Source organism: Camarhynchus parvulus, chromosome 2 (genome assembly GCF_901933205.1).
Source record: "Camarhynchus parvulus chromosome 2, STF_HiC, whole genome shotgun sequence".
Classification (NCBI taxonomy): Eukaryota; Metazoa; Chordata; class Aves; order Passeriformes; family Thraupidae; genus Camarhynchus; species Camarhynchus parvulus.
The window spans coordinates 150098824-150155744 of NC_044572.1; the positions used below are offsets into that span (position 1 = coordinate 150098824).

A 56921-nucleotide genomic window follows, 5' to 3' on the forward strand; every position below is an offset into this window, starting at 1 on the left:
GGGAGCTGCCCAAACCAGTAGAAAACTTAAATGAAGGTTCCACTGCCCAGGTGAGAGGCTCAGTGTGTCCTGCACCAAAAAAACAGCCCAGGTACAGCCTCCAGATGCTTGAAGATTTCAGGAAGATGTTTCTGATTCCAAAACTTGTGGCTCCCAGAGCATTTCTCCCTGGGAAAGGTGAGGAAACCAACACCTCTCCTGTGAGGAAAGGCTGAATTGGGATTTTTCTGCCTGGAGAAGAGAAGGCTCTGAGGAGACCTCAGAGCCCCTTCCAGTGCCTAAAGGGACCCCAGGAGAGCTGGAGAGGGACTTTGGACAAGGGCATGGAGTGGCAGGACAAGAGGGAACGGCTTCACAATAAAAGAAGGCAGCTGGGAATGTGAGGCTTGCTCCAGATGTCTGGAAAAGGCCTTATCTCCTCCCACCTGATCAGGCTGTTATCAGACACACACAACAACATCCCCTGTCCTGATCTACCCCCTCTCCCTGCCCAACCAGAGCCCAGCCAGGGCAGAACTCAATTCTCTGAGCTATCCCACCCTGTCCCAGTGATCCCAACATTTCATGTGGCTTGGAACACGGATTTAACCCCAAGGCAACACGAGGAGTTATGAGACAGATGGATTTTTTCAGCCTGGAAAACAGGCTGGGAAGGGAAGGCTCAGGGGGCCCCCATAGCATCTGGCATGGAAAAGGGTCAAAGGGAGGTCTGGGATGGATTTATTTCTCATCCACAGGTTCCAAATGAAGTCCTTTCTCCATCACTCCCCTTAGGAGAAGGTCCTGGAATGGCAGCACTCCCATCCCAGCTCATCCCAAGGGAGCGCGCTGGCAGAGCTGGGACCTGCCGCTGCCACCTCCTGACAAGAGAAGAAAATGCAAATCCCACCTCCCAGCCCATTTCCCAAGGAAGGAAGGACTTTCCCGGATAATTTCAGCATTTTTAAAGTTTCACTGTTCCCAAAATACGAGGCTTATAGACACTTGGTTCCAACCAGCTTGAGGACGAGAAACCTCCAGGTGAAAATAATATAAGGAGAAAAATTCAGTTTATCTAAATTGCCTTGAACGACCCAGGAGTTGAATTCCAGCAGGAGTAGCTCCACCTTGTCCTTATAAAGAACCTGAGTGGTCACATACAAGGTGCCACCATCCTTTATCTACTGAGTGAATTGAACTTGAATTTTTTGGGTTTTTGGCATCTTTCCTTTCATAGTTTGGTACTAAATGGGTGCTGCTGCTCCTGGAACTGAGCAGGTTTTACTGGTCTGAGCTCAGGTGCAAATCTCAGCCTCTGGAGCAGCAACGGGTGAGTGAATCGCCACAATCTGAGCAATGAGAGATGGAATCTGAGCCAGGAGCGCTTTGGGCACCTGTGGAAAGCACCTGGCTTAGCTCTGGGTGACAAAGTGTGACAAGAATCCGTGTGAAATTCAATCCACCCAGCTGATGCTGTTAATTGGAGCGGAGCAGAGAGCAGGGAGCTGCTCGCACCTCTGTCCCCGTGAGTTTGGTGCTGTTTGTGTCACATTTCTGTGCAGCTTTATTGACAAGTTATTAATGTCAGCCCTGGTGGCTGATTGCTCCCTGTATCCCAGGAAAGTCACGGAGAGCCAGGCACGTTGTGCAGCTCCTGAAATCTCTTTGTCTTGGGAGATTATAAGCAGGAAGGCTGGTGGGACATGCTCCCACAACCACATACAGCACATCCTGCATTTCCATCTCCTCCTTGGGGTGCCATTCCCCCCTTGCCCCCACAACCTCTCAAAATCCATGGAATGGGGAGAAAAGGAGCTGGAGAGGGTCAGCACTGGCAGGAAGGTGGAGCTCTTATTCAATCTTTTTTTTTTTTCTTCCTTTAGCACCACTCCAATTTTAAATTCCAAACTCGCTTCCTACAAGCCTTTCTTGATTCCTCCAAAACGTCAAAGCTCCCAAATGAATCAGCTTTTTAGAGACTCCTCTCCAGTTCCAGAGCTTTATCCCCCTCCAAAGCTAATATTTGGCATGGATAGAGAGGAGCCCTGTCCAGAGAGACAGCAAAGGGTGGGATATAACCCCTCTGCTCTGCCCTCATGAGATCCTATCAGGAATACTGTATCCGGGTCTGGAGTCATGAGCACATGGATGGCAGGAATCTGCTGGAGCAGATCCAGAGGAGACCATGGAGATGCTCCAAGGGCTGGAGCCCCTCTGCTCTGGAGCCAGGCTGGGAGAGCTGGGAATGTCCAGCCTGGAGAAGAGAAGGCTCCAGGGAGACCTCAGAGCCCCTTCCAGTGCCTGAAGGGGCTCCAGGAGAGCTGGAGAGGGATCTGGGACAAGAAAGGACACAGAGAGTGCCTTCCCACTGCCAGAGGGCGGGGTTAGATGGGATATTGGCAAGGAATTCTTCCCATTGAGGGAATTCTTCCCAGTGAGGCCCTGGAATGGAATTCCCAGAGAAGCTGTGGCTGCCCCTGGATCCCTAAAAGTGTCCAAGGCCAGGTTGGATGGGGCTTGGAGCACCCTGGGATAGTGGAAGGTGTCCCTGCCCATGGCAGGGGGATGGAATGAGCTGATCTTTAAGGTCCCTTCCAACAAAAACCATTCCAGGCTCCTGTGATGGGAAGGCCAGAATTCTCCCACCTCAGCCCCTCATTTGGGGTCTCCCATCCTGGGATGGTCAGGACAACCTTGGGATGCCAGTGAGGAACATCTGAAGAGCAAACAGGAGATGTGGCACCATTTCCCTTGACTTTCCAAATAGGTGAAATATGGAAAAGGCCATCCTGGGCCTGTGCAGAGACAGGCAGATCCCTAGGGAACAGCAGGAGCTGGGACGTGGTGACAACGTGAGGAGAAATGGGAACACCAGGCAGGAGGGACGTGCAGGTTTCTTCTGTGCAATGTCCCCAGTCCACAAAATATTCCCTGTCACCATTGGAGCCCCTCCCATCCCAAAAACCACTTGCAAATCAGGCTGCAAAAATACAGATTGCAGTGGAAATGGAAGTCCAGCCTGGAATTATCCTGAGGAAAGGAATGAAACTCCCAAGCCCATCACTGTTGTTCCACATTTGTCTAACATTCCCCAGGGGATATAATCCCCTTCTCCCATGGGATCCCATAAAATCTTTAAACAAAAATTAGAGTGATGTAACTTTGCAGAGCTGAATGTTGGGGAGAGCCGAGGGGGGGGAATCTCCAGAGCACCCAGCCCTGTGTCCATCTGTCCGTGTGTCCGTCCGTGCGTCCGGAGGCGGGAGCAGGGCTGGATCCCTGGGAGGGCAGGAAGAGGAGCAGCTGCCCACGGACACCCACACAGGGCCCTTTTTGTGCCCAAAATAGCAGCCTTCTCCCACGAGGAAGAGCGCAGGCTCCAAGGCCAAATCCCATCTCCATTCCCAGCGGGGTCACGGGCAAGTCAAGGATATTTATGAGCTATTGAAGGCAAAGACAATCCCCGTTCTTTATCCATCCCCAGGAAGAGATTCCAATGGCCCTGAGATGAAATGCAGGAATTTAACCCTCCTTTAGTCCCTCAGTTTTGTCTGTCCTTTTTTTTTCCAGCCCACAATCTGCAGCCCTGAGGTTGGAATACAATCCAGGCAATTTCCTTCCACACCAAACAAGAGTTAATATCTGGAATATCTGCAGAACCACCCAAAAATCTCCTTCCAAGTGTATATTTTTTTTAATTAATTCCATATATTTTTTTATTAGAGTATAAGAAACAAGATGGAACATACACTTCACTTATACTTAGGTTAATATATTTAAAGGGATGGATGCTTCTTTATCCCGTTTATCCTGTTACAATAAAGATAATACACAGTTACAAATCTCACAGATAGGAATTAGTAAAATCAGCATTTCAGGGAAACCACCTCGGATCATCCAACAAAGCTGAAATAAAACGTGCCAACGTTTTTTTTATTTTTTCTGCAACATTTAATTGGCTTTCCGTATTTTCATTTGATGGAACTGGAGGATTAGGGCTGGGAAAAAGTGCTCCCATGGAAAATGTTGGACTTGGGAAGCCTCACAAGCCTTTTATTTCTTAATTTCCACAATCAGAGCAAAGCTGGACAAATTAAAACCTTCAATCTGCCTCTGCTGATGATGACCCTCTGGTTTGGGTGCAATTATTTGGTTTGTGGCAGCTCATCTGCCTTGATTTCGGAGATTTGGACTTCAAAGTTCCTCCACCAAGCCTGGCAAAAGCCAGTAGGTGGCAGGACCAACCCAGGGCTTCGCTTCCCTGGGCACCATGGGCATTCCCAAAATGCAAAACCGGGCATTTCTGTTCCCATTCCCGTTCCACAGCCTCAGAGAGGGGTGAAATAACTCCTTCAGGATCAAGGATCCAGAGCCACCTTCAACCCAAACAGCCGAGACCAACCAGAGCAAGGGAAAGAGCCCTAAACCTCCAGGCATCCAGATGTGCACCACATCTGCTTTTTCCAGAGGGCACGGATCCTATAACTCATCCCATGGACACACAGACACCCTCACCAGAGCTTCCCGCAGGGGTGGTGGGACCACAGCCTCCTTTTTCCACAACAAATAAAGTCCCTGGGAGACAAGTCCCTTCAAAAAAAAAAACCCCAACTTGAGCAAACCAACACCAATCCAGGACATCCTTGGAGCAGCAAAGTGGATCCTTGGAGCAATAATCAAGCAACTGATCATTTATTCTCTTGCAGCAAGGAAGTCACGTCAGGTTTGTGGTTTCCAAAAGAAATTTTGCCCTTTAAAAAAAAAAAAAAAAAACAATTCTCAAAACCAGCTGGAAGAACTGTGCTCGTTTTGGAGTCCTTTTCTTGGGCAAACAGCAAACCCCCAGATCCTGGGTGGGAAGTGCTGATGCCACAATGGATTTTGAGCATTTTTAGACAATCCACAAAAATTCGAGCCCTTGGTGGGGTGGTGGGAGATGGCAGCAGCTGCTGGTGAATTACAGCCATTTCCAGGATGGAAGCACTGAAAGCATTTTCTCAGCAACACGCTCCAAAGTGGGCAGGTATTTCACTTTAGCTCTTAATTTCCAGTAAAAACTCTTCCAGGATATTTTATGCTTCTAGGGAGCCAAACCTCCTCCCCTCATAACCTCTTGTCTTGTCAGAACAGGTGAATATCTGAGTTTTCTGCTCAGATTTTGATCTCTTAATTCCACAGTCCACAGAAACACATCCAAAGCACTTCAGGGCTGTCCCACCACGGCCCTCAAATTCCAAATCCAGCATTTAGATCAACAACCCACCCACCAGTCTGAACACTTCATAAATCCCATTGCTTTTCCTACTTATTGCCTTATTATTAATGATTTTAATCATTTCACCTGCCCATTTTTAAGCCTGGGTTTTACAACAGACGAGGTTCTCACCAGGTTTGTCATTCTGGGGATCTGGAGGCAAAAAATAAACCTAGAGTAGGACCAGGAATAGTGCGAGTTGGCATGACTGATGAGAAAGTGCTTGGGATTCAACTGTGACAAGCTGTCAACCCCCTCCCTCTCTCAAACACACATGGATCTATCCAAATGTCTTTTTTGCCAGGAAAGGAAATACTGAAAATATACCTTTTTTCCATATTCTAGTACACGGGAAGGAAGAGACAAAAAGAGAGCGAGGAAAAAACCCAAATCTCCTTGTGAAATTTATCCAACCAACCCTCAGCTCCCTCCCCAGGCAAATCCATGAATGTAATTTGCTATTTATTGGGATAAGCAGCCTGTGGATGTTCTTCCCATGAGCCTGGCACAACCACATCCTTGGCACTGGCCAAGGAACCCCAAGAAAGGAAGGAGATGGCCCTTGGAGGAGACAACCAGGGCCCTTGGAGGAGACAACCAGGTCTTCAGCCCATGGGGTTGCCCAGTGTGGCATCGCCAGGATCCTCATAAAAGCATGGACGGACATCAGGACACAGCTGATGGCTTTGAAGCTCAGCTCTTTGCTAAAGGTAATCGAGTCCCAAACCAACCCCAAAACCTTTTTCCAGGCGGCCAGAAAAGACAGAGCCTCCCTAAATTCAATGTAGAGTGCTCTGGGTGCCACGTCGGTGTCACAGCAAGTGCTGAGGGACAAATGAACCCCAAAAAAGAGGTTTGGAACCCTTTTGGGAGGAAGGCTGAGGCACAGGGAAGCTGGGGAATATTCATCTTGGTTTAGGAAGGTTTTCCCCAATTTTCCCTGTGCCCCACGTGCATAGCAGAGGTTTGTGGGGCACCTCAGGCCCCAAGGTCCCAGGAGGATGCATTATCCAAAGGAAGGCACATCCAAGGACCAGCACAAGTGATGCATTCTTCCCAAATTAACCCCTAAATTGCAGATCACGTCCCAGCAACCCATCCCTCCTGTTGGAAGAGCTGTCATTAACATCTCTGTCCCTTTAATTAAAAGAGGGGGAGAAGGGAGGGGGGAGAAAAAAACCATAAAACCACTTTTGTTACCAACATTTCTGTACATCTGCAGCCACCTTACATTTATCACTACCTGAAGAGGGGACAGAGGTGGAACTGAAAGTTTGTGGAGCTTTTGTTTGGGTTTTGACACAGAACAGGAGAAGCAGGTACAAGGCATGGCTAAAATGTGCCAACACCTGGGTTTTGCTGCTAGAAAGAGAAGAAAAAAAAGCCCCAGTGCACCTCTGATCAATCAGAAGAAGCGACAAAGAGCTTGAACTTGACAGTTTAAGGCTGAATTCTGGCTTGGTTTGTGGCGAGCAGGTCCACAGGCAAGCAGAGTAGGCAGGACAGATGACACAGAGAGGGCAGGAGGACACATCTCCCATGGGATAGCTGAGAACTTCTAGGAAAAGCCTTGCCAAAACACCTGGGAAGATCCTGGGAGCTGAGGGACAGCAGATGTGGAAGGTTGGGTGGTGAAGTCACCTCCAGCAGTCCATGGGCACCATCAGGCATTGAAGGTTGGACCTAAAATTCTGGGTATTGACTTCTCCTCTGACTCCACCACATTTTTCAGACCTGTTGCCCATGGTCATTCAGGTATCACCACTGTGGTGGTCACCATGACAAGTCCAAAGTGGGGAAACTGAGGCACCAAGTCTTTGTAAAATGAAGATTCACTTCAGAGTCCTCCTGCCAGGGTAATTGCTCCGTTAGAGTTGACTCAGGCCCCAAAAGCTGGCATTTAGCAGTAAAATGCACCTGGAAAAAGTCATTCCCAAGGGAGGTGGAACAAGCTGGCCCAGAGGTTTTTATCAGGAAGGACAGCAACAGGGAGGAGATGGATTTGCTGCTCACAGCTGGAAGGGATGTGGAGATGAAGCACCCAAAAGCTGCTCAGGAGGGTGAGGGACCCTCGTGCTGGGTACCAACATTGGGATTTTCCATGAAAGAGTTCCTAAATCCCTGGAGCAAGGAAACACACACACGTCCCATCTCAGGTAACAACAGGAGCAAGTTTATTCAGGTCTGGCACTTACAGAACTTGGAAGGACAAGGTACACGGCATTGGTTTTCCAGAAAAGTCAGCCCAGGATCAGAAGAAACGAGACTATTTTATAAAAAGAGACTGCAGCTGTGAGGGGCCAGGAGGAATGTGTCTCCCTTTGGATCCTGCATTCCCGCTGCCTGTGCCACCCATGTGCTGGAGCAGACCTGGTGGTGCTTGGGGTGAATCTGTTCTCAGCGAGTCCCAGCCTGGCTTAACCAACTTTAGAAATTAGGGGGGTGGGAGGGGGATTATTAATAGGTAGAAAAAGCAGAAACCCTTCCAAAAATCATCCACCTCGGCGAAGGAGGAGCGAGAGTGCAGCGGGAGACGTCCACAGGAGGAGGAGAACAAGCTCAGCCAAACCACCCAGGTCTCCAACTCGCTTGGAAGAGCAGAAAAAGTCTGGGAAACAATCACCTTGGAAGCCTGCTGAGAAGTAGAGGATCTCCCTGCAGACAGCAACAGAGAAGATATTGGCTAACGAGACCCGTGGGAGGCGGCTCCTTCCTCAGGCAGCCCCATCACTGGCGAGCCTGCAGGACGTAGATGAAGCTGATGAGGATTCCCAAGGCCAGGATGGTGGAGCTGGCTCGGACGCTGCTGGAACCGCTGATGTTGCAGAGGAAGGAGTCGCAGCAGTAAACGGAGGCGGCCGCTATTCCCAGGTTGATCCCGGCGCTGGGGCAGATGGGAGAGCATCCCTTGGAGATGGACTGGCCGGATTTCCCGCCTGGATTTGGGGTGGGGGGGAGAGGAAAGAAAAGAGGCAGGTTTAGAATGGGTTTTTTTTGGGTTTCTGATCACCTGCTCTGCAAAGGAATTTCGGCGCTGGAAGAGCCGGGGCGGCGCAGGTGGCACAGGGAGGGGATGAAGCGGTTCTGGGAGACAGGAATCCCAGCCAGACCATCTTATCAAGGATCACCCATGATAAACTCACACAAACACCCCAGAGACCACACAACCCCCAGGGACACCCCTTTGGATTGGTCAATGCTCAGCCACAACAGCTCCCGTGAGGAATCCCAAAAATCCCTCTTGAGCTTCTCTCTAGGGCTCCTCAAGGGAGACAGGGAGCACTGGGGAGACACTTGGGAGCCAAGTCTGCATTTTACAGAGAGGCACAGCCCATGTCAAGAGGAAAGAGGAAACCATTAGCAGGGCTACAAAGAGAAGTTTATAAAAGCTCCCAGTCTCTGTTTGTGCACATCTGACCCACCCACGCTGCAGACTTGGGCATGGAATTCCCCCACTCCTGCCAGGGAGAGCCAGGATGGGCTCTGGCTCCTGCAAAGGTTCCAGGAGATCTGCCAGAGCATCCTGCCTCCCTCAGCACAGCAGCTGGGAAGGAAAGAACCCCCCCCAAATCTCTCCAGGCACTCAGGAAGGAAACCCACAACCCTCCCTTCCCGCCTCGTCCACAGAAAGTGAAGCAAAGGTTGGACTCGGGGACGAAGAACCCAAACAGGAGGTAAAAAATCAGCAGGAACAGCAACCCTGGAGCTTCCCACACAGGGAGCCTGCAGCATCCTCCACGCTTTCACTTATTCATCAGCAAACTCCCCGCCCCCAGCCTGAAATTCCCCCCGGACTGGCGGGCATCGGTGCAGGCACGTGGGCTTTAACGTGACTCCTCCTGGCAGCGCGTCCCTCCTCACAATCCCCGTGGGATGGTCCGACACTCAGTTGCTAAGCAGAACTTTCCCTTTTTTTTTTTTTTTTTTTCCCCCCTCAACCCAGCCAGAAGAAGGCAAAGCCTCGCTGCAGCTCAGCAGGTGACCCAGGAGGGAAGCCAGGAGGGGCAGGAGGAGGTGCTGTCACCACTCACCGAGTCCCACTCCGACGTACGTCGTCACGCAGTGGTTTTCATTCTCTGCACACTTGACAGGCGTCAGGCAGGCCCAGTTGGAGGAGGCATCCGAGCAGGAAAAGCAGACGAGCGTGTGGGCTGCAAGAGAAAGGCAAACCTCATTTAGGGGCTGGTGGGAAGATGTCCTCACTCGGAGGTCCCCACCTCTGTCCCACGGGATGTCTCGCATCTGCCCACAGCCACATTTTTGGTTTCAGTTTTATCAACCTGCAACAGGGAATTTTTTTTTCCCCCCCAAAAAAATTGGCCAAGCAAAGGGTTCAAGCCTCAGGGAGGCATTTCAAGCTCTTATCAGCTAAAGCTGATACAACCACAGCCTGGTACTTTCTGTCACCACCCTGTTTGCACCAAGAATGTGCCCGAGCTACAGCTGCCAACTTCAAACCAAACTCCAGAGGGGAAATTTTTGAGGTTTGGGATCATTCAGCCCAGCCACCATGGACATAGTGTCCCTGCCTGGGGCAGGGGGGTTGGAATTGAATTATCTGAAGTCCCTTAGCAAAACCATTCTGATTTTATGATTCTGTGACACTGATGGGAAATGCTCCAGGTGTGACCATAGGTTCAAACTTTCCATGACCCGGCTTTGGGCACCAAGATCAGGCCATGCTTGAACTGCAGCGTGAGGTAGAAATGATTTTTCAGCTCAAGACTTGCAAGACCAGCAGGTCCCCTAAAATTATAGAATCATGGGATCATTTCAGGAAAAGACCTCTAAGATCTTTGAATCCAGCCATTAACCCAGCACTGCCAAATTCCAGCACTAAACCAAGTCTTTAGGCAACACAGCTGCACAATTTTTTCAACACTTCTAAGGATGGTGATCCCATCACTGTTCCAAAATTTGACCAGTGAAGAAATTTTTTTCCTCATTTCCAAACTAAACCTCCCCTGGAGCAACTTGAGACCATTTAAGGCTTATCCTACAGCAGCAGGATGGATTAGCCGGCTCCCATCCCTCCTCCCTCACAACGAGGAATGATTGGAACACAGCATTTGGGGTGGGAAATGGTTGTGGAGGCAGCCTGGACCAGAGACTCAGCAAGGCCATGGGCACTTTGATCTCTGTATTTTACACACAAGAGCATCACATCCACGCTGCAGTTGTTGACCTACATATGCAGACAGATCAGGTCTGTTCCCAATCTTCCATGGACTCGGGATTTTGGAGCTCCCAGGCAGCCCTTCCACGAGGCACTGCCTCTCCCTTTCTGTATTTATGGGATGCAAAACAGAGTGGGGGCTGATTGAGGGTGGGAAGCGTGAGGCAGCCCCATCCCTGCCCCATCCCCAGCCCCACCACAAATCAAAAATCACAGAACAGTTTGGGCTGGAAGGCAGCTTCAGGATCATTCAGTTCCAGCCCCCTGCCATGGGCAGGGACACCTCCCACTATCCCAGGCTGCTCCAAGCCCCATCCAACCCGGCCTTGGACACTTCCAGGGATGGGGCAGCCACAGCTTCTCTGGGAAACCTGTGCCAGGGCCTCACCACCCTCACAGGGAAAAATTTCTTCCCACTATCCAACCTAAATCTACTCTCTCTTTCAGCTTGAACCCATTCCTGCTTGTCCTATCCCTCTCCAGCTTTCTTATAGATCCCCTCGGAATATTTTCCTAAGGAAGTGAAGCAGGGGAAGCCCTGGGAGAGCTCTCTGAGGCACAGCAGTTACTGACATGGATATTTTGAAGAATTATTATTTGGACAAATATTGCTCAGCATCTGCCCCACTCTGCCACAGGATTGTTTTTCTCATTCCTGTTTCTCTCAGAAAAATAAAAGGCTTCTACAAGAAAAATGAGAAAAAAAAATTAACAATTGCTCTCAGAGGAATGACTTTTGAGCAGCCACAGCCAAGGAGGGGAAAGAAAACAAAATATAATCTCAGAGAAACAGATTAAAGTGGGTTAGTGGGAGATCCTGAATGTCACAGCAGAGCCGCCAAATCTCTGCTTTGGAATGGAAGCCAAGACCACAAACCCCCCAAGCAGGAATTTCCTGGACTGGCTCATGCATCCTCCAAGGATCCTCACTCTGGAAACAATCCCCACAACAAACCCGGGTTACCTGAGCACACCAAGGCAGCCACCACAACCCACAGCACCGGGATTACAGGGCCACCAGCTGAGTCAACACCTCCAGGAGAGATTCCTCAGCGGATCTCTGCGTTTAGGAGACGGGGAGGAGGAGGATGGGACCAGCCACTGAGTCACTGCCCCTCGCTGGGCTGGCCACAGCTCCATGCGGGACCTGGGAGTGAAGCCCACGTCTGCTCCCAAGTCTCAGGTGACCTGTCCCGAACTCTTTACCTCACAACCACCCCGAGGAGGTGAATTGACTCATCCCAGGAATCTTCAGCAATCAGGAATGAAGTGGATTACAGGCTTCCTGCAGGTATTCTGGCAGGACAGATGTCCCCGTGTGTATTTGCTCGCTGCACTGAAGGCACTGAGTGGTGCAATGCTGTTCATTTAAGGTTCCAGAAGCAAACACACCAGAAATCTTTGGACATGACATAAAAGTGCTGTTGGGCATGAAATTCTCTGCCACATGACTCAATCCCTGCTCCTGCCACTGCATGTCCTACCTGTCCCCATATTTTCATTGTCACACCTACCCATTACCCCTTGTCTTAACAGAAAAAAAAAATCCTTCCAGGAGAGGCAGAGTTTAAGAAAGGAAATATTCAGCCACTTTCTGCCCCAAAAAAACACCCACTGCAGAGTTATGAGAGCACAAATTGGCTGAGTGGTTTAGACAAAAGGCACAAGAGGGGTGGCAGAATTAATTTCATGCAGCTGTAGACGGAGCAAAGAGTTGGAGCTCAAGGTTACAAGAAAAGAAAAAAAGGGGGAAAAAAAATCACAAGACTGAACAATGCAAAAGAGAAGCCTTGTTTTCACCAGTGGAAGAATTCATGTGTTTATTTGTTTGCTGCTTAGCTTCTCGGAGGAACAAAGAGCTCCCAAAACAGAGCAGGGCATTTGGGGGAATTCCTAGAGAGAAGGGGTTGAATCATTCTTGCAAAGACAGGGGGGAAAAGGCCTTTAAAAGCCCACTTTGCAGCTCGCTAGCACCAGGAAAATGCTGTTGCATCGGCAGCTTTCCCATTCAGCCCCGATGTCGCTTTTCCATTCTCTCAAGCAAAATCCTTATCAAGATCCACAGGCAAGATCTTTGAGCAGGAGGTAAAGCTTTTCTGTGAAATCCCCCCAGGACACGCTGGAAGTGTTTGGGGATAAAACCACCTGCAGCAAACGCTTCTGCCTGGATAAAAACTTACTTTTAAAGCTGAAGGGGTTGTGCTTTTTCGGGGGGAGGGGGATGAAACCCTTTACTGCCTTGGCCTTGACCGCTGGAACTGAGCCCAAGCCAGCTGGGCTCTGCCGGAGACCCACCGCTTTAATCTCCAGTTGCTTCCCGGATCCCACTGGGAGGGAGGAATTGGAAAGGGCAGCAAAGAGCCAGTTCCATCTCAGCGGTGCCCTCAGAAAACAAGAACGGACCCTGCTTGCTGATCAGGGGCTGGGAGAGCTCAGAACTCTGCCGTTTGGCTCTTTGTTTGGTTTCTCCAAGCAGCGACATATGGGAACAATGCGTGGTTTCGCACGGCCCCGAGGAGTTTGGATAGTGAGGGATGGAGTCCGTGGGAAGGAGGGGATGGCAGGCCCTGCGACTTGGGCAACTTGGCAGCCTAACACACAGCAACAGGAACCGCGTTCTCCCCAGGCTCGGAGGCAGCCCCAGGATGCTCCTCACAGGGCATTGTCCCCTTAGGGGTCATCGCGCCCCGAAGGATGCTCGGAGTGGGCAGCAGGAGCCAGAATCACGAGGGGCTCTGCCCTGACTTTGCTCCATCAGCCATTGCCGGGGCTGGGCTGCCTCTCCCCTCCACCCCCCTTACCCTCGGCTGCATCTCAGCCCATCCCAGCGCCGTTATCCCGCCTGGCTGCGCCGAAAAAGGGGAGCGGAGCCGGCCCTGCTCTTTGTTCGAGCTGCAACTGGGAAAAGCTCCAGCATATCCACCCGCACAGCCGGAGATGCTCACCTATTCGTACAGGCAGGGCAGCCCTGAAGTTCCTGCTTCAGGAGGGACATTGCTGCGAGGCACGTCTTGGGAAGACACCCCCGCATCCCGCTCCGAACCATAACGCGGCTCAGCGCTGCGCCCCCGACCCCTTTTCAACCCTTATATCCCCCAAAAACCTCCAACTTCCACAGCGTACTCTGCCACACGCATCACTCCCCCAGCCCCCAATTTGCTCTCTAACGCAGGGCTGGCGAGGGACCGGGGGACCTGCGGGGCAGGCGATGGTGGCGGGGACATCCCCTTTCCCTTACCTCTCTCCACGCACAGCACCGCGGCCAGCACAGCGAGCAGGAGCGCCTTCATGGTGCGGACGATGTGGCCGGCGAGATGCGCAGGGCGGCTGGAGGAGCGCAGGGCTGGCGGCAGGGCCGGGCGCCGGGGGTGGGGAAAGGGCGGCGGCTCCGCCCCGCGGGCCGGGCCCGGCCCCCGCGCCGCCTCCCCCCTCCGCCTCCCCGGCCACGCCTTGTTTCGTTTCCCCGCTCGGGAGAACCGGGGCCGGGAAAGGGGCGCTGGGGAGAGCGTGTCGGCGTGGTAGCGGCTGGCCGAGAGGGAACAGAGCCAGCTTTCCCCTAGCCGTGCCCCAGGAGGCTTTTTTCAGCCTCCTTTCGGGTCCCCTCTGTTTCCCTGAAGGAGGAGACGGGAGTAGGGGGCTGCCTCTGTGCTGGACCCCACTCATCCAAGTCCAGTCCTTCCAACTTAGCTTATTCTGGGATTCCGTGATTCTCTGACTCCCTCTACCCGCAGGACCTGCTGATTCCCTTTCTCCCTTCCCTCCTCCGTGCATCTCCTCTCACAGATCCCCTGAACACACACACATCGTCCTCCACACATTCCAAACCACCCTGTACTCGCACATTCCCTGTATCCAGGGCTCCCTACATGGATCTCCTGCAGGCGAGACTCCCCCAGATACAGAACCTGTCCCTGCATTCAACACCCCCTCTTCAGGTCTGACCGCTCTGCACGCACAGCCTCCACTGACGATCCAAGCACATAAAGAACCAACTCCCCCATCTGTTGACCAGAGCCTAAATTGGATTAGACATACAGGATTGGGAAGCTTGAAGAGCCCAGCAGCTGGGGTGGCATGGGACAGCCTGGGCTGCTTGGCAGGATGAGTCTTCAGACTGTAAATAAGTCCCCTGATGTTGGAGTGTCCCAAATTCAGTAGGTCCCATGGAAATAACTAAATCCTGCAGGAATGAGCTGCAGGAGGGGCAGTGGGGGAGGGCCCCTGTGAAACTGGCTGTAAGGAAAGCCTGGCAATGGAGGATAAGGCTGGTGAGCCAGCAGGAAACAAGCAGGTTTGACAAACTCTGTGCCACAGATGGGTTTAATTCTGCAGGGTCAGCATTTCTTGGTGAATGCATCTGTCAGGAGAAATTCCGGCTCCTGTCTTGTCGGAGGCATTCAGAGCACTCTGCTTGGGAAGCAAACCCATGCCTGCAAACCCCTGCTTCCCTTTTCTTTCCCGTGGCTCAGTTTTGTTTGTCACTGCCAGATATTCTAGCAGGAACTGACTTCGGAGCAGTTTCTGTGGTCTCATATCTTCCTCTGGAACAGGCTGCTGGGACAAACCAAATACTGAAAAAATGGGAAGTTTCAGCTTTGTGGTAACTTGAGAAAACATAATTCAGACACATTTAAAAAAAAAACCCTGTTTTATACAGGCTGAGGAAGTAGGTTTTGGTTGGATATTGGGAAGGAATTCTTCCCTGCGAGGGTGGTGAGGCCCTGGCACAGGTTTCCCAGAGAAGCTGTGGCTGCTCCATCCCTGGAAGTGTCCAAGGCCAGGTTGGATGGTGCTTGGAGCAACCTGGAATAGTGGAAGGTATCCCTGCCCATGGCAGCAGGCTGGAACTGGATGATCTTTGAGATCTCTTCCAACCCAGATTTAGGATTTTTATGTTACACTCTCCTCATCCCCAGGATCTACAGCTTCCAGGATTTCTCCCACATTTAAATGTCATGTCAACACTTAAATTTAACATTACCAGCCCCATTTTTTTCCTGGAGAGGGTCTGTCTGCTGATAAGAAGGAACAGGGAGGACCTAAGAGTCACAGAGGTCACAACCCAGCACAGGATCTGGAGTCATCCCCGATACTGCTGGAATGGCTGGGCAGGGATGTGCAGGAATTTGCACTAATGACAGGATGGTGCAAAAGGAAGAGGTGACCAGAGCCACCAAGGACCAGTTTTCTGTGGTGGGAATTACACCAGGCGAGGAAGGAAGTACTTCTGAGAACCTGATGATCCTTTTGGGTCCCTTCCAGCTCAGGATATTTTATATTCTGTGGGCTAAGATCATCTCCCAACTGCTCCCCAAGGTTGTTGTGTGGGACAGGCTTAACACAGCAGCTCTGCTGGCAGAGATTTCTGTTCTAGTCCAGCCCACAAAACACTGCCCCGAGTGCTCCAGCCTCTTCTTGCAAGTTTGGAGGTCACTGGAGGACTTTATTTAACCATTCGCTTAATACTGTGAGTGCAAGGCCAAAAAAGTATTTCTTCACAAAAAGGAGGGTGAAGCAAGAGAGGCAGCAGGGGTAGAGTCCAGCACCAGGAATGTGACACGTGCTGGGAAAAGGTGGAGACAGCTATAAAAACACACTTGAGGGAGAAGGAGATAAGGAGGTGGCTGGATCAGAGGGCAAACTGGTGCTGGGGTAAATACTTCATGGTTGTGGCATGCAGGGGAGGAATGGGTACAGTTAAAATCAGGAAATTATGAGTGTGGCAGGACCCTTGATGGGTGGGGGCAGCAGAGATGGTTCAGAAATTAAACCTAGACTAACTAGGCCTGCAAAGGTTTGATGTTGAACTAGACGAGTTAAAGCTTGTAATTGAGGGTCAGTAAAAGCTTGCTCAGCTTCAGGTGGGACGCAGAGAGGTTCTTTCCCACCACGCTTCTGTTTCAGGGTTTGTGTGAGACTTCCTGGGCCTGGCTGTGCACGTGAGGCACCAAAACCCCAGAGGAATTTGCAAATGAGACGTTTACCCTGTCAGTGGAGCAGAACTGCTCAAACAGCTTTCCTCCAATGACACAGGAAGGGGACAGAGACCTTTTTTTTTTTTTTTCCAGTAATTGCATCATGCTCTGGAGTTGGGAATCGTTCAGGTTTCTTCCAGAGAGGGTTGGAACTGCTCTGTGACAGAGTCCTGCCTCACCTGCCAAAACGTGGAGAGGGCTGGGAGGACATGAGAGGGCAGGAACCCAGCACCTCCATCCTTGCTGCTTCCTCTCATCCCCAAATTGTCTTTGTCTGGAGCACTTTGCTGCAACAAAGTGCTTTTCCAGGTGCTGGCACAGCCCCCAAAACTCCATGGAATTCTGGAGCTGGGATCCCTGGAATCCCTGGAATTCCTGCTCCCACCATCCTGTTGGATGAGAGGCCTGACTCCTTATCCCAACCCTTCCTCTTCATCCCACCCTGGATGTTCCTCCTCCTGAAGTCCCTCCTGATCTCTCTGGATCAAAGTTGTCCAGGAGACCCTCAGGATCATATTTGGAGCACCCAAGGATGCTCCAGACATAGATTTTTCCACGGGCAAACCAAGCTGCAGGTTATTCTTTGCTGTCTGTGGTGCCCAACAGGTCACTGTCCTCTACCACCTCTGCTGCACCCTGTGGGGAAAAATTGAGATTTCTCTCAGGTAGCCTCTGAGATTCCCGAAAATTCCTGAAATAAAGGTGCCCAACCAGGTATTTGGGTCACACCATTTATTATATTTTTTTATAGATAAAGGAATGAAACCTTCATCTGCCCCCTCCAACCACAACCTGCAGTCAGAACCTGGCTCTCAGGTGGATGAACTTTCACTTCTGGCTGACATCCACATTTCCTTTTCCCTTCTCTCCCCGAGCCTAAGGTGAAAGTGGATTGCTGTCTGGTGAGGCTCAGCTGGTGCTGGAATTCTCACACTTCCTCCTTCCAAAGTCTGTGTGAGTCAGCCGTGCTTGTTTTAGGCTTTTGACAGGAAAACAACTGTGACTCTTTAAGAAGATCTTGTTTCTCAGGCAAAAAAAACCCTTTAATTTCCCTGAGCAGCCTCAGCAGGCCCTCCTCAGACTGCGCCCATGGCTCCGGGAGCCCTCTTTAAGCTCAAGCCTAATCCTTTAGGCCCCGTAAGTGTCCCTGTCTCCAGCCATGTCCTGGATGACCTTGGCCATGAGCTGGGTTTTGTCTCCATCTGTTTCTGCCCTCAGGTTGTGACTTTTAGGGTTGGAATTGCTGATCCTTTTGCTCTTCCAACCCAGGGTATTTCATGATTCTCTTCTCCAACACTAATCCTTAATTATATCATGTCTATCTCTGTCTCCAGGCCTAATTCCATCTCCTGGGTGAACTCTGGACTCATTTTATAGCTTTTTTTTTTTCCAATTCTGGCCTTTTTTTTGTGCCATCAAAGGTTCTGGACCACCCACAAAATTGTCTAGGCACCTCCTCTCCCACAACAGGGGTCTCATCTCCAGGTTTTTTGGGGTATGAAGAGGCTTTTCAGTCCTCTCCCTTACTCCTTCCACCAAAAAAATGCACTTTTCTGTGAGCAAGGAATTCACCAGGTTCCAAGGAGGCAGCACAAAAATATGCTGAAGCTGTAGGCAAGGTGATAGACTTATGGAGGTTTGTAGTGGAAATGTTAAATTTGGTGTGAAAAAATAGGAATGGGAATGCGTGGAAGAACCAGAAGAACCTGCAGAGCAAAAGGTAAAAGGAAAGGCATTTGCTGAGTGCCTGTGTTCGTTCAAAAGTAGAGAAAGAACAAGCTGACCTTGGACAGGAAACTAAGAGCGGGGTGGGAGCCATAAAACGCTCAGATAAAGTAAACAAAAGGGCTGGAATATTCAGGAATTTCATGTCAAAGGGGAGAAACGAAACAGAAAGTGAGCAAAGACAGCATTGTCTCACCAAAAGCTGTAAAAAACCAAAATTTGGGGTTTTTTTGCTCTGCCTTTCACCTTTTACCTTCACCTTGTGCTCAGCCTTAAAGGCACAAGGAGAGTTGCAGGGCTTTCATCTTTTTTGGCTGCTGGTGGCACAGAAGTGACACAGGACAGATGATCTGGGCACACCCACACTGGTGCTTGTGACCCAGTGAAATCCACAAGGAAGAGTGTGAAAGGCAAAATCCACTTTCTCCAAGATTTTTTTATATTGTCAAATATAAAATCTCTTCTCTCTTCTCCCCGAAGATCTCGAAGTGGGGAGTTTTATTCCTCTGGTTTCCTGTGACTGCAGAAGGGAGTTTCTCATTCCCAGGAGCGGTGTCTGCTCGTTATCTAATTGCTGATTAACATCAAATTCTGCATCCTGGAGCTGCAGGCAGGTCCCAGGTGAGCTGTTGTGAGCACTGGGCACAGAGCCAGGGCTTGTTCCTGCCTCTCCTGGACCAAGGAAAATTATACCCCTGGCACACCCAATTCTTTGTGTGGAATTTAAGGATTTGCTTGAGTAAGGAATCAGCTGGAAAATGGGGAAACCATCATTCCTGTGCAGAGCTCTCTCCACCTTCTGCCTCAGCCCTGCTTTAGTGCTGACTGAAATCCTGGGATCCCTGGAGCTGGGCATCCTTTGGAGTGAAAATTCCTACGTGGAAGTTCTTTCTACATCACTGGAAGAGATTTGGGCCACTTTTGCTGTTCAGCCTTTGTCTTGGAGCAACCTGATCTCGTGGAAGGTGTCCCTGCTCATGGCCAGAGTGGTTGGAATGAGATCTTGTAGGTCCCTTCCCACCCAAAACATTCCATGGTTCTGTGATAAAGCCAAACCCAGCCCTGAACACCCCTGCTCTGCTCTGGTGGAGGGAACCAGCTCCACGTGGGAATGACAGAAAGGTGACAGAGAGAGGCAGGAATGGGAATGACCAGGAATGAGTTCATTCTCCAGCCCCAGTGCAGACATGGAGGAGACGCTGAGAGCGGAGTTTTTCCATGCTATGATGAATCCTAATTGTGGTACTAAAGCTGCTGCTTCTGGAGGCAGTTTTCCAGCTCTTCACCCTACTTTGGATGCCAGGAATTCCTTCTGATCCTATCAAAAATCCTCTTTGCTACTGCATCAACCCCAGCACAAAAAGTGGGAAGAGCAAAGCAGCCCCAAGCCTTCCATTTGGAGGATCTGGAAGGTTCTCGTCCCATCACACACCACTTCACACTTCCCAGCTCATCTTACACATTTTTCCATGGAGTGCAGAATTCCAGCAGGGCTTTGTTTCACATTTTTTCCCCAAAGTTTGACACGTGTTAAACTTGTGATCCAGCACATCTTCTTTTCCTGCCAGATTGCTGCGAGGGAGATTCCCTCATCCCATATTTGTGCCACATTAACTGGAGAGCTTTTTGTGCTTGTCCTCCCCAAATTACACCCTCTTTCCTCAACCTACCACTTACATTTACTGGAATCACCCAGAATTCTCCTGTTTGCAGATTCTCTCAGCTCATCACCCGTGAGCTCAGTGAATTTATTGTCTAATACATCATCCAAACCAGCAATTAAAACTTTGCATCATCCCAGAGCCAAGAGGAGCCTTTTAATGGATCGTTCCAGCCTGACAGCAAATTGTTGGCTGTGGTTTGCTCGTGATTTCAGCCCCACTGGGTTTCCTTGGTTTTGCTTCTGAGCCCATCACGTCACACTGTGCCAAAAGCTTTATTAAGGCTGAGCTGTGTGGCAGGTACCACTTTTACCCTCACAGATTTTGTTATCTTGTCACAGGGAGGGATATCTCCCACCTGTCATAAAATCCTTGCTGATCATCCCTGCCTCCTTGATAACCCCTACACCGTTGATTGATGATTTATTTCAGAGCTTTTTTTCCCACTCTTGGTTTGGCTGCTCTGTGTGTCCCTGTGCCCTTTTTAATAATGGATTATTTCCACATTTCTTCATGGAAAGGCTTTGGAGGTGGCACTCAGTGCTCTGGTCTGGTTGACAAGGTGAGAATTGGTCACAGATTGGACTCAATGATCTTGGAGGTCTTTTCCAACCTAAATGAGTCTGTGATTTGTGGTTGCTCAGTCTCCAAAAACACCCAAATTTCCCTGCTGCAAAGAAACAGGAGCAGGAGAAACAGGCTGGGTTTGGGAGCTGTGATGGATTTCTTTTCCCATTTTTCCTGGACACCACTCTGGCTGGCAACCCCCCACTGATTTGCATATTTACATAGAAAACACTAATTTTATTCACTTTTGATGTGTTAATTAGTTCATCTCATTAATATCTGTGGCAGCAAAGTGGCTCTTGCTGTTGTGTTTGATGTGGTTGTGTCTCCACACCTGTTTTCCCTCTTACTCCACACTTGGAAGCACGAACACAACTCCTGACTCTGCAGCTCACAGTTGTGGCATTGGAAAAACAAATCCTACACTGAGGCTCCAAAAATCACCTGGAATTCTTTTCCCAGACAGTTCAGTTTGGAGAGCAGCAGCACGCAAACCTCACATTGGAAAAGGGAAATAGGACTGATTGAACCCATGGGGGAAAAAGGAGATTTAGGCTTTGCCTAAAGCTGAGCCACCTTCATCTTCTACCTGCACCTTCCTCCAGCCCAGGGGAGGGAGGAACCAGTGTGGAAGAGGAGCTGTGACCTCATAATCAGCCCATTCCTCACCTCCAATCAAGAAGGAGAGTTTTAAATTGTCCCTCTTCCTTTTTTATTTAAAAGAGTTCCAGCAGTCTTCCACTCAGAGGATCAGAGGTGACAAAGTCCATCCAGAATTCCCGCCTCCAGATTTACTTCTCCGTGACCTTCAGCTCCCACAACCGGGAGCTTGCAGTCCAGCAGCTAGGTGGGTGGACAAGACAAGGAGTAAATCCTGTTAAACACAATCCCTTCACCTCCAGAGAATCAGTCAGGATAATCCCGGCTACTTCAGCTGCTTTGGCATCCAGAAATTTCAGGAAGAGAAAGAGTTCCTCTAAATTTGTAGGCAATTCTAGGAAACCACTCTCACTTGACCTTCTGGCAGCACTTGGACTGCTGTGGTGAAAACTGGGGGAAAAGCTGGGAGTAAGGGTCTGCAAAAGATCAGGATGAAGTTCATTCTCCCTCCTGAGCTGTGTCCATCCTGGTTCCCCACACCCTCACTGGACTTATCTCAACCCTCCACTTGTTCCTTCCCCTCCAGATGGTCTCTCCACCAAGATTTTGCTTTCTCATGTCCAGCAAAACTGGTTGAGATACAAATTTCTCCTTCTACTTCCTCGTTCTCCTGCCAATATGACAGGTGGTTAAACAATAACAGCTTCGGCCTGCATCTCAACTTTCTTGGAGTTTTTAAAAAGCACCTGAGGTCCTGCAGGGAAGAACTGTGCAGGGTAGGGAGGACTTGCTCCTGCAGGAATTGCTCCTGGGATTGGGATGCAGCGCAGCCACCACAGCTCTACCAGTGCCTGCCCTGAGCAGCTGGACATCTCTTCCTTCTTTTTGGTTTAAAAACTTGTTCTTCTCCTTCTCCATCCTAATTTTCCTTCCCTTTTGAGGTTGTGTTTGGTGAGAGAAAATTAACAGCAGGTTCTGCTGTTGATTTTGTCTTTTGACATCTGTCATCTCCAGGCACAGCTCAGTGGGGTGTCAGTGTCCTCTTGTCCCTGCCCACCACTGTGGTGTCACCTCCTTAATTTCCTCCATTTCCCCTCCATCCATTAAAGAAAATATTTAAAACCAGTCGCCAGATCCAGAGCTCACAGCACAAAACATGAAGCTGATGTGGAATCTTTCGTCCTCCTGGAAAACTGAACTCCAGGCACTGTGAAATATCTCAAAAATCCACATCCTTCCACATGTGTAACCAAAACCCTGCAGAGTTCCAGGGCAATGCTTCAGAGAAAGCAAAGATCTCATTTAACCATCAAACACAACAAAAAAACCCGACACCCTTCAATTGTTTGGACCAGCTCTGGTTTCTCCCAGGACACAGCTGAGCTAGGGATGCTGCCAGCTTTTCTTTTTTTTTTTTTTTTCTGTGTGTTTTCCAGGAATGGGAGCTTGCAGCTGGGGCTGTGACCCAAGAAGCTCTGAGCTGTTTGTGTGAGTCCCTGGCTGGCTGCCCTTCTTCTTCTCTCTGTGACACCCCCAGGCCTCCTACAGAGCTTTTCTGTGTCCCCTCAGCTGCAGCTCCTGCGGGGAGAGGAGGCAGCGGAGAGCGTGGAGGGCAGAACCAAACAAAGCTCAACACAATCGATGGTTTCTCTGCCAGGAACGTGGCTCTGTAGAAAGCCTCTCACAAGCTCTGAATGACAGGGGTTGGTGACAGCTGTGTGAGGTTGTTTTGGCCCTGGGGAAAAAGAGGGGAATAGATACGGGGATATCTTTTCCAGCTGGATGAGGTCCATGAGGAGGCAGTGTGAGAGCAACTCCCAGCTCAGCGGGCTGCCCCCATTCCTTCCCTTCTCCCTCCCACCTTCCCGCTGCCTCTCCTCTGTCAGCCACATATTCCCCTCTCTGCCTCTCCCCCTTTTCTCCGATGAGAGAAGCTCATTTCAAAATGGGAATGGGAGGAAAGACCCTGAGGAGCCAGAAATTTCTCCCCACTGGGGCTGGAGAAAAGTCAACAACCCTGCCACAAATCAGCTCTACTTCCACCTGCTCGTTTATAAACAGATGTTTGAAAACCCAAACTCACTGTGAACAAATTCACCCATCATCCCCTGTGCTGACACAACTGTGGAGCCATTGCAGGGGTGGGATGTTATTCCTCACAGAGCTTTGAAAGTGAGAGACAAAACTATGCTTTCAAGGATCTCCTCGGAGCAATAATGATTTGAAGCTTGAACGTGTCAAAAAGGCCATTTTCTGTATGTTTTCTTGTGTGAGTTGGATGTCTGGGGACACTTCGGATTCGGGCAGGCTCAGGAAATCAATGGGAGTTCAGCACCTGACTTATCCAGGCTCTCTCAAAAATCCCAGGGGGAAGCTCAACCACAAAACACGAATCTTTGAAAGTGGAAAATTATCCTAGAACAACACTTTTATTTCAGCCATCACAGGGAGCTCTTCCAAACCCATCACAATCCGTATGTGAAGATGTAAGTGACGCTGGCCAGGATACCCAGGGACATCACCCCGTGGCTGCTTTGCCTGCTGCTGACTCCATTCACATTGCACAGGGGTTTCTCACAGCAGGAAACATTCTGGGAGCTTTGGATTTGTTGCTGACCTGTTTCTGGACACACTGGAGAACACATCTTGGAGATGACGTATTTAGGCTTGTTGGGCTCTAGTGCAGGAAGAAAAGTGGGGGAAAGAAGAGAAAAAGGAAGATGGAAAATAATTGTTTCAATATTTTTGTGGCTAAATCTGTTTTGGTGACTAAAGGAAGGCCAGGCACTAATCTTCAAGGCAAATTTCATTGAATTAATCATAGAATTATGGAATGGCTTGGGTTGCAAGGGACCTTAAAAATCATCCATGGGCAGACGTGAGAAGTGGATTTGTAATTAATTGTATACTTGTATACTTCACTATGTACAACAAATGATAAACAAGACCATCAAAAAAGTTTTTACAATCCAAAAAAAGAGGGGGAGATGTGAGAAATGGATTTGTAATGAATTCTCACAACCTGACTGAAAGCTCACACAGTCTTGTGCATCTGTATGCAAACACTGAGATCAAGTGTGCTGACTTAGGAAGGCCATGGAACAGAGATGACATTGTTGAGAGAGAGACTGAGCTAGAAACAAGTTTCAACAAGTTTCAAACTATGGCCTTGCAAAAAAACCCAGGAATTTTAGAGAATTAGACCTGTGAAAGATGCATTGTAGCAGGACCATGTGGGGTAAAAATATTGGTGATTGGTGTTAGAAGTATTAGCAGCACTGTGTGGCAAAAGGTAAAAACAGGCTGAAAAACATTTATAAAGTATTGCAACCAGGAAATGGGTTGGCTTTTGATAGAATGGCGTTGAGTTTTACATCTCTTATATCTCACCCTTCATTGAGACTGATAATGGAATAAAATATTTTAAAATGCCTCTCGGTTGCCCTGTTTATGTAAAAGCTAGGAAAAATCCAACAGGCAGGGGAACCTCCCACCAGACCAGGTTGCTCAGAGGCCCATCCATCCTGGCCTTGGACATTTCCAGGGATGGGGAAGCCACAGTGCCATAGAATCCTGGAACTGTTAAGGCTGGAAAAGGCCTTTAAGATCATCAAGTCCAACCAGGATTTCTCTGGGCCCCACATTTTTAGGTTTTGTCAATCCTAATGTGGAACTAACACCTGTGGCTCTCAGCTCCAGCTGCCTGAAGTGATGCTCAGGCTGGGTCGTTCCCACCAGGGTGGTTTTTCCTACAGCATAAACAGAGGGGGAACGTTCTGCATGACCTGAGATTTGGGATAAGAGCACATGGAGGTCTTTGAGGGCACAGAGCCCCCAGGACAGACCTGAAGGATTGTGCTTGGCACAGGGAGTCAGCCACGGTGAGTGTTTGGCCAAAACACTTCTCAAAACAGTTCTGGGAGTGAAACACACCCAGCTCCAGGTGTGAATCCACTCCCTGGTGCTGCTCCCCGTGTCCTCATCATTTCCCCAGTTTCCAGCAGGAATATCAAAGTTATCTGGACACTGCAGCAGCCACAAGGTCTGTGTCTCCTAAAAGCTGGTCATCAAGGCCTGTTGTTCCCGTACTGGGATGAAATCCCATTCCTGGGACTGCTCTGCTACAAAACAAACAAGGTGCTGTTCCCAAACCTACTTGTCCCGACGTCCTTCCGGATGGTCACGCAGTGTTTGTCCTCCTTGGCACACATGGAAATGGTCAAACAGTCCTTGTTGGACTCCTGTTCTTGGCAGGTGTAGCACATGAATGGATAAACTGGGCCAAAAAATAAAAATTAAAAAAAAAAAAACGGGAAAAAGCACATTACAAGGTTTAAAGGCTACAAAAACCCCACTGCAGAGATCTCCATTTCCCTCCTTACAGCCTGAGGAATGTTTCTGTGGGAATGACCAGTGACTTTCTTTATCTCCTGACCCGTGGCAGCAGCGCTAAATCCCTCTCTGTCTCCTCTGGCTCAGGCTGAGAAGTGTTATCGATCTGTTTGCAATCCCTGGGAGCAGGAGATGTGAGCAGAATTCAAGGATTTGGGGGCTTTTATGAAGGAGATTATTGCTGAGCCATAGCAGCTCGGTCCTGAGGGCTCAGCCACGGGAATTGCCAATTACTGCTCAGGGTTTCTCCTGGGCAGGGCTTGGCAGGGAGAATTTAAAGATGCCCGTAGCATTTTGAGGAGGTGGACAATGCCCAGTGTCCTGCTTCTCTTTCATCTGGCTCAGAGGCTGCTGTCACATCTCTTTTTTTGCGCCTGAACGTCACTGAACTGGCCTAACCTCAGTTCTAGGAGGTCTGGTGAGAGCCCTCAAATGTTTTATCAAACTCCTGTTTTTACCATAAAATCGGGAATGAATGGAAAATCTTAACCAAAAGCTTGGTTTGAGTGCTAAAGGCAGATTTGGTGAGATAATTCCGACATCTGCAGCAGTGGCAGATGATTGGCAGGAAGGTCACGCAGCATTTCCTGCCGAGAATGTCTGTGTCTGCCCTCAAATGTCTGTGTCTGCCCTCAAAACCAGAATGTGGTGAGCCAGACCTCTGGAAAGTAGTAAAAAAAAAAGGAAGTGATGCCTTGTGAAGGCTGACCTAGAACAGAGACTGGTCAGAGCTAAAGAATAAAGTAGGGATTTATTAGAAGGCATAATGGATACACCTCGGGCAGCACAAGAGCCCAGCCAGGGCTACACCCAAGATGAACCCAAAATGGTCACAAAATGCATGACCAGTCACGGGGTCTCACACTTATAAAAGTTCTGGTCCATTTACATATTGGAGTTAATTGTCCAATTACAGCTTTGGCTTATGAAGTCCCATCCTTCTTGTTTTTCTCTCTTCAGTCCCCATTGTTTGTGCTCTTAGGCCTGAATTTGGATTGGTTGTCCTTGGTCCCCAACTAGAGAAGGAATTGTTTTGTCTCCCTACTCTGTGAAGAGAGCTCACCATCCCCCAATATGAAGTCCAGAACTACACACTAAAGCAGCACAGAGTCTGAAAAACATAAAAGCTAAAACCTGAGGCATCATAAGAAGAACAAAACCACCCCAAAATATGTGCAGAGCACTCCCCAGCCGGGCAGATGGAAAGGTTTAATAGTGGTGGTTGACTTCAGAGCTTGTGAATCACCCAGAGCAAAGTGTGGGGTTTTGTGACTGAGTTCCTTTAAAAACAAAGCTAATTTTTGGTGGGAAACAAAGGCAAATGCTGGCTGAATTCCTGCTGAGTCTGGGGCCAGTCTGCCACTTTGGAAAGGGCAAAAGCAACTAAAGGACACGTCCCTGTGAGCACACTTTTGCCCGATAAGAAGTTGGCAGTGAGAAAGTGGAAGGACAGCAGAGGTCACACCATGAAACGAGAGGTTTCTGATGGAGGGAGGGAGGGAGGGAGGGAGGGAGGGAGGGAGGGAGGGAGGAAGGAAGGAAGGAAGGAAGGAAGGAAGGAAGGAAGGAAGGAAGGAAGGAAGGAAGGAAGGAAGGAAGGAAGGAAGGAAGGAAGGAAGGAAGGAAGGAAGGAAGGAAGGAAGGAAGGAAGGAAGGAAGGAAGGAAGGAAGGAAGGAAGGAAGGAAGGAAGGAAGGAAGGAAGGAAGGAAGGAAGGAAGGAAGGAAGGAAGGAAGGAAGGAAGGAAGGAAGGAAGGAAGGAAGGAAGGAAGGAAGGAAGGAAGGAAGGAAGGAAGGAAGGAAGGAAGGAAGGAAGGAAGGAAGAAGTCCCCAACTGTTGATCCTGTGCAGCTTTTTTTGTGTCACTCTCCTCTACAAAAAGTTGAATTTTCATGTGCAGAGTAGAGGAGATTCAAGGAGGTTTTAAGGAATTTTTGCAACAACTTTGAATGGTGTTGTTCTCGAGCAAGCCCACAAAACACGAGCTGCTGAAAATTCCAGGGAATAGGTGCAAAGCCAGGCATGAAAACACTCTCAGAGGGTAATTCCCAAGGATTATTGGTCAAACCAACTGGAGCAATGGAAGAATTCTTCCCTGTGAGAGTGGTGAGGCCCTGGCACAGGTTTCCCAGAAAAGCTGTGGCTGCTCCATCTGTGGAAATGTCCAAGGCCAGGTTGAACAGGGCTTGGAGCAACCTGGGATAGTGGAAGGTGTCCCTGCCCATGACAGGGGTTGGGATGAGATGGTCTTAAAGTTTCCTTTCAACCCAAACCATCCCTGTGATTTTAAGTGATTTTGACAGATGGATGCAATAAAAGAGTCAAAAAGAAGATTGGATGCAATTAAACCAAGACAAATAAATTACAACAGATCGAACTTAGACACTTAAATGTTGGGTGACAAATAAATGGTTCAGTTACAATTCAGAACCACGGTGACAACAGCAGGAGTCTACAGTGCCACATTCCAGCCACGGAAACAGGCGTCACCCAAGGGGACACGGGCAGAAATGTCATGTGCGAGATACACAAAGTGGCCTTTCCACCTTGGCAAAGCCTTAGCTGGAGCCCCGGTGCCCAAATCTCTCCGCAGCACTTCCAAAAATGCAGAGCATTTGGAGAGGGACCAGAGGAGAGGGAGAAGAGAAGGTCAGAGATCCTGGAAATGTGATCTTGTCAAAAAGGTTGGAAGGGTTTAGTTTGTTTGTGGAAAATGAGAATATGCTGAGGAAAATCGCAGGAATCTTCTTGATGATGCAAGAAAAAAGACACAGCAAAGAAGAAAGTAATAAAATATTTTATGTGCCCTGTGGTGGAAATATGGGAGAACAGAAAAAAACTGCTGCTAAGAGATATTAAAATTCAATTCCTAAAGGGATCACAGTCTTTGAGCAATTCCAGGCTGTGGAATCTTCCTTGTTGGAAACTTTCTGGGACACCTTAAGCAAATATCTCTCTGATCTTGTCCAGCATTGCAGCGAGGACTTCACAATCTTAGAGGTCTTTTCCACCCTTAATGTGATTCTGTGAAAAGGATCAAGACCTTTTATGATTTTTGCTGGACACAAAACTCACAAAACAGTGAGTTTAAGGATTGAAAAGGCAAAAAACGCTCTTTGATCGGCTGAGATCAAGAGTTTTGACCAAAATTTGGTCATTAGGGTCTTGGATGAGACCCAGGATGCCTGAGAAGGATCAAATGCCAGTTTCCACATTTTCCTTTGTCCCAGTTTTAGGCCAGAAAGCTGAAATCTCTTATTCTGGATCTGGGCTGGGCCACAGAAATGTGCTGTGCAAAAGCGTGCCCTTAAATCCATTGGGAATCTGCTGCCAATATCAAATGTCACTGGTGAGGAATCCCACCATGAACCCCTGATCCTGGATCTCTGTGAGCTTTCCAGTTCATCCTGGGTCACACAGAGAACATTGCCTTTGAAAATTCTCCTCTTCTGTCCATGTTACTTTGCTTCAATCAGGAATTGTGGGCACTAAATCAATTTTTTTTAAATAATGAATAGTCATTTTCCCACACCCAAAACCGGCCGAAGGTCCTGCTCTTCCAGGCACGCTGGAGAACCATTCCAAAGGATGTAGGAGTAGGGGGTTGATACATCAGTGATAATTTATTAATTAGATGCCTCTTTCTCAACCAGATTCGTATCGTGGTTTCTGGGAAACCATCATGTGTGGGGGAAATTTTGGCACTCTGGTCATCATTCCCACGTGCCAGGAGCGATGGAGCAACGCATATGTCTCACTCACAGAAGGAGGACAACACTTGGGAGCAGGATGCCTTTAACACGAAAAGTTCTTTCACCTCTGCTGCTGATCTAATCTATAAAAATTCCCAGTGTTGCATTTTCTAGGAAGACACGTGGCAAACCACTAAGAGGGAGGAAGAAGGAAGACAGAAAAGTCTCTAAAATACTCAAAAACTGAAATTATTAAGGGAAAAAAAACCCCATTTTGTTATGCTTTCTATCACTTCCAGCTTGCCTCCTTTTGGAAGTTCCCAAGGACCACAGCGTGGATTTAATGGTTGGAGCACCACCAGAGCTCCAGCACTGGAAAGAAGAATCAATCAATCAGATTCTCATTTCTGCATCAAATCACTGATTGGGGTGCCAAAGGACATTGGTGACACCATCACAACGCTGCAAAGTTGGTGACAGCCCTCTAGAGTTCTGCCACGTGGAAAACTGTCACCACCTTCCCCCTAACCCTTGTCTTAAGTAGGAGCAGCAGGAGAGGCTCACCTTGTTCCACACAGAGCACAGCAGCCAGCAAGGTGACCAGAGGAGTCCTCATCTCCAGCAGATCCTCCCAGCAGCACGGGGAAGCTGTTTGGAGGGCAGGTTTTATACCCCAGCCCAACAGCAGCAGCAGTTTTACAGGTTCCGGGTGGACATGAAATCAACCCGAGGGTGTGGAATGTTCATGTGTGGGAGTTTTCCACACCGGGGCCCTTGGAAAGGGCTGGCACCTTGGGGAAAAGCCCTCTCAGCCACACATTTCTTGCTCTTCTGGTCGTGTGAGTGATGGGAAGTCAGGATCTGCTCTCTCCTCCTCTGAATGTTTTCCTTTCCTTCCTTCCAGAGCCGCTGCTCTGATGAAAGCAGAGCCTGGAGGCACAGGGAGATTGTCCTAGGAATGAATTTTTCTGGTCCCTTTGCATGGACAGCACGTGATGTTCCAGGGTTTGTACCATCCATTGGCTTTAATTATTCAGCAGCACCAGACTCAGCCTCTGAGCTGGCCTAAGCTGGTTTACCTCAAAATCAGTGTGTTTTACACTAAATTAAATTAGCTAATGGTTGGTTAAACAGAAGATTTTCCTCAAATTTTCACATCAGTCTTCATTTCTTTATCAATTTTCCTCTGGTTAATCCCTCTGCTCGCTCTTTTTCCTGCTTGTAATCCTCAAATACCTTGTACAATTTTGATTTAATTAAGTTTTGCTGCTATCCAGGGATTCTTTAGAGGAGCTGCTTTTCTCCACGCCCAACAGTTTCTCGAAATCAGGCCTCCATTTCCAAGCCCACAAATTGGCACCCTGGAATTGCAGCTCTGCTCCGGAAATAGCCATCCCTCAAAGTGTCATTTTTTCAATCTCTCCTCTTAAATCAATCCTTTTGCTTTTATTCCTCTGTGTTGTTCCTGTCCTCTGAATTCCTTAAAATCTGTTCGTGACAGTCTGGGATAGAGACCCTCATTCAAGATGAATTTTGTAAGAGCTTGAGCTGCCAAGTCCACAGACCTTCTTCTAAAATAAGATTAGTCCTGGACAGCAGGAAGAAAACATTGTCAAACCCCGGTTTTTCTGGCAATTATGGAATAACTTAACTGGCAATTCCCTGCACGTAGCCATCAGCAGGGTATTTTTGTCTGTTTCTAACATGAATCATTCCAACCCTGGATGATTTACTGATCCATGTGATTTTCTGACACCTTTTTCAGGCCCTCCTGATCCCGGAATGACGTCATCAGGTGGTGAATTCCAGGGTTGTTCAAGCCCTGTGTCCAAGCAGACATTCCCTGGGTTTTGGAGGTTGGTGAGTGAGGTCAGTGGTGATGATCAAATTGAGCCTTGTGCTTCACCCAGGACAACTTGGTCCTTTGCCCCAGTGTTTTGTAAACAGGTTTTTCTCCCTCGTTAGTGGGTGTGGCTCTTTGCTGGCATTTTGCAGTGAGGCTGAAAGAACCATTTTTATTCCTTATTTTTGGTCTTATTTATGCCATAAACTTGTTGTGTTTATTCCTTTCCCCTTCCATATCCCAGATCCTGTTGATTTCCATAGGATCATAGACTGGGTTGGTAGGAAGGGACCTTAAAAACAACCTTGGACCTTAAAAATCACCTCATGCCATGGGCAGGGACACCTTCCACTATCCCAGGCTGCTCCAAGCCCCATCCAAGCTGGCTTTGTTGACTTTTCCAACATCCATTTTATTCCCACATGAATCTTCTGGGAATAGGATCAGCACAAGTCAACTTTGACTTTGACTTGGAATTTGACTTTGACTTTTTGACTTGGACTTTGACTTTGATTTTGACTTTGACTTTGACTTACTTTGAAGGAGCAATGAGGCTGAAACACTCCCAGCACATCCAACAAATATGTACTAAGGAGAGAAATTCGGGTGGGAAATGGGAAATTTTCTGAGTTTTCTGGGAGCTCTCTCCAGGACATTTGTCTTCCTTAGTACTGTGGTTCTGGGGAACCTTGGAATGCTGGAGAATTCCCTCTTCCCAGTGCATGGAGAGCATGGAAAAGAGATTTATTTCCCAACAGGGCAGATTACAAAACTCAAAAGCACTCAGAGGCATCACTCAAGGATCCAGCATGGAGAGGGTGTCTCCTGCAGCCTGGGATCACAGCCTGGAGGAGGCCCTGGAGCAGGGACACCAAGTGAGGAGTAAATTGAGGAAGACTGGGGGGAAAAAATCCCCAAGGAGGCTGAGTCACCTCTCTGGAGTAATCTTATTATCCATACAGGAAAACTAAAGTGGATCAAATTGGAGCCATGAGTTGGCAGTGGACTCGAATTGGAGCCATGGGTTGGCTCCGTGACAAAGAAGCAGCAGTCAGCTTTGGGAAAAGGGCTGGGTTTGTCCCTTCTTGTGGCTTCCAGAAGATTTTTAGACCCACTGAGGGTGTTGCTTTGACCTCTTGCATCCATCCTGTCTCTAGCTTTGGCATTGAGGCACTGTGTTGGATCCGGGCAAATAAACAGGGAAAAGGGGGAGAAATTTCATGTTTTGGGGGAAAAGGCAGGGCAATTATTCAAGGAGAGCAGCAGGCAGCACAGATCCTTCAGAACCAATGGTGGGAAAGCCCCAAGAGAGGGAAAAGAAGGGCCAAAGTTAAAGCTCCTTCTGCAGGTGCCTCATTCAGGCAGGGAAAGGCCTCCTTGGCTGATCCAGGTCTTGGTGCAGTGACTCAGAGCTCTGAAAAATGACTTTTATATAATCCACAGGGAGAGAGGGGCAGTCACCTCCCAGGATCAATCCCAGCCACTGGAATGAGACTCCCATCTCCTTCCCAAAAGCCCTCCAGGCATCACAGATGTCTCTGCTCATGGGGCAGCTCAGCGCTCCCATGTGAGGAGCGTGCAGCCATGGGAGGCACCAGAAACCCGGGGTGATGGAAAGATTTGGAATTAGGGAGCAGCACCCGCGTGGGAGGTGCCAATCAGGATTTCTCGGGAAGGCTGGCAGAGCCTCCTCTTACACAACAATCCAAGGGGAGGGTTCACCACAGGAGCTCTCATGTTTTTAGGACCTCCTGTGCCTCAGGGAAGTTGCTGCTCCCGCCTCCAGATAAGGGCTTTGGGACATGGGTCAGCTTTGGAGCACGTGGATGCGTTTTGTTGGGCGCTAGGGAAAAACCTGTGGGGTCAGGGGGAAATTGGGCAAGAAGGAGGCAGCCAGGATGGAGCTGCTCCCTTAGGGATGGCACTTCTGGATTCCCAGAGCTGTTTATAACTTCTCCATGCCATGAAACCCTCCAGGGGTGTCCCACGTGCTTCCATCCCCTTTGCCATGCCAGGATCCTTCCCATCCCAAAACAGAGGCACCTGCCAAGTTCAGGCAGCTCAAGACACGACCTTAATTTTAAACCTGGCTGCCAAGGGCAGGTCTGGACTCCTGAGCTTAGCAGAACAAGACCTGAGGCCGTACCAGCCCCATCTTGGCCTTTTCCTGTGCCAGCCATTGTCCCTAAGGAATCCTGAACTTGTGGATGGCACGGGATGAAGATTATTTCAAATAGTTCAGTTGTCACTGTGTTAGGAGTGGGATGGGGGGCAGAATATGGCCAGCCAAGGTCACAGAATTGGCGTGTTTGGGGTTTTTGGATCTGTCACTTCAATATCCCTAAATTTGGCAGGAAAGGATGCAGGGTGAGGAGAATAAATCAGGCAGATGGATGCAGACAGCTCAGCTGGGAAAGGCAATAAAATCTGTGGGGAGAATGGGGACACTCGTGCCCAAAATCAAAATATCCTCGGCCAATCTTCCATTTAGACTGAGGAGGAAACAATGTGTTGAGGCAAGGAAATAGAGTTTGGATGGAAAAACCCAGAGTAAGACTGGAGGAAGAAGCCAACAAGGAAATCTGGGAGAGAAAACCTCCAGGGAGTGCAGAGCTGGGGTTGGACGTGGATGGGAGGAAAGTGAACAGGGAGAGGTAAGAGCGGATTGGGATGAGCTGGAGCCACGAGCCCAGGTTCCCTCTGCACAGCTGTTGTAAAGATCAAAGATGTGGCTTTTCCCAAGCATTGTTGTTCCTCTAATCCCAGAAAATGCCTGTCAAATGGAGCTGTGCAAGGAGCCTAGGGAGAGGAAACCAGCTAGGTGAGCTGCACCCAACTGGTTTCCCTGGGAGATCTCCCTCGGGATGATCCCTGTGGAGAGCTCCTTCCTCCCAGGAGAAAGCAGTTCAGCCTCCCTGGAAGGGTCAGAGGGAGCAAACCTCTCATTCCTATGATTATCCACAAAGAAGGGCAGAGCAGGGTAATGAGTCCCTTCAGTTTTAACTTGATGAGCAAACATAAAAGGTTCATTTGCAGTGTTAATATTTTTTCACAGATGAGTCTGAAAAATTCTAGGTTTCTCTCCAGAAACCACCTGTCTTTTCCTGCGATTTTCCTTTAAGCATGGTGCAAGATACTTTTCTCCCTTTTCTAAATAATCCCAATGCTTCTAAAGGAACTTCCACTGGGAGATCTTAAACCAGTTTAAAGAAAATGCTCCAGATCCCTTCCCTGCCTTGTCCCCTCTGTTTTCTGGAGAGCTCAAGAGCCGTTTCCTTCCAGGCAGCTGACCCAGGAGAGGAATTGAAAGGAAGATAAATAGAATTCAGTTTATTCCAAAATGGAGTCACAAAAATGCCATTTCTGCCAGTGCAGAAAAAATAAAATCTGGGGAGAGGCTTCCTGAAGTGAATGCAGAGTAATTTTAATATATTTCAGCATTAATCCCATTCAATTTGCAGGCAAAAACGCCTCTGCTTTTATCCCTAAACATGGATACATCCAGCAGCTACGCCCAGTGTGCCACACCACGCAGCCACACAATAGAATAAAATAACACTTTATTGTGCCCAGTTTCTGTTTAACAACTGGAATATTAAAGGCTTTCTCAGAGCAAAATGATACAGGGTGGAAAATGGGGCAAAAAAAATATTGGCACAAGAGAATGGCGGGGATAAAATGAAAGGCAAAAAATGCACGGAGTTATAAATGCCAGGGGTAGGAGAGATGGTGGCCACATGGGGCCATTCTGCACGTGCAGGGCTCCATTTTACCCCTTTCTCTCCAAAACATCATTTTGTGTTGTCATCAGAGCGTGGAAAGAGCAAAAAAAAAAATACCTCCTGATGGGAGGTGACCTTCCAGGTAGGAGGCGCAGAGCATCATCCCCACCTGATGGATCGCAGCTTGAACCATGCCATGCAAAGCCAAGCAGCTCATTTTCCCCCCAAAACCCCTCAAAAACCCCTCAAAAACCCATCCTGAGGATGCAGGCGAGACTGGCCAGGACCCCCAGGGTGAGGACGGTGGAACTGGTTTTCACACTGCTGGCCCCACTCATGTTGCACAAGGAGCTCTCACAGCAGCTGGTGGCGACTCCAGCTATGCCGATGTTCAGGTCAATTGTTGGGCAAAATGCAGAACATTTCTTGGTGATTCGCTGGCTCCGGTCACTGCCTGCAGTGGGAGGGAGAGAAAACAGCAGGAAAACTTCAGTTTTTCATCTTTTTTTTTTGGCAAGTTTCGGTCATAGCCTGGCCGTGCAATCCCGTGGGGAGTTTGTTATTCTGCCCTTGATGCCGTTGGGTTTTCCCTTGGGTTTCATCACATTCCATCGTTATTTCTGTATGTGTGACCTATGGACACCCTCTCCAGGCCTTACAAATCCTTTGCTGGTTTCGGGGCCAGCTGAGGGCAAGAATTTGGGACTTATTTGTACAATGTGAGATTGCAAGACTTTGGCACTGTGCCTTGGGATCCCTCCTTCCACAGCACCCGGCACTTTCCATTTCCACCACCTTGTGGGCATAAACTTGAGCTTGGAGTTGAGACAAGGAGTTTGTGCAGGGATAATAAAAATAATTATTTTTATTCCAGCACCTCCCTGTCCTGAGAGTGTTTAATCAGCAGTATTTTAATTTTGAGTTTAATCAGAAGTATTTTTTACAATATGTTGCAACAGACCCGGGCCAAGTTCCCACCTTCCCAAGATTTGTTCTCTGCATGCTAAAATCCTCATTAATTCCTCCATTGCACTGGAGGGAGGAGGATGAGCTGTCAGCCCCACTTGAGCCCCACCTTGTCCTCAGGGCCTTGGGAAAGCTCCACACTCACCAGTTCCTGTGGTGGAATAGGTTGTCAGACAATACTTCTCGTGGTCCGAGCATTTGGTGGTGCTGAGACAATGGAGGTTGGAAGTTGCATCCTTGCACGTGAAGCAGGTCAGGGAGAAAGCTGCAAAAGAAGCACAAAAACATCCGTCAGGCACCTCTGGGAATGTCCTCAGGAGCACAAAACTGAGGGTGGGTGGATGGAAGAACCGTCAAGCCCAGTGGCCACAGGCAAAAACTTCCTGCATGGGTTAAACTTGGCCCCAAGGACTCTCCAGGAGCCAGATTAATTTTCAAATTGCTGCCACAGCTGTGGTTTGCTCATTTAGGAACCTTCAGGGATCTTCCCTTTGGATGTTTGGCTGACTCTTCCTTGAATCCATTAAAACATCTGGCATCTCCACTGTGTTTCTGGGAAGAGCAGGCCGATCTCCCACCGCCTGTAGTGTGAAGCTCTTGGGTTTTCTTTCCAACCTGGCCCCTCCAAGCCTCAGTTTCTGGCCACTGGTTCTTGTATGGAGACCCTGGACCAGGGAATCTGTGGCTGGCCCATCCCTGGAAGTGTCCAAAGTCAGGCTGGATGAGGCTTGGAGCAACCTGGGATAGTGGAAGGTGTCCCTGCCCATGGCAGGGAGGTGGAACTGGATGATCTTTGAGGTCCCAACCCAAACCATTCCAGGATTCTATGATTTATGCTCTGTGGGCATCAGAATGATTCTTTCACTCAGGTCATCCAGCAAAACCCCGGAAAAATTTGAGTTAGGATTATTGTCAGTGTCTGAACTGTATCTTAAGTGGGGTGTGGATATGTGCCTTGCAAAAAAAGCCAAAAAAACAAACAAACAAAAAAAAAAAAAAAAATTTTTAAAAAAAAGACAAAAAAGACAAACATTCAAAGGCAGCAGCTGTCCAGGACTTGCTCTGAATACCAAACACTAAAATGAGATGGTTTTTAAGATCCCTTCCAACCCAAACCTTTCTATGATTTGGGTTGATTTTCAGAGCTCTCCTGTGCCAGGAGGAAAATCTTGGATCTGCAGAAGTCCAGGCTCAGCAAATCCCTGCCTTGGCTGCAGCAGATTCCTTTTCCCAGCCATCCATGGGGAATAACTTCCTTGCTCCACAAAACGTGCACATCTGGAACGCTCAGCATCTGCAAAGTGCTTTGCTGAAATCAGTGAATGAGAACAGCTGGCACTCGAGGAGGAGGCTGAAGCATCATTGAGAGCAAAGAGATCCTTGGGGAAGGATTCTTTGCATGATAAGGGGAATTTCCTCCTCATCTGTTTATCTGGCTGCAATGTCACCCTCCAGGGATTAAACTCATCCTCATTTCAAGAATATCCCTGGCTACTGGAAGTTAATGCTGCGCTAATTCTTGCAGCAGCTTTGTCCTTTAGCTTTGCCTTCCTTGCTCTTCATCTTCCTCGCTCCTCACCCAGGTTTCTTTGTGCCTTTGTCAGTGATGTCCCAACCTCACCACTGCCCTCATTTGACCTTGGACAAGTCCTTCTGGCCCAAACAGGCTCCTCGAGTGTCCTGTTAGCCCAGATTTGGCTCCTTGAGTGTCCTGCAGGCCCAGATCTGGCTCCAGCTCAGCCCATGACCACAGGATCACTGTTTTGCTTTTAGCTCTCTATTCTTACTCTGCCTGTGTGGAAACTCTGCCTTCTTCTCCCACTCCAGCCAACATCCCCTTCTTTCCCATGGCCTTTCCTCTTGTGGCCCACTGCCCTCACATTCCCTGCTCTTCCTCTGTTGTCCCTCACTGACTGGCACTGAGCAGGGGCCACCAGACAACTCAGATCCCACCTCCCACCATTCCCGTGGTCATTCCAAAAGCCTCAGACTTGGCACCCGGCTCTCTTTGACTTCATATCCAGACCTTTTCAATTTGCTTCCTATCATGGTCATTCCCATCTCCAGAAGCTCCATCTGTCCTACCTGGCTCTCCTTGTCCTGACCTTTCAGGCACAAATTTATTTTTTCAAGTCTGGGACCCTCCTTTGGATAGTCCCTGTCCAAAGTGTTTTTGTTTCATTCTATTTTCTCATGCAAAATTCCATTATATGGAATATGATATGGGATATTTCACCTCCACCCTACTGGGAACCACCCTTTCCTCACAGAAGCACTCAGTTCCCAAACTGGATTTTCCAGACACAGAGCTCACTTTAATCCTTAATAAATGCAGCATCTTTAATCCAAGCCAATTCCCAGGAAAACTTCCTGAATCAGTGCAGGAAATGGTGGAGCTGGTTCCACACCCAAATCCTGTTTCATCCCAACCTCCCAAAGCTCCTAATTTCAGACTCCAGTTGCCCTGGGAGCCTCCTTGGCAGGAGAAGGGGGAAGCACCACTCAAGGATGAATTTTTCCACCTCTTTCTGTGCTCCAGAGATTTCTGACTCACCAATTAATCCAGAACTCTGGGATTGGCTCCTAAACTGGCACACCCTGAAGTCAGGGAGGACAATTTTGGTCAAGCTACAGAAAAACACTATAATTTTATTTCTTGAGGTATCTTGCAACAACGGCTGAGAAGGGTAGGGAATTTTATTTCTTCCAGATGCAAACCTTGAGTTAATCCAGGCTGCCTTGGGATGTCTCCACACTCACCAAGAGCTCTGCTTTAACTGAAGAGAAACATCCCTCAAGGAATTTGCTGTCTCATTCCTTGTTCTATATAAAAAAATGGGAGTAAAGCTGCAGGAAAAGATCCTTTTATTTGCCTCAACATCCTGAGCTTGAGCACAATTCCAAGTTTCAAGCCTGTGATATCCATCAATAGGAACATTTCCCTCCTCCAATTAAGTGGGAGCAAAAAAGATCTGTTAGTCCAGGACCAGAATGGCCAGGAATTTGCAGGTCAAATCCTATAGGGAAAAAATTCAGTTTGCAAAGAGGCAAAAGCCCCCCAAGCTGAGGAAATCAACCATTCCCTAAAACAGAGGGATATTCCAGGCTGCACCTTCTGTTCCCTGCCTGTCCCAGAGCACAAGGTGTGGTCCTTGGCAGAGTCCAGCCAGGAAAATTGAGGTGCAGCTTCCCAGTGCTCTCCCAAAAAATCCCCAGACAATTATCAGAACAAGAATGGGACTCTGCGTCTCCATCCCAAACCTGGGATCAGCTGGGAATCATGGAATCATTAAGGCTGGGAAAGACCTCCAAGATCATCAAGTCCAGGTTCAGCACTAAACCCTGGCTCTGAGCACCACATCCACGGATTTTTCTGAACACTCCCATGGATGTGACCCCAACACTTCCCTGGGCAGCCTGGATGCTCAATCATCCTTTCCATGATGGAATTTTTTCCTAATAGATCAGACTCCGTGATCTTAGAGGTCTTTTCCAAACTTAGGGATTCTGTGATCAGCAAAGTTGCACCTGGAAGCAACAAGGAAGGGCTGGGAGCCAGAATTGCATCTTCTTGTGGCTCAACCACCTCTGTCAATTTAGGAAATGATGGTTTGAGGTGCAACCAATTAAAAAAATAAATTTAAAAATCGGGCTTTAGTGCCAAATCCAGAGATTTACTCCACATATTACCCTGGATATCCCTCATGGATATCCCTATTCCCATGGAGCTCTCAGCTGCCCCTGAGCCATCCCAGGGGCTGGGCTGGGTGGGCAGGAATCATCTGAGGTGGGAATCTCACCCCCCACTCCTCATCACCCCTCCAGCTTTAGTGGGGGTTAAACCCCCTGTCCCCTTTCTCCTGGAATAACTCCTTCCTGACCCTTCAGCCTCACCATCCACACTGCAAAATCCTGGAATGCCAAAGCCATGCCCCACTTTTGGGTTCCCCAATCCTTTCGGGACTCACCACTTTCCGTGCACAGGGCGATGCTGAGCACGACCAGGAGGAAAACCTTCATCCTTCAGAGGTCTGGGAGCCTCCAGAATAAGCAGGGCTCGGGCAGGGCAGGTTTTATACCTCTGCAGTGCTTGCTTTGATCCAGAGATAATAACCAGAGGCTGCTGTGTCAGATGATGGATAACTGGGAGCAGCGTGTCCGGGCTTGTATGGAGAAGGGCGTTTGTTTGGAAATCGGGAGGGGGGTGTGTTTTTCTCCACAACTTCTCCTTTTCGTGGTTGTTTCACAACGCAGCTGCTCCAGCTGACGTGAACTCTGCAACGGTTTCTAATTCTGGAGAACTGGAGGAAAAGCAAAACAGGAAAACAAAGCAATTATCCCTGCAAAAGAAGAAGGGTTTCTTTTCCAGGTCTCGGTGCGGGCTGTATCCTCCAAGATCGTGTCCTTGCACATATGGAAATGGAGGGAATTTAAATTTAAAATTGAATTTGGGATGGAAACTTCTCCCAAATGTCTCACAGGATTGTCAAGGCAGTGAGATCAGAAGAGCAGAATCCTTCCACTGCTTTTCATAGGGGGCCAGGAATCATTTTCTGTCTCCTTTTAAAGTTCAAAATCAGAAATATTTCTGAGATATTTTTTATGAGGAGAAAATGTTATCTTGTTAAAAAATAAATTCCACAGAGCAAAGGAAAATGTCCATATAAGTTAAAAAATAGAAATAACACCCACTGCCATGGCATGGAACAAGCTGGAAATTTTTTCACAAATTCATTTTAAAAAAACTCAGGGAGAAACACACAAACTAATTAAAGCATGGAGAAGGTCTGGCTGATCAATGATCTCAACTCATTAAGTCTCCAGAAAAATAAAATTTGTCAAATGCCAAACAGGATTATTCCATTGGATTCCCAGATTGTGCTCCTTGGTCCTCCTTTTTTTTTTTTTTTTTTTTTTCCTTTAAATCACATTTCATCCAATCTCCATGAATAAAACCAGAACCTTTCCCACCTTCTTGGGGATTGTTGTTGTTTTTCCCTCCCACTGTTGCCTTTCTGCCATCGAGTCGCAGAACAGAGGCACAATCCCAGGAAAAGTCGAGCTGGATCCTCTCACGTGACTCTCCGAGCTGCAGGAGCTGCCCCAAATCCTCTGCCAGCACCCTTGCTGCTCTCCATCTGTTTAATCCCCTTTTTCCTTCTGTCCAACTCACCCAGATTCCCATCTCCCGTGGAATATTTTGGGCTTCTGACATGCCCCACCTCCAGCCCTCCTCCCACCGGGAAAACACGCCAGGTTTCCTGAAGTGATGTCAGTTTTTCCAACACCTCCGAGCTGGACTTATAAACACCGTCCCTCTGGAGCCCTGCATGAGTAAGGGAATTTTGGGTTTCCCAATAGGCAGAGCACAAAGCTAATTTGGAACAGAGGTGGCAATTAGCCAGAAAAGCTCCAAGGAAGGGCGAGGTTTGGCTCCATCGGCGTCCTCGTGGCACCCAGCAGGAGGAAAGCAAAGCTCCCTCCATGCCAGTGCAAAATATTGCAAAATATTTTATTTTCCCCAAGCCAGGATAGATTTAATGAGTTTTTAGTGGTGAAGCCATGTTTATTGGGGCCTATCCGGAGGGCTCCAATCCCGAGGAGATGCTGCTCCATTCCAGAGCCAGCCCACGTTGGGATTTATCTCCAGAAACATCCCCTGACAGGTTCAGAAATAGCCGCTCAGGCTCTGGTTTTTATTTTTTTCCCTTCCCTCAAAATCTCATCCATGCCAAACCCTAAAATATCTCCTGTCTCCTGCAAGCTGCTGAGATTTGGAGAGGGGCAGAATGGATTTCTTCAAGGCTTTATTGCAGGATTCCTGACAGATTTTCCATGAGATGCTCCTGAAATCTTCCAGCTGGTCCATATGGCCCTCTGATATTTTGTCCCTACCAGGGCCAGGTGACAGAATGAAAGGAGCCCATGAGGGCAGGAAGGACACAAATGACACAAGAAGAACTGAGAAAAAGGAGAAGTTAAAATCCCAGTTTACAAGAATTCGGAATTCATGAAATTCAGGACGATTTTGGAAAGAGTAACAGGGGATTTAACTGGAAGTGAAAGTGGAAGGTGAGGTGGAAAGATTTATTTCCCTTGACTCAGTGGAGTGGAGAAGGAAAGGAGGAGAATGTTTTGCTTATCTTGTTCTAAACCTGGTTGAAATCGTCACAGGAGAAGGGCAAACAATTGTGTATTTTGGGGGGAAAATGCAATTTTCATCAAACAAGTGCTGAAATGCAAAAGTAGCTGTGAAATTCAGATGTTGTTACTAAATGTGGAACTTCAAGTTGGCCAAAAGCTTTGAGAAGCATCTCAGAAACTATTGTGATTAACATAAAGTGATTTTATGTTAAAAGTGGTTTTAAAAAGTGCAAAGCCCCAAGTTTCTGGGGAAATAGTCCCCTCAGAAATTCTGCAACAATTCCACTTCAGTTATCCCATTTAAATAAATTCCAGAACATCCTTCCTGACCAGAAATTAAATCTTTATAGGATGACTAAGCCTAATCCCATTTTTACAACTTTCACCCAGCACTGGCATTTCTCCCCGTTGCACGGAAACACGTGGAATTTGCAGTGCTGGTGGAGTAGGATTCCCCTCAAACCAAGCACAAAATTCCTCTCAAATCCAGTGCAGGATTCCTCTCAAATCTGGAGCAAGATTCCTCTCAAATCCAGCTCAAGGTTCCCCTCAAATCCAGGACCTCACATCCAGTGCAGGATTCCTCTCAAATCTGGACCAAGATTCACCTCAAATCCAGCATCAGATTCACCTCAAATTAAGCAGGGCTGGAGTTCTTTTTCTAGGTGCTGCTATAAAGACCCTCCCAAAATTCAGTGCTGCACTTTTCCACACTCCCCAGTTCCAAGATTATTTTATTTGCCTATTTTAGCTGTAGTTCTGTTCCTCCAAGAGCTGAAGGGGATCCCCATCCCATTCCCACCATCTCCAAGCCTGGAAATGCAGCAGAAACCCTGGAAAAGGACAGAGCAGAGACCTCCCCAGTCAGCTCAGACACCATCACCTTTTCCAGGCTCTTCCTGCCCATTTCCCACAGGAAAATCAGGAGCAACCACTCAGCAGCTTCTCCAAGCAGGCACAGGGGTCTCCTTTCCAGATTCCAGCAGCATTTTCCTTACCTTGGGCATCTCCAGCACCTTGGGTGGGGCCCTTACCTGTTTTAAAAGCTGGAGCAACCCACCTTGCAGAGATCCCAGGAGAACTTCCCAGTGCAAATTCCTGCAGGACCGAATTCCTGGTCCTGTCTCAGCATCTAGAAGACAATTCCTGCTGTTGTTTGCAATGGGAACAACACAAACATCTCTGACCTTTCCTTATCTCAGAGGGATCTGGGAGACCATCTGGCTCTGTGGAGTGTCTGGAGCTGCTGGATGGAAGAAAGTTAGGAAAGGCAGCCTGGAGAAGGCTCTCGGGTGCTAAAAAGAGGAATTCTCTTTAGCAGAGCTGATTTCTCAGGCTGGCCCTGGTGCGAATACAACAAACACACTCTAGAATAACACAAATCTTTATTTTGTCTGACAATTATCACACACGTGCTATCAAAACAGCTTTTCCAGGGGAAAAATTAGTATAAAACAATGGGGGGAAAAATAGGTGTCGTGTTGGGATCTGAAGCAACGTCGTGGAATACAACAGGGTCGCTGCTGGAAACCCTCGGCTGAGGTTTCTCACTTGGGGAATTCCTCGTGGCTCCTTGGGTGGCCTCAATCTCCTGCCAGGCCTGATCACAATCCCACCCTGAGCACACAGATCAGACTCCCCACGATTCCCAGCAGGACCACGGCGTAGTTGATCCGGATGCTGTTGGCGCCACTGAAGTTGCACAGGGAGGTGCTGCAGCACTTGGTGGAATAAGCGGCCATCCCGAAATTCACGTTGGTCTCGGGACAGTCCACGGAGCATTTCTTGGTGATGCGGTGCCCCACGTCCTTGCCTGGGTGGAGAAGCGGGAAGAAAGGAGAGCTGGGATTTAGGATTCTGTTGGAAGAGCTGGCCAGAGGAGAGGGATTTTCAATTTCCTTAATTTTCCACTCAGTTAAAGCTCACAGGGGGTTTGACAGGGCTGGGTGTGAATCCACAAGTCCTGGATCAAGTGTGGGACACTGGGAAGTCCTTGATTGAAACCCACACAGATCTGGTTGTCCACGTGGTGGCCAGTCAAAGTTTGGCCTCAAGACCTTGGAGGTCTTTCCCAACCTAAATGATTCTGTGGTTCCTGTAGAACAGCAATTCCAATGCATCCCCAATGCATTTTTTCAATGCATTCCAATTCCAATTCCAGTGCATTTTTTAAAACCATGTTATTGGCACCCAACCCTTTTCTAGTCTCCATCCCAAAACATCTCAGATCAAACAGAGGCTGCTCCTGAAATTTGGGTGTTCCTGCCAGCCCTTCACAAGGTGGTGAGGCCCTGGCACAGGTTTTCCAGAGAAACTGTGGCTGCTCCATCCCTGGAAGTGTCAAAAGCCAGGTTGGAACAACCTGGTCTAGTGGGAAGGTGTCCCTGGAACGAGATGGTCCTGAAGGTCCCTTCTACCTCAAAGAATTCACACTCATCACATTGAGACACTTCAACCTCAAAATCATCACTTCTTTCCAACAAAACCATCAATTTCCATCAATTCCCTTTAAAAAAGTTGCCCACCAACTTCTAGAAGAAAAAAAAAATCCCATTTTCTGGGACTCACCAAATCCAGCCGTGCTGTACGTGGTTGTGCAGTATTTCTCATGGTCCTCACACTTGTAGGTTTTCATGCAGTTCCAGTTGGAATGTTCATTGTCACAGATGTAGCAAAACAGGGAGGAAGCTGGAAAAAACACCCACAACACAGATTAGCGATTCCCAGCAATTCCCTCCTGGGGAAAAAAAGTGCCAAAAGCCTTGGAAAATACAAGGGGAAAAGTCTGGCGTGAACAACTTTTCCCAGCAAGTGAAATAAGCTTGGGTTTGATTAACAGAGCTGAGAGAACAAATGTAGAGAGCAAACCAAGCTTTCTTTCTGGACTGGAGATTTTTAAGGGGTTAAATTTACATTTTTCAGCCTGAGCAGATTTTTCAGGTGATTTTTTTTTCTTCTCCCCAGGATCCACGTTGGCCTTGTTGAAAACCAACCTCCAAAAGCAAAGACCTGGCAAGGAGAGGGGGAACTGGCCCAATTCTAGAGGTCAATTTTAAATATTTTCACCCTACATCTGCAAAACCCTGCCCAGACATGAATTAATTAATGCCTGGTGACACCTTGGGAGCCAAATTACTGAGGCACCACAGTAAAGGGAGTTCCCTGGACAATGGATGGATTATTCCTATCAGCGCCTGGAACAGGGTGTTCTCCATGATATTTTTTCCTTAGTGCTGAGCCAGGTTTACCCCAGATCCAGGAAAAAAGTGGGATATTATTGGGCACAACTGAAGTAAATTGAGTAAAACTTCCAGGCTGGCCATTAGAACACAGATGTGCCTTCTCGTTCCCCAGAGGTGGATTCACAATTGGCGGAAATTGTTTCCCTCCTGCCCAGAATTCCCAGAAATGCTCCTCATTTTGGGGCAGCTGGGCTGCTCCCCGGAAATCCTGCTCCATTGTCACCAGCGGTGAAGAACTCTTGGTTGAAGGTGAACAAAAATTACAAACCAAGGAGGGGTCTCCATGAGGCTGAGATTTCCCTGGTTCTGTTTTTTCCTGACTTTCTCAGCCCAGGAAGGCTCTTTTTATTTTTCCACAGAACACCCCTTCCAATCAAACTTGATCTTGCTTTTAGCAAGAAAACCCCTCCCGGTGGCCCTTCAATGTTTGCTCTCGATTCAAGCTGTCATCTGAGGTTGGTTCTGGCCATGACACTTGGTTAAACAATTCCAGAAGCAGTTTTAAAAGAGAATTGAAAGCCCTTTTGGTCTCTAACTATCCCGAGGAGGAGGAAAAAAGGCCTCCCCTCTGTGATGTGGGGTGCTCTGGGTGTCTCAGCACAGGACTGGCTTGCTCTGAAACCTTCCCAGGTGCTTCAAGGAAAGTTAGACAGGGTTTGGAACAACCTGAGACAGTGGAAGGTGTCCCTGCCTGTGGCAGGGGTTGGAACTGGATTACTTTTAAGGTCCTTTCCAATCCAAACCCTTTAATAATTTGCTCATTCTCTGCTCTTTTCCAGTGCCAGGTGTTTTGCAAGCTCAGGGGCTCTCTGTAGCAGGAGGTAGAACAGCCTGGCTGCAAACTGGATTTAAGTTCTCTTTTTCATCTCTCACTATTTCTCCATCATTTGGGAATTTTCAGCCTCCCACCTCTCCTCTGGAGGCTCCCCAGCCCGATCTGGGGGCTCCTGTCCCTCTGCAGGCAAAGCAAAACCCAGACCTGGCGCGGATTATTGTAGTTTGCAGACCCCTGGAGCTCTCCCTGATCTGCTTTTCTGCCAAATTTCCCAAAACGCTTCCGGCTGCAGAAGGAGCCGAGCCCTCAACACGTGCCTGAGAGCAACTGAAAGTGCTGATGCTCCCTAAGTGATCCAAGGAAAATCCCTTCCAGCCAGGAAGCAATAACAGCTCTAGCCATTAGAGCTGCTCTAAAGCCTTTCCTGCGTCTGCCCTCCACCCTCCATTAGCTGGAGTTTTGCAAATGCAGACAGAAACAACCTTAACGGTGCAAATTGTGCTCCTCGGGCTGGCAAATCCGTGCCCAGAGCCAGGATTTCCCAACTGGATATTCCCCCACAATTATCCAGGTTCGGCTGGGCCTCCTTTTAAAGAGGACGAGAGCAGAGCATTTCGCATCCCATTGCAAACACACTCCCAGGCACTTAGCAGCTCTTCCAATTTATGAGCAAAGAGCTCTGAGGCTTTCAAATACCTGCCAGCAGCCTCATTACCTAATTGGAGTTGTGGGGAATAAAGTGACATGCTGGCAGGAGATGTGGTGCCAAGACCAGCCCGAGCTTTCCTCCACAACAGCTCCTCGAGTTTCATTCAGGAACAAAAATCAAAGCAAAGGCAAAAACCCTGAGCCGTGCTTGACTCCTGTCAGCATTTTTCAGGTCGTGTCTTCAGCTGTGAGTGGTTGGAGCTGGATATCTGAGGGTGTGAGAAACCAGAATTCGTCTCCTCTGGGTCACAGAGAACCCACCCAAGAGCGAGGACTCAACCCCACCAAATATTTCTGGCCATGGCTGACAACAAAAATTCCCTGCCAAGACCTCGGCAGCTGCAACAAAAGCTGCCAAACCCTCTTGTCCCTCATTTATCTCCTTGTTTTTCCTCTCCCCTGGCTCTCCCAGCCTCCTTACCTTGCTGGGCACACAGGACTGCAGCCAGCAGGGCCACCAGAAAAGCCTTCATGGTTGGTGCTCGTGCCCTCGGAGCTGGAGCAGTGTGGGAAGATGCACCCCAGGAAGGTTTTATACCAGCCCTGCCTCGTCCCTGGCTTCCTTTGATTGCATTAATTTGAGGTTTGGGCAGTGGCAGCACCCAAGATGTGATCAGTGCTGGGTGTGTTTGTGCGTAGGGACCTATTACGAGGCTGCAGATAGCAATGTTTTTTTTTACCTCTCCTTCCCATCCAATCTTTTTTTTCCGAGGCCTGCTCCTGTCTGCATTGCTAATTTGTGGAGTAATTGAGCTGATCCAAACCCGGGAGTCTCTTTTTTGGGCTGAGCCACAAAACTTGGAGCGAGTCAGGACATGGCTGGGGTGACACCTTGCTTGCTGGCACCCTCCATCCTTTCTCTCTGCCATGGAATGGGAGCTTAATATCTCTGGGAAGCGGGAGAGGAGGCAAGGAAAGATTTTTGGATTGTCCAGAGCCATTCAGAATTATCTCCCTTGTACAAAATGCTTTAAGCAGGAAGCAGCAGCATTCCTTCAATCATGGAATCATAGAAAGGTTTGGGCTGAAAGGGACGTTAAAGATCCTCCTGTTCCACCCCTGATCCCACTATTTCTGCCTGGAGATGTCACTCAGAGGCTCCAACAGCCCAGGCAGGATGGGGGTTTGATGCTTTTGTTTTGTTCTCCTGCCCTCCAGAGCCATCCAGGGTTTCCAGGTGACGATGTTTGTTGCTCCCTGGAGCCCAGCTCTGGACTCTGTCAGGTTTTTCCAGTCCCCCATGACCTTCCCAGTCTTTCTGGGCTCCCTCCTTCTGCTCCCACACCACCTCTTGACTCAGGGTGCAGAGGAGCCAAATGACTCAGGCTGCAGGAGAGGCACAAAGTGCATGGAGGAGTTAAAAATCTACAAATGGCAGCAAAAATGGCTGGGAAATAAAAGAAATCATGCCCAAAAAGCCTTGGCAGGACCCTTTGGAGAGAGAAATGACCAAGGGGAGTTCAGGGTTGAGGTTTGTAAGGTCACAAATGCTGTGGAAACAGAAGAAATAACATCCAGGTGCTCTTTGTTTTCCCCAAATTAATCACAGAATCACGGGATGCCTTGAGTTGGGAGGGACCTAAGAGGATCAGTGAAGCCAACTCCTGCCCTGCTCAAGCAAAATCCTGGGAAGCTGGACCCATTCCCAACCCCTGTTAGGAGTTTTTTGCTTTTAATAATTTTTTCTTTGCCAAATTCCTCCTTTTTTTCTGCAGCAGCTTCAACCCTCAGTGATTCTGTCTCAGCATCCAGAGGGTGGAGGGGGATGAGCCCCCAGTTTTCCAAGTTTTCTATTCTGTTCTCTGGTCTGACCTTGAGCAGGAATTTTGAACTATTTCATTTTTTAGCGAGGATATGAAAGGCCCACGTGGCAGATAATGCAGCAACAATATTTCAGAAATAATCTGGGGAAAAAAAACCCATTCTCTCTGAGAAAGGTTCTTTATAAATGCAGGCATGAAAAACATCAGGCAGGAAATGGGATCTGCTGGAGCAGGGAGGGGAAAAAACAGGTATTAATCCACATGTTTGTTTAACGGATAATACCAGAATTTTCTCAGTCAGCTGGAAAAATGGAAAATGAGGCTTCCTTCCCTTTCTTCCCATCAAAAATCCCAAAATGAAAATGAATTATCACCCCAAATCCAGCTCATCTCAGAGCCAATCGAGCAGAAAAATGCAGCTTCTCAGCGGGAAGAGGGAACAAGGCTTGAACACAGCCCACAACAAGAAAGAAGGAAAGCTTTGGAATTAAAACAAATAAATGAACAGTAAATAAATGAGGCTGTTAAAACAAAGTGCAGCTGAATAGAAAAAATGTCAAGTGAGAAATGGGCTGTGGGAAGTGGGAATGTGAGAAAGCTTTTAAATAGATTGGAGAGAGGAGAGGTTAATAATAATAATAATAAACAAGATTAATATTTCAGACAGAAGTGGAAAGAGAGAAGCGGGGAGCGGAGAAATATTGGTGCAAAGCAAAATAATTCAAGGCAAACACACAAAGCTTGGGGGGAAATAATTAAGGACAGGCAGAGTGAGGGGAAGGAATGAGATGGGATGGGAGGGAAGTCCCTCCTGTGTGGAAAATACACATTTTCTTATGTGCAGACCCTGTTCGGGTGCTAAAAACAGCCCTTCAAGGGGCTGGGAAGCTGTAGAATTCCCAGTTTAACCAACCACTGGGGGCTCCTGTGCGACCTGGATGGGGAAAGCATCGCGGGCATCACCTGACCCCTATCCCTGTGTCCCCAGGGGAGGCTGCCAAGGCTCTGGGAGGCATCCCAGGCTCTGGCCAGGTCCCAAATCCCTGCTATTCTTGGGCCCTGTTGGCATTGCAGTCACGCCCAGGGCCACTGCAAGGGCTCTGGGCTCCAAGCAGCACCATGACACCGGAGGGAACGGTGCCTTTGGAAGCAAAATCCATTTTTTTTTTCCAAGCAAGGGGTGAAGAGAGCTGGAAGAAAATCCAGGGCAAAGACAACTGAGGGAGTGGGAGTGTAAATGGTGCCAGGAGAACACGGCAGGGAGGTGTTAAAACCATTTCCCAGGGACATGAAAAAAGCAGGGTTGAGGGGAGGGCAGCAGGGTGAGGCTGGCAGCAGAAACTGGGCCAGGTGGGTGTCACCTGCTGGGTGTCACCCAGTGGGTGTCACAAGGGGAATTAAACAGTTAACAGGGCCTGGAAGTTTTAGGAAAAAGAAGCCTTCACCCACTTGGGGCTTGGCAGCCACAGAGGGTGTTTGCACCAGACTTTGGGAATGCCTTGTGCAAGGCCAGGCCTTTTTGTGTAACTGGGGCCAGACAAAGCGTGGTTTCAACCCGGGATGGAGGGGATGGGATGGAGCCAGATCCAGGGATGTTTCAATGTCAACACTTCCCCCCTTTTTTCTCTCTGGAGGGTGGCTCCAGTCTCAGCTCCCCTCAATGGTGCAGGGAGGAATCTCTGTTTCGGCTCAGGCTTGTGACGTGCAGCCAAGAGGGAAGGAGAAGGGCCATGGATAAGGCGGGAGGGTGGAGGACAGGGATGGTGCTCCCCGTGTCCCTGAGTCATGCAGATGGTGCAAGAGGTCCGGCCTGACTCCAGACAGCACCAGGCTGGTCTGGTTCTGTCCTCTCCTCCTTCCTTGGAGGGTCAGGGAAGGCTGGGTTGCTTCATCTGGGCCTGCAGTGGCAGCAGGGTTTGGTGAAGGAGCAGAAGTGGGAGATTGTGGGGTTCAGAAACACATGGGAAAAAAGGAAAAGCTGGGTGGGACATTTTGCCTTTTTCACTCAGCCATGTTGCAGGCAGCCTGCTCTATTCCTCCCTTTCCCAAAGCACATCTGGCACAGCTGTTCTGGCAGGCTCCGCACAGCTCCTCAGGTCATTCCCATGGCAGATTGTGGGAAGCAGATTTGTAGAGAATTTTTGGTGTTTAATAGAAGGTTTATACAGTATGTATTTGTATGTAAACATTAAAATAAGAAATGTTGATTTACAAATGTTATGGAATAAGATAGATATTGTTGAGAGAGAAATGGAATTAGAAAAAAGTTTTAAAATATGGTTTTGTAAATAAGACTAGATATTTTAGAGAAACAGAACTATGAAAGATGCATTGCAATAAGACTTATGAGGAGCAGTTTTAGATGATTGACAGCAGATGACAGAGGCTACCAAACTTACAGCTGGGATGGACAGGAGTAGCCCAAATCCACCATGTGTGGATGAAATACCACAAGGCTGGCTTTAAGGCCAGGTTGGAGGGAGCTTGCAGCACCACGAAGCACTGGGAGACATCCCTGCCCACAGCTGGGGTTGGAATGGGATGGTCTTTAAGATCCCTTCCAAACCAAACCATTCCATGATTCTGTGACGTCCAACTCAGCAGCTGTGATCTGCACCAGGAGCCTCCTCGTTGATCTCCAGACTTGAGGAACTTGAGTCCTTTGGTGTTGGAACCCTGGTTGCTGGGAATTTTAGATTTTCTGTCTGAAACCTTAAACTTAGAGAATAAAGTAATATATATAAAGCAAGAAGAAGGACCAGCCTCCACCCTAAAACCTCCATCTTGCTTTATATATATTACTATATTCTAAAACCTTAAACTCTGAGTTTTCCACCCTGTGATATTACACATCCTATTCAAACTACACACCCATAATCCCACTCCTGTAATTCAATTTTGGAAGCCTTCTCCACGCCCTCAGGTCAAACACAACGTTCTCTTGGGGCTCAGTGCCTCTCAGCACAGAAAGTCTAAAATTCCCAGCAGGAACCAGGATTCCAGCACTTTGGGTCTGCAGCCAACAGGGAACCGAAGCCATTCCATCACAGTCCCTCAACCTATCCACATCATCTTGGAGAGACATCAAACAGCTCCATCGTGCTCGGAGTCACCCTCCATGACTCACACCCCCAGCAAAATCCTGATGGAAAGGCCAGATCCAGATTCTGTCATCAAGCAGGGCCCTGGTGCCACCCAAGCCATCGGGCCACCAGCATGGCTTGGGCACACCCCAGCCTGGATGGTCCCCTGGCATGGGGCTGGTGCTTTGAAGCCATTTGGATGTAACCACCCTGTTTGTGGAGTTTTGGATGTGAATCACCCTCCTTGGAGCCAGGTTTGTTGTTTGGTGGTGGCATCTCCACAGCCAGGATTGGGAGTGTTGGAGACCTGCTGGGTCTGAGGGGAAAAGGGCAGTGAAGGGGTGGTTGGGAATAGGAGCAAAAGAGGAAAAGAGGAAAAAAAAATCAGGTATCTTCTTGGAATTCGCCCAAAATAATTAATTCCAGTCCCCCTCAAGGAAGGGACCACTGGCTGCAACCGTGTTTGGGAAGAAATAACCCCTCTCCTGACAAATCCCACATCTGCCATTGTTTCTTTCACTGAAAGTGGGAATTTCCCCTTGTCTAACTCCAACCCTCGTGATCCTGTTTCATAACACGAGGAGTCAACATGCAGGAGCTAAAATGGGATTGTCCCCTGCACCACATGATCCCACAGGCCCTGGCAAGCTTTGATCCATCTTTGTGAATCTTGGCGTCTGATAGATCTCAACCATGCCAGGACAAATATTTACAAAAAGACGGCCTAAGTCTTTGCCACTGAATATTTTGTCTGGGGTTTGAGGAAGACGGGCTGGTGGCACCTGCTGTGTTTTTCTTCACAACACCTCTGTGAGCACTGTGGGGGTTCTGTGTTTATTTTGTGGGTGGTTCTAAATTGAACCTTAAGATCCAGGGTGTCGCTCAAACCTGCCAGGCTGCTGTGACATGGCTCTGGTGGCATTTTGAGGGCATCCCCACGTGTCTGCAGGGCCTCCAAGACAGCTTCAGCCTGCTGCATTTTGGGTCATCTTCGACAAGAACCAACATTTTCCATGTCTGCCCATTTTCATGTGCTTTGGGTTTTTGACTCACCTCCATGATGGGCGTTCCAGGCATGGAAGTGATCCTCTGCACCGGAGCCAAGAGCTGGAATTTCCAAGGTTGAGTGAAAGCTAGGAATCAAAGGAGATAAATAATTTCATTTTATCTGTGGAAAATGTGGGATGAGCTCCACAGAAAATCTGTCTGTTCTTCATGGGGTCACAGAATTGTTTGGATTGGAACTTAAAGAGCATTGAATTCCAGCTCCCTGCCATGGACAGAGACACCTTCCACTATCCCAGGTTGCTCCAAGCCCCCTCCAATCTGACCTTGGACACTTCCAGGGATGGGGCATCCGCAACTTCTCTGGAAAACCTGTGCCAGGGCCTCACCACCCTCACAGGGAAGAATTCCTTCCCAATATCCCACCTAAATCCACCCTTTCCCACTTTTAATCCATTCCCCCTCACCCTATCACTATTCTTAATTTATCTCAACTTCTCCGAGTCGTGTATTTTCCATGAGAAGATCCCAACTGAGAGCAGAAAAAACTCAACCAGAGTGGAAAAACTCAGCCCACGTGTGGGAAGATCCGGACGCTCCGGTTTCTCTCCTGCCCCACTCCCACTGCCACAGCATCAAAAGCCCGGTTGGGTGGTGAGAACCAGAGCTTGGGCTGGTCCTTGTTACGTCCAGAAACTTGTCACACCTCGTGTAATGGCCCTGCTGAAACCTCCCCAGCCACGGCCAGGGACACCAAGGATGTCTCCAGGGAGAGCCCACGCTGGCAGAGGAGCTCCAGAGCCAGGAAAAACCTTGGCTGAAACCATCCCAACCCCAAGGGTGTGGCCGCCAGGGCACAGAAACAAACAGTCCTATCTGAGAACTCAATTGTGTCCTCCGCTGGAAGAGATGATGGGCATTTTCCCAGGAGGGTTGGCCAAAAAATCAAGGCTGTGTTGTTGTTTGGGCTTGAGGTTTTTTTTTATTATTATTATTTTGGGAAGGCAGGGAATGGCTTTGTGAGGGTGGGACAGAAGGAGGGGAAGGGATTAGTCCAGCTCAGGTGCATCCCTGCACATTTCAGTTGGGTTTGGCTTCTTCCCACCACCCCTGGGGTTTGGTGAGGGCAGCTTAAGTGCCAAAATCAAATCCATCTACTGGCAGATGATCCCCTCTGAGCCCAGAGGAGAAACAAGGGCTTGGAAACCTCATGGATGGCAGCCTGGGAGGGGCATGGGAATCAAAATCCACCCACATGATCCAGAGAACAACAGAAGGGTTCCAAATCCACCCTGGCTTTGCAGGCACCACCTGCATGCCAAGGAAAAGGCATGGTAGGAACAACTCGCCCTGTGCTGCTTGACTCATTCCCAAATTATTAAACTGTCAGGGAAAGCACAACCAGGTCTTGAGCAGACTTTAAAATGTTTCAGCAGAGAATTCCCAGAGCCTTAAAGTCAGGTTTGAGCTGGGAGAGGCATTCCCAAAGTCACAGCATGGGAGAGTGGTGGTTTTGGTTCCTCAGCCTCCCTCCAGCTTTGCTTTGCAGCCCAATTCCTGCTCAAGGAGCAGGGGAGGAGGAAGGAAAGAGGATCTCCAGTGGAGATAAAGGTCCATGAAAATTTCCGGTAACTTATCCTTCAACAACATTCTGCAATGCCATTTCTTGGCATCAGGCCCAGGTTTTGCTCCCTGACTCCCCATGTGGAAGAAAATCCACTTTCCTTCAAGCTGAAAGGGAGATGGGATGAAGGAAGTGCCAACAGAAACAAATTTGGGATTGGCTGAGCACCTGGAGGCCGAAAGCTCTGCCCTTGTTCCCTGGGAATGGCTTTCACTGTGACATCCTGGGAATCTCATCTCCTCCACAGCACCAAGTGCCTCTGGTGTCACTTCCAGAGCCAAAATCCAGCCGTGGCATCCCCTCTGTCCTCACTGCCACCTGGTCCTGATGGTGGAATGGCTCCTGCCCACCCTCTCTGATCCACCTTATTCCCCTGGGGAAGAGGAGGATGTACCATGCCAGCCAAGCAATCCTCAGGAATCCTCAGGAATTGCTTCCTTTGGGTTTCTCAGCCACTGGGCAGGTTCACAAAGTACTCTGATAATGAAGAAGAGCTGTGAATCAACTTCTGCACCAGTAAATCAGTCAAAAACTTGGCATTTTCCCACTGTCAACACTCCCCGTGCCAAGGAACTCCTCCCAGTCCGTGCCCAGGAGACAGATTTGGATGTTTTGGGGAGGGAAGGGTGCCACAAGCGCGCTGTGACACGTGTCCTCACAGCTGGGGGACATCCCCTGCCCTGTGCTGTTTATCTGCCTGTTTGGAGCCTCTCCCTGCAGGATTTAACCTCAGGACCTTTCTCACGTGTTTGCTCCTTCCCATTCCTGCAGTGCCAAATTTAGGGTGGAGGATTTGGGGTGGGAGGTGACACGATCTGTGGGGACACTGATGGGACAGCCTCCAGCCCAGCTCCCTCTTGCTGCAGAGGAGAGGAAGGAACATTTTGGGAATGCCTGGGAGATGTGGAACACCAGTCCTGCTGGTTTCCTTGGAAGCAGGGCTGCATCCAGGGGAAGCTCTGTGTTTCTGCCACCAAACCTTGGGGGGGCTGGGGGTATTTTGCGGAATGAAAATGTGGTTAAATGTAGAAAACCACCAAGCTCTGCTTCCTCTGAACCTGTCAGCCCCAGAGCAGGCAGCAAACCTTGGGAAGAGCATCTGCCTGCAGATAATCCAACCCTGCAGCATGGGCCACGTGTCCCAGGAAAAGCTTTGAATTAAAAACACGGGGAAAAGAGAAACATTTTTTAACTGAAAGTGTTTCAGTTAAAAATGTGGAGAGATTTAGGTCAGTTATTGGGAAGGAATTCTTCCCTATGAGGGTGGTGAGGCCCTGGAATGGAATTTCCAGAGAAACTGTGGCTTTCCCATCCCTTGAAGTGCTCAAAGCCAGGTTGGATGGGGTCTGGAGCAGCCTGGGATAGGAGAAGGTGACCCTGCCCATGGCAGGGAGTGGAATGGGATGAGTTTAAAGGTCCCTTCCAATCCAAACCGTTCTGGGATTCTCTGGGGTTTTTCTGCTGTGGGGAGGGGGCAAAGCACCATCTGCTCTCTTTCTCCCTGCTGACATCCAGCTGGGAGCTGGTTGAGGAGCAGACAAGCCGGTTTCCCAATTTTCCAGGGTGGAGCTGATCCCTGAGCTCCTCCTTGCCGTGTGGCAAACCTGTGACCGTGCTGGGCGTGGGCAGCTGCTGGAGGGGGAAGCAGATCAATGGAGCTTTCCAAGGTTTTCTGAGGACACAGGGCTCTGCATCCCATCCCAGGACCCACCTCACTCCAGGGACCAAATCCTGGTCTCAGAGCTCCTCTGTTTCCACCATCAGCAGACAACACATTCCAAGGACCAAATCCTGGTCTCAGAGCTCCTCTGTTTCCACCATCAGGACACAACACATTCCAGGGACCAGATCCTGGTCTCAGAGCTCCTCCGTTTCCACCATCAGGACTCTCCAAGTGGAACAAGGGGTCCTTTACCCACCAGACCTGCTGGGCAACCTCACCCTGTCACTCTGGTGACGCCAAACCAGGCAGTAGCCAAGTGACGGAGACCGTGAGCAATGGCCACACCCTCATCTTCACCTCTGTGCCTGCATCGAGCCCCTTTGTGACGGGGAGGAGGGCTGGGATGTCTTTCTGCAGGCCTGGTTCCTAAAAGAACTCCCAAAAAAAGCTTTCCAGTGAGTCAAGGAACAGCATTTCTGGAGGAGGGAGCAACGTGGGAGCGTTGCCAGGACAGGTTGTGGGAAGGAGGAGCGTTCCCAGCAGTTGGAGCAGCACGGAGCTGCAGGGGCCAGGGAGAAGCCCAGACACTGTGGGTGGGCACCTGACCCTCCTGATCCTGCTCTGAGGTCATCCCGGGATGAAACATTCCCAAGGGATGGAGATCCAAAGAGTCCTAAGGTCACCTGGAGTTGTTATCTCCATTTTTATCACATGAATCAGACACTGAGTGACTCTCCTGAGGTCGGACACAGGGAAGTGGTGGGAAAGCTTCAAGTCCCACCTGGACCACCCTCTCCCCAAAAAACTTGGGAGAACTTCTTCCCTGCTCCACTTCCCTGGAATTGCTGGAGGAATCAGGTGGAAGACAGGGTGAAAGCTCAGAGAAAAGGAGGGAAAAAGCGGAATTTCCATTATTAGGCCAAGTGGTGGCCCCGTGTTTTGGCTGTGACCATTCCTGGAGGGAGCCAGTGGAATTTAGAGGGGCAGGAAGCTGCACAAGGAGTCACTGCAAAGAGGGAATGCATAGGAAAATTGGGAAAAATCACCCAGAATGGGGCTAAAAAGCACAGCCCCGTCCAATCTGATGCCCTCTTCACTCCCCAAAACTTGGGTGCTAAGAAAATAAAAATTCCCTTCATGCTGCCAGGCCCATCCTGACAATTTTGGGGATTCCCAAGAGGGGGACAGAGGGTCACACCCCCTTCCAAGCTGCCCAAACTCTGGACTAAAACCTTGCAGGGCTTTGGGATTAGGATGGGAATTCCCCCTGCTCTACCGCAGGGTGCTCCAGAATTATCCCGGAGTCCAAAGGAAGGCTCATCCCAGATTGCCAATGGTGTGGGAGCGAGCAGACGCTGGAGAA

General features: G+C 48.8%; 4 protein-coding genes across 4 annotated transcripts; all 4 read right to left on the reverse strand.

The window, feature by feature from the left end:
* Window positions 1-3651: 3651 nt before the first annotated feature.
* On the reverse strand, window positions 3652-13802 carry LOC115900923 (lymphocyte antigen 6E). The gene is made up of 3 exons (XM_030943134.1): window positions 13648-13802; window positions 9265-9384; window positions 3652-8169 (listed from the first exon to the last, which is right to left on the reverse strand). The coding sequence occupies exons 1-3, from the start codon at window positions 13697-13699 to the stop codon at window positions 7961-7963; spliced, it is 381 nt and encodes a 126-aa protein (XP_030798994.1). The 5' UTR covers window positions 13700-13802; the 3' UTR covers window positions 3652-7960.
* A 9600-nt stretch (window positions 13803-23402) lies between these two features.
* On the reverse strand, window positions 23403-29636 carry LOC115901489 (lymphocyte antigen 6E-like). Its single transcript, XM_030944225.1, has 3 exons — window positions 29585-29636; window positions 25094-25213; window positions 23403-23614 (listed from the first exon to the last, which is right to left on the reverse strand). The coding sequence occupies exons 1-3, from the start codon at window positions 29634-29636 to the stop codon at window positions 23403-23405; spliced, it is 384 nt and encodes a 127-aa protein (XP_030800085.1).
* A 4772-nt stretch (window positions 29637-34408) lies between these two features.
* On the reverse strand, window positions 34409-40632 carry LOC115917620 (lymphocyte antigen 6E-like). Its single transcript, XM_030971821.1, has 4 exons — window positions 40523-40632; window positions 39520-39852; window positions 35697-35816; window positions 34409-35039 (listed from the first exon to the last, which is right to left on the reverse strand). Exons 2-4 carry the CDS (start codon window positions 39569-39571, stop codon window positions 34831-34833), a joined length of 381 nt encoding a protein of 126 aa, XP_030827681.1. The 5' UTR covers window positions 39572-39852; window positions 40523-40632; the 3' UTR covers window positions 34409-34830.
* A 2667-nt stretch (window positions 40633-43299) lies between these two features.
* Window positions 43300-46893, reverse strand: LOC115901170 (lymphocyte antigen 6E-like). The gene is made up of 3 exons (XM_030943573.1): window positions 46842-46893; window positions 44264-44383; window positions 43300-43508 (listed from the first exon to the last, which is right to left on the reverse strand). The coding sequence occupies exons 1-3, from the start codon at window positions 46891-46893 to the stop codon at window positions 43300-43302; spliced, it is 381 nt and encodes a 126-aa protein (XP_030799433.1).
* Between the last annotated feature and the right edge of the window lie 10028 nt (window positions 46894-56921).

Coding starts and splice junctions, on each gene's coding strand:
- LOC115900923 (XM_030943134.1), bottom strand. CDS start 13,699: ATGAAGGCGCTCCTGCTCGCTGTGCTGGCCGCGGTGCTGTGCGTGGAG. Junction 9,385..13,647: donor GGTGCTGTGCGTGGAGAGAG/GTAAGGGAAAGG, acceptor TTTCTCTTGCAG/CCCACACGCTCGTCTGCTTT. Junction 8,170..9,264: donor GTACGTCGGAGTGGGACTCG/GTGAGTGGTGAC, acceptor CCCCAAATCCAG/GCGGGAAATCCGGCCAGTCC.
- LOC115901489 (XM_030944225.1), bottom strand. CDS start 29,636: ATGAGGACTCCTCTGGTCACCTTGCTGGCTGCTGTGCTCTGTGTGGAA. Junction 25,214..29,584: donor TGTGCTCTGTGTGGAACAAG/GTGAGCCTCTCC, acceptor TTTTTGGCCCAG/TTTATCCATTCATGTGCTAC. Junction 23,615..25,093: donor CCGGAAGGACGTCGGGACAA/GTAGGTTTGGGA, acceptor TTCCTGCACTAG/AGCCCAACAAGCCTAAATAC.
- LOC115901170 (XM_030943573.1), bottom strand. CDS start 46,893: ATGAAGGCTTTTCTGGTGGCCCTGCTGGCTGCAGTCCTGTGTGCCCAG. Junction 44,384..46,841: donor AGTCCTGTGTGCCCAGCAAG/GTAAGGAGGCTG, acceptor TGTTTTTTCCAG/CTTCCTCCCTGTTTTGCTAC. Junction 43,509..44,263: donor GTACAGCACGGCTGGATTTG/GTGAGTCCCAGA, acceptor TTCTCCACCCAG/GCAAGGACGTGGGGCACCGC.
- LOC115917620 (XM_030971821.1), bottom strand. CDS start 39,571: ATGAAGGTTTTCCTCCTGGTCGTGCTCAGCATCGCCCTGTGCACGGAA. Junction 35,817..39,519: donor CGCCCTGTGCACGGAAAGTG/GTGAGTCCCGAA, acceptor CTTCTTTTGCAG/CTTTCTCCCTGACCTGCTTC. Junction 35,040..35,696: donor CTATTCCACCACAGGAACTG/GTGAGTGTGGAG, acceptor CTCCCACTGCAG/GCAGTGACCGGAGCCAGCGA.